Source organism: Physeter macrocephalus, chromosome 13 (assembly GCF_002837175.3).
Source record: "Physeter macrocephalus isolate SW-GA chromosome 13, ASM283717v5, whole genome shotgun sequence".
NCBI classification, from domain to species: Eukaryota; Metazoa; Chordata; class Mammalia; order Artiodactyla; family Physeteridae; genus Physeter; species Physeter macrocephalus.
The window spans coordinates 6331451-6403539 of NC_041226.1; the positions used below are offsets into that span (position 1 = coordinate 6331451).

General features: G+C 42.1%; 2 protein-coding genes across 15 annotated transcripts in view; one reads left to right on the forward strand and one right to left on the reverse strand.

Moving 5' to 3' along the window:
* The window catches only part of POMP (proteasome maturation protein), a 12880-nt gene extending 5051 nt beyond the window's left edge, over positions 1-7829 (forward strand). Inside the window, exons 4-6 of the mRNA XM_007130991.4 lie at positions 1629-1730; positions 3432-3525; positions 7714-7829. Of these exons, the coding sequence (XP_007131053.2) occupies positions 1629-1730; positions 3432-3525; positions 7714-7781 (264 nt within the window). The 3' untranslated portion in view covers positions 7782-7829. The remainder of the gene's footprint in view (positions 1-1628; positions 1731-3431; positions 3526-7713) is intronic.
* Positions 7830-27454: 19625 nt separating this feature from the next.
* Positions 27455-49187, reverse strand: SLC46A3 (solute carrier family 46 member 3). 14 transcript variants are annotated; one of them, XM_055089486.1, is made up of 9 exons: positions 49094-49187; positions 47840-47961; positions 47493-47545; positions 46350-46533; positions 43422-43635; positions 37179-38049; positions 35613-35696; positions 31000-31156; positions 27455-28723 (listed from the first exon to the last, which is right to left on the reverse strand). In XM_055089486.1, the coding sequence occupies exons 5-9, from the start codon at positions 43608-43610 to the stop codon at positions 28639-28641; spliced, it is 1386 nt and encodes a 461-aa protein (XP_054945461.1). In that variant the 5' UTR covers positions 43611-43635; positions 46350-46533; positions 47493-47545; positions 47840-47961; positions 49094-49187; the 3' UTR covers positions 27455-28638. The 14 variants fall into 14 exon arrangements, with proteins under 14 accessions (XP_054945461.1, XP_054945459.1, XP_054945455.1 ...); XM_055089484.1 differs by having other exon boundaries at positions 46350-46702; XM_055089480.1 differs by having other exon boundaries at positions 46350-46976.
* Between the last annotated feature and the right edge of the window lie 22902 nt (positions 49188-72089).

The following is a 72089-nucleotide window of genomic DNA, read 5'->3' on the forward strand; positions in this document are numbered from 1 at the left end:
TTCCATTCCTTTCATATTGTTCTCCTTTGATGATCCTGTTTTCTTTTATATTTTTCCCCTGCCATTTTTGCTGTTGATCTTCCCAAGCCCATATCTCTAGCCTTGACCTCTTTTTCAAGCCCTGCATCTCCAAGTTACTGCTGGGCACAGTAGGTGCACAGGTGAATATGACATAGTCCCCATCCTTAAGGGGCTGAAAATTTAATGGGAGGATAAGCAGTGGATAGGGGCTTTATAAAGTGTTGTAGAGGACCAGGGATGGAGCACCCACCTGTGGAAAGCTTTCTAGAAGAGGGCATTTGAACAGTTTTAGAACAGTATTAACCAGATAAATAGGTGGGGAAAGGTTATTCCCCAGAGGGTATAGCTTGTACAGATGTCCTAAAGACAACCTAAAGGGTTGTTTTTTGTTTTTTGCGGTACGCGGGCCTCTCACTGCTGCGGCCTCTCCCGTTGCGGAGCACAGGCTCCGGACGCGCAGGCTCAGCGACCACGGCTCACGGGCCCAGCCGCTCCGCGGCATGTGGGATCCTCCTGGACCGGGGCTCAAACCCATGTCCCCTGCATCGGCAGGCGGACTCTCAACCACTGCGCCACCAGGGAAGCCCCCAAGGGGAAAGATTTTTCGTTAAGAAAGAGCAGAACGTATAATTTGATGATGAAATTGAAGTTCAAATTAGATGAGAAAATAAAGGGGCCCCTGGCTGCTTTAGCTGCATTCTGGTTTCATGCTCAGAAGATGACTTGAGAAGGTTGTTTTTCAGAGACTTCAGATTAGCCATAGAAAACATATAAATCAGGTTTATGGAAGACAAAGCTGATAAGGATAGCTCGTTTTGATGAATAAGTGAACTACATCATAGATGACCCAATAGCCCAAAAGACTAGGCCAGAACTTCAAGAAAAACAAAGAGGTGAATGTGAAGTTCTGCATTTGGGTTCAAAAGATAAATTATACATATTTAGATGGCGTAAACCTGACTTGTTTTTTAGAAGTAGTATCAGTGCTTAGTAAGAGTATGATTCCAGAATAAAATTGCTTATTTGTACCCAACACAAATTGGACAGACTTCAGAGTTTGGGTTTCTTTTTTCCCCCAGACTCAATTACTCAAAAAGGTGGAGTTTAAGCGTTGTAGTTTAATTAACAAGACCATATAATGGGTCTGATTATTTCTTTTGTGAAATCCTTTGAAGTAGATACTTTCATACTTAGAAATTTCTTACTAATTATTGTCCCTGTATAAAACTTTCTGGATCTGAGGTTATTTATACCTTTTCTTTGCTCTACCAGTTTTGCAGTAATTCTAATCAAAAGCACTGAAATATGATTATGCTTTGTAAATACACTTTTGCAATGTGAAACAATTCCCTTAATGTATTAGTTCTGTAAATCTAAATTTTAGGTGGTAATTTTACACCAGTGAAGGACACCTGCATGCCAGGTAAAGTATAGACATACATATTCTAAAATTTGTCGAAGAAATTAGTAAAAATACTTCGTTTTTGTTTCAGTTATGGATATTGACATCCTTCCTCTAAGTATTGTGTCACGTGCGTATCAGTGCTAACTGTTTTGAAAGCAGAATGTTGAATGTAACATTTAAAATTACATTGTTGTCTTTGTAGTTCCAGCTCAGCCAAGATAAAATGAACTTTTCCACACTGAGAAACATCCAGGGTCTATTTGCTCCATTAAAACTACAAATGGAATTCAAGGCAGTGCAGCAGGTGGGTTTATGAATGTCAGTTTGTATGCATCCCACCTGTGTGTTGATATCAGTTGGAAGGAGCCTTCTATTTTAATAACAGCTGTACAAACCTTACGTTCTCTTCTCCCCTACAACCTATCCTACTTTCCCCTTTTAGGATATGACCTTGATTTCTACTTCATAGAGAAAAGAAGCTTTGAAATGGAAAACTCCTTTAAATTATAGGCTCAGTGTCTGAAGACTTACCTGTGTTCACTTTCATGTTTTTCTCCTTTGGGGGGTTACATTGAATCTGAGATGCCTCTAGGAATATCCAGGTGGAGGTATCTAGTAGGCAGGTTGTATATTGCTGAGTATACCTGTTGCTTAGGAAAAAGATCTTCAGAAGTGTCCTTCTAAGTGTGTAAGAACTGTCCTCCCATCTGTGCTCTGGATTCTTTCACATCACACACACTACATTGATTCCAGTGATTGCTGGACAACTAACAAAGAACAGAAAAACTGAAAATTTGGTTTGGCTACATTAAAGTTTGTTGGGTACAAACTATGTGCCAGTGACTATATATGTATACTTTACACTGCACCATGCTACAGATTTGAGAGGAAGGTGCTACTATCCTAGTTCACAGATACAGAAACAGGGTGAGACAAGTCAGGTAACTTAGGCAAAGCCTAAGTAAGTAATAAAAGCGAATTTGAATCCACATCTCTCTGACTCTACAGCCCATGCTTTCTCCACTGTACTTAGACACTAGTCTGCAGTATATGTATTTAATAATTGAAAAAAGTACATAACACTAGTTCACAATGGCATTGTGGTTTTTAAAGGCCCACAGGTGACTTTGATCTTCATTTCTAGTTACCACTACTGTTTTTTGTTTTTTTTTTAAATTAATTAATTAGTTTCTTTTTGGCTGCGTTAGGTCTTCGTTGCTGCATGGGCTTTCTCTAGTTGTGGCGAGCGGGGGCTACTCTTTGTTACTGTGCATGGGCTTCTCATTGTGGTGGCTTCTCTTGCTGCGGAGCACAGGCTCTAGGCACGCAGGCTCAGTAGTTGTGGCTCATGGGCTCTAGAGCGCAGCCTCAGTAGTTGTGGCGCACGGGCTTAGTTGCTCCGCGGCACGTGGGCTCTTCCCAGACCAGGGATCAAACCCGTGCCCCTTGCATTGGCAGGCGGATTCTTAACCACTGTGCCACCAGGGAAGTCCCCATCAGTACTGTTTTAAAGGTCATAACTTAAACATTTGTGTGAGCAGTACAGAACAACATAAAAAATGAATAATTGGTTTACTAAATAGAATAATGCTCTCACTGAGTTGGAATTTCTTCAGGAATTTGATCATCCCACATTTATTAGGAACAAAGAATGGTGTTAGGCTCTAGGATTTTGCATTTTATCACATGCTATGTGCTTTGGTTTTCCTGGACAGAAGCAAAGCCCTCAAATATGAGCAAACCTGGTGGGATTATTAAGTGTTAGTAAAAAGCTTTCAGTTTCAGTGTATGTATTTTGCGTAAAGTGTTGAGGAATTTTTAAAATTTTGGTTTGGGTCTCAAATGTGAACTTGCGTGTTGGATTGGTGAGCCCACATTGGTTGAATTGATACGTTACTTAGTTTTGTGAATTTTACAAATCAAGAATGAAGAATGTGTAATTCGGTCATGTATATTTTTTCCCCTTGGTTTTTTCTAATTTTGCCTTTTTATACTTTTTCTAAAGGTTCAGCGTCTTCCATTTCTTCCAAGCTCAAACCTTTCATTGGATATTTTGAGGGGTAATGATGAGACTATTGGATTTGAAGATATTCTTAATGGTAAGTGTCATTCCATACCTTTTTATAGAGCCCCAATAATGTACAAGACAACAGCGGCAGATGAAACCTACAGCGTCTTCGTCCTCATGGAGTTTATAGCTGATTGAATTCATTTTGTTTATTCAGTGAAATAAGGTAAAATTTAATGGTAATAACTGTTCTTTAACTGGTTTTAAAAGTGAAAATTACTTATGGAGTTCTGAGATTATAGTCATTTCAGTCAACTAATGACAGTCATTCCTTTTATATCCTGAGGATAAAGTCTGATGTATGAGTCCAATACAATATTCTTAGGGTAGCCTAATAAACAGGGATTGTTGTTGCACTATTCATAATGTTTGTGGGGTGTGACTAGTTTTAAAAACAACTAGAAAAAATAAGATCAAAGTTTTCTTTAAAAAATACCCACCCTGTCCTCCTAAGTAATTGTTGTGTTGCTATAGATGGTGAGTAGTAAAGAAGAATCTGTCATTTTTAACAAAATTCTCTGGATGATTATATTATGTATGACATAAATGACTTTTAAGTAAGAGCAATACATGCAGCATCCTTTATTTTTTTCTGGTTCTGAGGGAGGTAAACAAATATAATTCTGTCCAGTATTACCTCTGTTCATTATGCCTCAGCAGTTTAGGAGAAACAGAAAAACTCAACAGGATTAAATTATATTACTTTTGCTTGGCTGCTAATGTCCGGTAATGAGATGCTGTGGACGCAACAGAAGTCTCATGAGCCTCCTCTTTGAGAATCTTCCTTGAGGGAACTTTTTGAATGCAGGAAAACCTGGAATTCCTAAGCTTTTACATTGAATTTAGACCTCATTTAAAATTAGTAAGGTGATAGCTCAGGTTTATAATTATCTTTTAGTTATAAAAATGCACTCATTTAAAAATCAGCCTCTGTAAAGTCATGTGAAAAAAGGGAGAGGGACTTACTGAGCATTTATTCAGTCAGTAAAATAATTGTTATATGTCAGGCACTGGGCTAGGCTTTGAATATACGACGGTGAAAAAAAACAAAACATCTGTGCTTCCTAATTGGGGAGGTAAACATTAACAGATAAAACACAAACATGTAGTTACAAACAGTGATTAAATTCTAGGAATAAAAAGGGTAAGTGTATAGTTTGTTGTTGGGTAGGAGGGCCAGGCACCTCTGGGAATATGACATATAAATTGATTCCTGAAAGATACATGAATTAGTTGAGCTAAAAGTAGAGGGAAGAATATTTCAGACAGAAGAAGCTGTACGTCCAGGGTCTCTAACCTGAGAACAGCCGAAGAGCTCTGAAGGGTTTATTCCACTTAAAAGCTAACAAGTTAGCCCTCTGTGGTTTCATGGATGCTGGCAGAGACAGACTCCTCGAGACAAAGGGCAGTTTGTTATTCACAGCAGTAGCAGAAGCCAGAGCATCAACTTTTCTGTTGGGTCCCTAAGCCCCAGTTCCCACAGGGCAGCAAGAAGAAGGTTAGATGAAACCTGCATATAGAGTGTGTTTTGTTACAGTAAGGGGAACCCCAAGTTCAGGGCACCTGAATCTTATAATGGGCAGTCAGCCTGCCTATTCTGTGCCCCGAGGGCAACACGATCTCCCTTTAGAAACAGCCTTGGAAAGAGAGTCCAAAACAAAGGCAGACAGTGCCTCTGCTTCCAAGACTTGCGGAATCAAGAAAGGCTCCTAGAGAATTTTCTCTCAACACACATAAGAACATGTTAAGAAGGCCCATGTAGCTGGAGTGTTTTGAGGGAAGTGGGAAGTAGAATGAGGTGAGGTTGAAAAGCCAGGCAGGACAGAGGAGCCAGAGCCTTGCAGACCATAAAAAGTTTATTCAGAATGCAACAGAAAGCCATTGAGTGATTTTTTTTTTTTTCTTTTGACATCTGAAGACTGTAACTTTATTTTATTTTTTTCTTCAGCTCTTTTGTTTTTTTTTCAATTTATAATCTTTTTTTTTGAATTTTATTTTTTTTAAACAGCAGGTTCTTATTAGTTATCTGTTTTATGCATATTAGTGTATATGTGTCAATCCCATTCTCCCAATTCATCCCCCGCCACCCCTGCCCCCCCTCCGACGTTCCCCCCTTGGTGTGCATACCCATTGAGTGATTTTAAGCCACGACATGTGATAGAATTTCAGATTTAAAAAGATCACTAGCTATCTTGTGGCCATCTTTATATAGTCATTCCTTGCATCTCTGTAAGGCAGCTAAGAACTAGAAAGATCCTCTGTTTAGGTAGGTGATTTTTGTCAGGATGAGATCACCGCACTGCACTTTGGGTGGTTTCCCCCTTGTGGGGACCGTGACTGTATACTTTATGGACAGTTTCTGGCTTCACCTTAGGGCCTTGCCTTAGTTGTTCCTTCGCTTAGCATACTTTCCCCCACGTTGCAGATCCCAGTTTAAATGTCACTCCTTCAGAGACTACCCGGTCTAAAGTAGTCCCAGTCACCCTGTCACCTCATTTTCATTCTTTGCTTGTCACTTTTTCAGTATTTTTCTTGTTTCTTATTTGTTTTCCCCAACTTAAATACAGGCCTCATGAGAGCTGGGGCCTTTGTCTTGTTACCTCTTGTGTCTCCAGTGCCTCATAAGGTGCTTAATCCATGATGAGTGTTGAAAGCTGTTGCTCACCACATTCTCCTCATCACATTTGACCCAGAAGGAATTTTAAAGTCTGTAATGAGGGAGTAGTGTGTTAATCTAAGCGTGATATGAAGACTAGTCAACTGTGATGGGAATCTGTATAATTCTCCAGTTTACATATTTTAAAGTGTTGGAGGTGATCAGGGTTTTGTTCGCTTGCTCATCGGGGAAGTGCTTGGCCAAGAAAAATCTGCACATTATATTTTAAGGAAGGGAAGAGAATGTGAGGAAGGCAGTAAGAAAGTCACAACTAGACTTTTTCTTAATGCTGAAAGCGGCCTTCCGTTTACTCCAGTTCTGTCACTTTAAGATGAGGGAACTGAGACTGACCAAGAGGCAGGGTCCTCCCTGGGAGTCTCACGGGCCAGGGCCTTGCTTACATGGTGTGCTGTCTTCTGGTGCAAGTGATTTATTTAATAAGCACGTATTTTATTAAAGTCAAAAGCTTTAAAAAGCAGAGTTTAAAAGTAAAGTTGTTATTATATAAATAAGGATATTCTTCGTTTAAAAATGGAAAACGTTGCAGCTGAGACTCAAGTCCTCCATGTTTACCCCAAACCCATTTCTCTCCCTCCTTCCCTGTTTGCCTGCTGCTTGCTGCTTTTCGTTAGTGTATGTCCTTCCAGACTTTTTTGTGTGTCTTCATACAAATATATATAATCAGAAAATATCTGGTGTTGCTTTGTGTATGTATTTTTTTATCACAATCGGTATCATACTGTGTGTATCTTACGGTAGTAGGTATGCTGCGTCAATACACGTATTGAGTTTTCTCTCTTATTAACGCAAAACAGCGCTGCAGCAAACATCTTTGCTCTTTGTACTCATGTGCGGACATACTTTTTATTTATTTGGCTTTTGGATGCCTGTTGTGTACATAGCCATTTACTCTATTAATAATTGTAACAGTATCAGTTGTTGCTAAGGTTACTTTGTTGCTGAACTAAACTAATGTGACGTAGTAATCTCCAGTCTCTCAGGAGATCCAGTGAGGAAACATCCAAATTGATCTGTTACTCTTGGTAATCATTATTTTAATGATTATTTATTTTTACAAACTGATTTCACAGTTTATTTCGTTGGGTATTTATTCTGTTTCTTGTCCTGTGTGGAGGAGAAGAGGCTTTGTTTGTTTGTAGGAAGCTTAATGTTGTTATTCATTTTAAAAACTCTTAGGTGCATTATTGCGGTTAAAGTAAGACTTCTGTCTGACTCATCAATACAGACAAGAGATTGAAGATTTTTAAGGTTTTCTTGCTCTAGAATTCTGGTTTGTGTATATATGTATTTGCAACAGAGCACAGAGTGATAGAAATAAAATGGGTTTTGCAAATTAGATTATGGATTGTTTAATCTCTTAATTAGAGATCGTTCCTAGAGTCAACTGGAAAGCACGGGAAAACTTAAGAACTCTGAAAAAGAACTTATTCAATCTATATTTTCTTTTACAATCACCTGAATTGAGGTATACTTGACATACAGTAGAATGCACCCATTTTAAGTGTCGAGTTCTTTAATATGTTTGTTTTTGTTTGTTTTCAGACCCGTCACAAAGTGAACTAATGGGAGAACCACATTTGATGGTTGAATATAAGCTCGGTTTACTGTAATGCAGTGTGCTGTTCATGGAACTAGAGGGGCTGCATCTTGTTTATAGTTGTTTTTTTACTATAATTTGACGTGCACAACATTAAAAGTACTGACACATGAGAATTTTTGCCTATATAGTATCTGTGATCATTTGAAATTATTTGGGTCTTTGGTTTGTGTGATAATTGAAGGCACTAAAGGGAGATGGTTTTAAAACTTCTAATTTATATTAAAACAATAGCCTTCTATGTCTTTAAAAAATGTTGCTAATTAATATCATAAAACTATGCACAGGTTCCAATTCAGCCTATTTCCTAGTTATTTCATAAATTTAATTTTGGATAACCATTATTGGTATTTGAGCCTGCAAACTTCATAGTAGCATCTTTCAGAATAAACGTCTGTTCAGTGGCAGCATTTCAAAGTAAGTACAAGATAAGAGTATTATATTTTACCTTGTTTCAGTATAGTCCATTAATACTCATAAGAATAACACTTGCTTTATTGATGCTGCTTTAGAATTATAACTACATTCTTTGATTCTTTCAGGTTGAAAAGTATAAGTTCAGAGGTTTTGATTTTGGTCTTTAAAGTGAAAAACAATCAGCAGATGTCAATTAAACTGTAGTACTGCATAGATTAATATATCATAAAATGCTTAAATTAAAAAAAGAAAAAAGAACATTCATGTACACACACAACTATTCATGAGCAAATTCCATAGTAGTTTATTTAAAAATAAATCTTCCCTATGGTTGTTCTTTGTTAATAAGGTATTTTTTATGGACCTAGTGTACAAAAATTAAAGATTATCAATTTCTCAGGAGTATTTTTATTGTCTAAGTCACTGATTTATGACTGAAGGCAATGTTTCCCCTCCCCACTGGGGGGGGGTCATTTAACAATGTCTAGAGAAATTTCTGGTGGTCACAGCTTTGGGGAGGGTTTCCAACTGGCATCTAGTGCAAGGAGGCCAGGGATGCTGCTAAACATCCTATGATAAAATTTGCTCCTGACCGTTGAGATTGAGCTTAAAACTGTCTTTGCCAACACAATATTTGCCAACCCACTTTACACTTAAATTATGAGAAAATATAGAAATAATGAAGGTCCACTAATTGATTGTTTCTAAATGTGTTCTCTTTCAGCTAATTAACAAAGTTGGAGATTTCTGTACCTTAGGTTTAGGAATAGTAGGTGCTCTTCCTGACCATTAGAAGGTACTATGAAATTAATGAACATAGTTTAAATGGAAAAGCTGATGCTTTAAACACAGAAATTGGTAATCATGATTAGTGCTTATTCTCTGAAGGTCTTCATGCTTCCCCCCTCTCCTTTTCCTCTTTTACCTTCTTTGTGTTTACACCCATGATCCTTATCCCTGGGTGCGTGTAAAATCACCTGGAAATCTTGTGAAAAAACTTTGGTGTCAGGGTCTGAATCTCAGAAATTCCAGAAGGACGAGTCTGGGGTGGATCCCAGGAAGTCTACTTTTGAAAAGCTCACCAGGGATGAGAACCTTTGATTTATATGCTTGCTTTCGCCTTTATAGTAATAACATTCATTAGCATCAGTTAATTCTTCCTGTGTACCTCGGTGCTGGAAAGTTTGCTAGTAGTCTCTGCAAACTACAGTGTGTGCCTGGAGTTGGGATGATTTGGGTTCCTTCATAAGAGTAAATTACAGGTTCCTCTGAGATACTTTGCCTAGGTGCCAGACCCTTCAGTTAGGCATTTTTTCTTTCAGGTGCTGTGGGGTTGGTTTTAAGGAATTAGTTTAGTATTTTGGGGGTTTAAGAGATACTTCACAGGTTGATGCCTGATTAAAATTAGTTTTATTAACACTGAAATGATAAAATTCACAATAAAAGAGATATAAACATACTTAATGGACTATAATGTAGTTCTGTGTTACTTTTTAAAATATATTTGTGAATAAAGGAATTTGTGGGTTTTATTGTCTCAAAGCATTGGGTGGGTTTGCAAATAACTGAGCACTGTTTGGCACATCATGGGATGGCTCTTTGACTAGACACGTCTCTTCACTCCTACCCTCTGTACAAAATATAAATGATAGGCTTATTATTTTTTATTAATTTTTCTTTTTGCAGTGGTTTTTATCCCTCTTTCAAGAGTACACATAAATATAACCCGGTGCTTTCCTGCATTTTGTTACTCCTTTGAATGCAGACATTTCAAGAGTAGAAAATTGAACAGGTAGATTACTTTTGAAAAGCTGAAAAAGACTGTATAGTGTATAATCTTCCACTGGAGTCTACAATTGGATGAATCTAAGTTTAACCAAATTTTGACTTGATATTTCAATAAAGCAAAACCAAAAATATGATACTTCATTGAACTTATTTAGCTCATGATTTCAAAGTTGAAATTCAGGTTCCTTCAAGTACAACAAATCCTTAATTAAGAGCCCATACCTTGGTGGGGGCAGTGGCCAAGATGGCAGAGTAGAAAGTCCCTGAACTCATCTCCTCCCATGGGCATGCCCAAATGACAACTGTTTACAGCACAGCTGTCTATGGAAACAACCTGAAGACTAACAGAAAAGATTTTCCACAATTAAAAACATAAAGAAGGAAGCATGAGTCAGGAAGGAAGGACAGAGATACCGTATATCAGGACCCACACCCACAGGTTGGTGAGGAAGTGGGAGGAATATCACAATTACAGAGATCTTCCCCAAGGAGCAAGGGGTTTGAGCCCATTGGACGCCCCACCCTGGGGGTCCTCCACAGGAAAATGAGCCCCCAGACATCTGGCTTTGAAAACCAGTGGGGCTTATGTTCAGAAGAGCCAGAGGGCTACAGGAAACAGACTTCACTCTGAAAGGGTAAATGCAATCTGACTCCCAGTGTAGACGTTAATTCAAAAGGACAAAGGGTCAGACCTGCTTGCTGATCTTGGATCCAGGGAGGCAGGAGGCAACTGGGACTCACCCTGGGGAGAGATGCTGGCAGCATCCATTTTGGGGAACTTGTTCTACCACAATAACACCAGCACTGTGAAGCACCATTTTGGAATTCTCATGTCCTGTTAGCTCCAGGGACCTGGTCCCACCATCAGTGGGCCAGCAGCAGCCCTGTGCCCCCCTGGGTCAAACACCCAACCACGTGGGAAGCCTACCCTGCCCTCCGGCAAGTACAAGCCACTGCACAAGGCACAGCCTCGCAATCAAATGGGCCAGGGTCCAGCCCCACTGCCAGCGCACCCACAGTAGTCAGTCTTGCCACAAGAGAAGGGCACACACAGCCTCCCTAGAGCATAAAGCTCTGGTGACCAGAGGGAAGCATGCTCCTGGACCCCATAGAACATCTCCAACATAGGAACACTTCTCCAAGATAAGGAAAGTGGCTGACCTATGTAACATACAGAAATAAATTTGCCTGACAATTGGGCAAAATGAGGAGACAGAGGAATATGTTCCAAGAGAAGGAATAAGAACCTCAGAAAAAACTAAATGAAGTGGAGATAACCTCCCTGATACAAAGTTCAAGGTAATGATCTTAAAGATACTCAACAAACTGGAGAGAAGAATGATTAACATAGTGAGATTTTCAACAAAGAGTTAGAAAATATAAAACAGAGCTGAAGAATACAATAACAAAAAATACACCAGGAGGAATCAACAGTAGCTTAGATGATACAGAGGAATGGATCAGTGATCTGGAAGGCAGAGTAGTGGAAATCACCTAAGCTGAACAGAAAATAGTTTTAAAAAATGATGACAGTTTTAAAGAGACCTCTGAGACAATATCAAGCATACTAACATTTGCATTACAAGAGTACCAGAAGGAGAAGAGAGAGAAACAGGCAGAGAACTTATATGAAGAAATAATAGATGAAAACCTTCCTAATCTGGGGAAGGAAACAGACATCCAGGTCCAGGAAGCACAGAGAGTCCTAAACAAGATGAACCCATAGAGGTTCACACCAGGACACATTATAATTAAAGTGGCAAAAAAATAAAGATAGAGACTCTTAAAAGCAGCAAGAGAAAAGCAACTAGTTACATACAAGGAAACTCCCATAAGACCGTCAGCTGACTCTGTAGCAGAAACTGCAGGCCAGAAGGGAGTGACACAATATATTCAAAGTGATGAAAAGAAAAAACAACCAAGAATATTCCACCTGGCAAGGTTATCATTCAGAATTGAAAGATAAAGAGTTTTACAGACAAGCAAAAGCTAAAGAGTTTGGTGTCACTAAACTGGCTTTACAAGAAAATGTTAAAGGGACTTCTCTAAGCAGAAAAGAAAAATCCACAACTAGAAAATGAAAATTATGAAAGGAAAATCTCAACGGTAAATGTAAACATACAGTAAAGGTAGGAGATCAGCCACTTATATAGCTAATAGGAAGGTTAAAAGACAAAGGTAGTGGGCTTCCCTGGTGGCGCAGTGGTTGAGCGTCCACCTGCCGATGCAGGGGACACGGGTTCATGCCCCAGTCCGGGATGATCCCACATGCAGTGGAGTGGCTAAAAAAAAAAAAAAGACAAAGGTAGTAAAATCACCTATATCCACAATAAGTAAAGGTTACAGAAAAAGATGTAAAATATGACACCAAAAACATTAAACATGGGGTGGGGAGTAAAAATGTAGGGTAGTAATGCATTCGAACTTAAGAGAGAAAATAATCATATACATGTTGTTATATATAAGTCTCAGGCGTCCCTGGTGGCGCAGTGGTTGAGAGTCCACCTGCCGATGCAGGGGACACGGGTTCGTGCGCCGGTCTGGGAAGATCCCACATGCCGCAGAGCGGCCAGGCCCGTGAGCCATGGCCACTGAGCCTGCACGTCCAGAGCCTGTGCTCCGCAAAGGGAGAGGCCACAACAGTGAGAGGCCCGCGTACCGCAAAAACAAGCAAACAAAAATATATATAAGTCTCATGGTAACCAAAACCCCAAAATCTGTAATACACACACACACCCACACACACCCAAAAGAAACAAAAAAATTCAAACATAACGCTAAAGATAGTCATCAAATTACAAGGGAAGAGAGCAAAAGAAGAAGAAAGGAACAAAAAAGAACTACAAAAACGACCAGAAAACAATTAACAAAATGGCAATAGGTACATATCTATCAATAATTACTTTAAATGTAAACATAGGAAATTCTCCAGAAGACAGAGTGGCCAAATAAAAAAAACAAGACCCATATATATGCTGCCTACAAGAGATACACACAGACTAAAAGTGGGGGATGGGAAAAGGTGCAAATGAAATCTGTGGTGGAATGCTTGTATCAGACAAAATAGACTTTCAAACAGACTGTAACATGAGACAAAGGACTTTACCTAGTGCTCAAGGGATCTATCCAACAAGAAGATATAACAATTGTAAATATATATGCACCCAAAATAGGAGCACCTAAATACGTAAAGCAAATATTAACAAACATAAAGGGAGAAATCTATCCAACAAGAAGATATAACAATTGTAAATATATATGCACCCAAAATAGGAGCACCTAAATACGTAAAGCAAATATTAACAAACATAAAGGGAGAAATTGACAGTAACACAATAGTAGGGGACTGCATTTACATCATTGGACAGATCATCCAGAAAATAAAGAAACATTAGCCTTAATACCTTAGACCAGATGAACTTAACATGTATGTTAAGTTTTGGATGTATACATCCAAAAACTACAGAATACAAATTCATTTGAAGTACACATGGAACATTCTCTAGAATAGGTCATATGCTAGACCACAAAACAAATCTTAATACATTTAAGGAGATTAAAATCATTATCAAGCAACTTTTCTAACCACAACAGGATGAGACTAGAAATCGACTACAAGAAAAAAAAAAAAGAAACCTACAAAAAACACAAACGTGGAGGCTAAACAATATGCTACTAAACAACCAGTGGGTCACTAAAGAAGTCAAAATTTAAAGAATTCAAAATTTAAAGAATGTCATTCTATGTTGGATATTAATGCTTTGTTCACTGAAGCTAAACACTATCATGCCAAGTTGGTGAATATAAGAAAAGAGATGCTGATGCTTCATGAAAAGACATCAAAGTTAAAAAAAAAGAGCACTTAAACTGCCGCAGAAGAGGCAAAAAGAAGAGTTGGAAAGGGAGCAGCAATGAGAGAAGGAATTTGAAAGAGAAAAGCAGTTAACTGCCAAACCAGCTAAAAGGACGTGAGAAGTTGGATGTTTTTGTCCTTCTTTCCCCTGTTCATGTTTTGGATTTAAGATGACCCAGTGTAGACTGAAGTTAAGGTAGTGCCTTATACCATCGTGTTATGTTTTGAAATCCTTTTCCCACGAGTGCTGTCTCTCTATCTTCATTTCAGCCATTCAAGAAGCTTTTTTTCCTAAGTAGAAGACATAATATCACTTGGTTTAGATATTTTACATGTAATTTTTCAACTTTGTTTTGCTTTTTAAAATTCATTATTTTGGCCTTAAGTCATTTATAAACTGGAAAATGGTTTGTTTTAATAGTCTAGATTATAAGTGGTTAAAAATTAGAATGAATTGTTTAGCTTCTTAATAAGTGTGGATTTAAAAGTTTCAGTTTCTTATTTTATGAAATGAATTGCCTTTCTGGCAATACAGCACTGGGTTTTGGCAGTTGCCTTTTCATTGTTTGGTTAAGAAGAATTGCCAGCTGTTTAATCACATATGCCACTGGAAATGAGGGTGGTATAAGCCTTTGTGAAGAACATGATAGAAAGTGTGTACAAAGGAAATAGTAGCATCTTAGACATAGGATAGGTGAGCAAGATGCCATGTAGATTCCACTAACCATATACTATATCTGCTTCCTACCTTTGTTGTTGCTGTTTTTTCTTTATGCTGCTTCTGGGTTCAAAGTAGATTATATCTATTCCTAAAGTTTGGCGGGGGTGGTATAGCTTTCACACACTCAAATGTGTTTAAATATTTATAATTCTTCGTAACAGTTATCACACACTGTGAGATACAGTTGTCAAGCTGATAAGTTAATGAACCCAACTTTCCAAGTGGAAAGTCTTACTGCTAGTTCTAGCTATCCTCTAATTTTCTGTGTGGTCTTACATGTGGTTACTTTTTCTGTGCTTTTAAAAATAATTCTTAAAGTAGAATGATACATACCAACTACCCATTTTATAGATAATGACAAGAATGGTGGAAAATTAGTAAATAGCTTCTTCACAAAAGAGGCAGCATGATACCTTTAGTGTTTTCTAGATCCCCTCTCCCCCAGTATTACATGTAGAAACTTATTATGTGAGGGAAATATTATGAAGTTTCATTGTTTTAAATTGAGAGTGTATTATTCACTGTTTCAGTATTATTTAATATCCATGATGTCCAATCTCTATTACATAGAGACTGTACAGATTAGATTACAGATTATGATTAGAATGTGTATCTTTTATAATCTACCTTACATTTGGTAAGCTGGAATCACTCACTACCTCTGATCACATATCAGGCTAACCATTGATGGAGAAGGCATTAGATTTATGTCGAGTGCTAAGAACTGGTCTGTTTAAAGGTTTAAAAAATTTGTTTGAAAACCTTTCCCTTCTTTAGTGAGTGAATTATGATCTCACAGTTCACTTGGTTTTGACCTTATGTTTAAGAGTATAAATGTATTTTATTTTTAAAGTCTGTGTGTTGCCCTCAAACACTGGCTAAAACTCCTAGGGCAGCATCATTAGCACTGGCAGGACAGTGTCACCTAAACTGCTGAATGTACTCATTTATAACCTGACAAAGGCTGTGCATTGTTTCTTAGAGTGATTTGTGGTGGCCAACCACATGATTGTTTAAAATGCTGGTTCCTGGACACCACTCTCAATCTACGGAAGCAAATCTGTTTGTTTCTCTCTTTTTTTCCATTTTAAAAAGTTTCCTCAAGTGATTCTGATGTACCTTATACTTGAGAACCGCTGGTCTAGTGATCTAGGTCAGAGGTTTCCACACTGGGCTGCATATTAGCACCTGGAAAGTTTAAAAAAATATACTCTTGAAGATTTTTACTCATTAGTTCTTAGATAGGGCCCATGCACATTTTAAAGAGCCCCCCCAGATAAGTCCAATGCAAGGAACCACTGGTCTAGACTTTCTAGTGATTTACATTTATAAGGAATGAAATAGTTTGATAGCTACCTAGTAACTCTTGGGATTAATCTTATGAAATAAATTCTTAAACTGCTGCTTTGATATAAAGTCAGATTTAAGACTGAAATAAATAGCAGGCTGGAAATAGGTATAGAATTCTGGTTAATTGAACTTTTGTGACCTGTATTTAAATAAATCATGTTTATTGAATGAATGGCAAGGCACATGTACTTTTAGAAATGTATTATTTACATTTTGAAGATTTTTTTTAAATGTCAAGAATATTAGGATCCACTATTTTTAGGTCAATTGTAAATCAGAAGTCGTTACTTTTTTTTTTTTTTTTTTTTTTTGCGGTTCGCGGGCCTCTCACTGTTGTGGCCTCTCCCGTTGTGGAGCACAGGCTCTGGATGCACAGGCTCAGTGGCCATGGCTCACGGGCCCAGCCGCTCCACGGCATGTGGGATCTTCCCGGACCGGGGCACGAACCCGTGTCCCCTGCATCGGCAGGCAGACTCTCAACCACTGCGCCACCAGGGAAGCCCCAGTACTGTTACTTTGGTAATTAAAATCTAAAACTTTAGCTGTATTTCAGTAGCGTACAAACATATCTTACTGACTAAAACTGAACAGAACCCTTATAATTAGTCTTGCTGTATTTTTGCACAAAATTATGAATTGGTACTTGAGTTGAAAAAAATTGCCTTTGGTGTTTTGGTTGAAAAAAATTGCCTTTGTTTTGAAACTATATCATATATGTACTGAACTAAAGTGATGGGAGTTAATTTTGTATTTACTTTGTAGGAGGTGTCATGTAAACATGCAGACGTTGAATGTAGTATGGATTGTGTCCGCAGTGAATTTTTGGGTGGATACAGTTTATAAATATGCCAATTATATACCCTCATATACTTGTCTGATTTTGAGCTTGTAAAATGAGGTCTCCTTTTTACGCATTTAATAAAGAAAAGAAAGGTCAAAAAAAAAAAGAAACCTACAAAAAACACAAACATGTGGAGGCTAAACAATATGCTGCTAAACAACCAATGGGTCACTAAAGAAGTCAAAGATGGAATGAAAAAAAGATATCTGGAGACAAATGAAAATGGAAATAACTAGCCAAAATCTATGGGATGCAGCTAAAGCAGTTCTAAGAAGGAAGTTTATAGCAATACAAGTCTACCTCAGCAAAGCAGAAAAATCTCAAACAATCTAACCAAACCCAAAGTTAGTAGAAGGAAAGAAATCATGAAGAGCAGAGTGAAATAAATGAAATGAAGACAAAAAACAAACAGTAGAAAAGATCAATGAAACTAAGAGTTCTTTGAAGAGATAAACAAAATTGATAAACTTTTAACCAGGCTTATCAAGGAAAAAGAGAGGGGACCCAAATAAATAGTCAGAAAAAAAGAAGAAGAAAAATAAAGCTTTTGCACAGCAAACTATCAACAAAATGAGAAGGCCGCCTACTGAATGGGAGAAGATATTTGCAAGTGATATATCCGATAAAGGGCTAACATCCAAAATATACAAAGAACTCATACAACTCAACATCAAAAAAACAACCCAATTAAAAATGGGCAGAGGGGCTTCCCTGGTGGCGCAGTGGTTAAGAATCCGCCTGCCAATGCCGGGGACATGGGTTCCATCCCTGGTCCGGGAAGATCCCACAATGCTGTGGAGCAACTAAGCCCGTGCGCCACAACTACTGAGCCTGCGCTCTAGGGCCCGCGTGCCGCAACTACTGAGCCCGCATGCTGCAACTGCTGAAGCCCGAGCGCCTACAGCCCGTGCTCCGCAACAAGAGAAGCCATTGCATTGAGAAGCCCGAGCACCACAATGAAGAGTAGCCCCCGCTCGCTGCAAAAATAGCCCCCGCTCGCTGCAACTAGAGAAAGCCCGCACACAGCAAAGACCCAAACGCAGCCAAAAATAAATAAATAAATTAAAAAGGAGAAAAAAAAGGGCAGAGGATCTGAATATAGACATTTTTCTAAGGAAGACATACAGATGACCAACAGACACAAGAAAAGATGCTTGACATCATGGATTATCAGGGAAATGCCAATCAGAACCACGATGAGATAACACCTCACATTTGTCAGAATGGCCGTTATCAAAAAGACCACAGACAATAAGTGTTGGTGAGGGCGTGGAGAAAAGGGAGTCCTTGAATCCTGTTGGTGGGAATGTAAATTGGTGCAGCCACTGTGGAAAACAGAGTGGTTCCTCAAAAAATTAACAATGGGACTATCATACAATCCAGCAATTTACTTCTGGGTATTTTTCTGAAGAAAACAAAAACACTAATTTGGAAAGATACATGCACTCCTATGTTCATTACAGCATTATTGACAATAGCCAAGATATGGAAGCAATGTAAGTGCCCATCAACAGATGAATGGATAAAGAAGATGTGGTATATATATACCATGGAATATTACTCAGCCATAAAAAGAATGAAATCTTGCCATCTGTGACAACATGGATGGACTGAGAGGGTGTTACGCTAAGTGAAATAAGTCAGAGAAAGACAGATACCATATGGTTTCACTTATTGTGGAATGTAAAAAACAAAACAAACACAACAAAACAGAAACAAACTCCCAAATACAGAAAACAAACTGGTGGTTGCCAAAGGGAGGAGGATGGGGGGTTGGGCAAAATCAGTAAAGGGGATTAAGAGGTAGAAAACTCTAGTTATAAAATAAATAAGCCACAGGGATGTAATATACAGCATAAGGAATATGTCAAAATTGTAATAACTTTGTACGGGGTCAGATGGTTACTAGAGTTATCATGACAATCATTTCATAACGTATGCAAATGTCAAATCATTATGTAGTACACCTGACACTAACATAATATTGTAGTCAATTATATTTCAATTTTTAAGAAACCTGTACTTTTGTTGTATTATACATCCTTAAATATTGTTTAAGTATGAGAACATACTGTTAGGTTTGTTAATAGAATTTCAGCAGTTTTTTTTTTTTTCCAGATCGAAAAAGTATAAGGGACTTTAAAATGTTTTTTCTTTTAAAGGTGAAAAATCAAGTTTTGAAAATTTAGAGTTTGCTCCGAGATCTTGAATTTATTTCTAGAGCCAGTAGACATGCTTTGTCAGTTGTACTTTGTCTTTTTGCTGCTTTTCGGTGTCTCAACCTGGTGGAGACAAAAGCTATACTGTTCATCTCTGTGACGAAACAGAGGTCACATAGAGGATACAGCTTTGGATCAGAGAGGGACCAGGAGGAATTCGGCTTTCACTTTGGCTAGGCTTATTTACTTCTGGAGAGATGGATTGATTTTGACTCAAGTCTTCAGCCGCTCTTTTTATTTGTTTGTTTTCTGTATTGTATAGAAACCTTGCAAAACATTAACCAAATTATTTTTTTTACCAACTCTTATTAATTTGGAAACTTGGAGAAAAATAGAATAATACATAGAGGGGAATTGCTTGGCGGTCCAGTGATTAGGACTCTAGGCTTTCACTGCCATGGTTCCGGGTTCGGTCCCTGGTCGAAGAACTAAGATCACATAAGCCACGCGGTGCAGCCAAAAGGGAAAAAAAAATACATAGAATACCCAGTATAACCTTCATGAGACTCACCAATTGTCAGCATACTGCCTTATTTCCTCACAAGTAGATTCAGGGTAAACGTTTTTGGCAAGAAGTCTACAAAGGTGATGTATGTACTTGCTGTGTCATATCAAGAACCATGTGAGGTCAGGTCGTCCCACTTATTGGTGTTGCTAAGTACGATCACTTGGTGGACAAGTGGTGGCCGTCAGAGCTCTCCATTGTAATAGTACAGTTTTCTTTTGTAATTAATAATAATAATCTGTGAAGTAATAACTTGAGACCTTGTATACATCCTGTTCCCAAAGAACGTTTCACCCAGAGGTCTTAGCATCCATGAAAAATCTTTACCTCAGTCATTTACTACGTGGTCGTTGGAGGCAGGAAAGGGCTGAAAAATTGTAATATTTTATTATTTCTTCTGCATTTATTGGTTGACAGACTTTTGTAAAGCCAGGTTTACCCCCCATTTCTCTTCCTCTTTAAGGTATCCTTTGGACTCATGGATTCCTACTTAGTGTCTTATAATTCATTTCTATCATTATTCTTCTTAATGTCCTAACTCTAATCATTTTAATGAATACATAGACCTTCCATTTGAACAGAAAATTACATTGGTGGTAAAGTGCTACATTTAATTTTTAGCATTACTAATTAATGTTTTTCACAGAATATTGAATATATTTGAGATACTTTAGTTATCATAATCATAGTTACGACCAAAGAGATCCTATGTTAGCCATAGGGAAACACTGCTGCCCTTAATACTACTGATGTCTTGCCCGATCACATGAGAAAGTCACAAGACCAGGACAAGCAAGGGCAGCCAGAGCCTTCTCCATTTGGCACTGTGGCTTAAAAGTAGGCACTATATTATGAACATTTAAGAAAAGACAAAGGGAACTGATAAGGCCCAAGAAGCATTGCATTTTTCTTCTTTTTAAACTTTTTATCATGGAAAATTTTAAACACCTAAAGTAGATGGAAAAATACAATATAATCTCATGTTTCCATCATCTAACTTCCATAATTTATCCGTGACCAATCTTCATTTCATCTATATTCTTTACCCACAAGCAAGTAAATAACATATTCAAATCTCCACACCAACTTACAGAAACCTGAAGAGTGTCATTTCTTACAGGCAGAGCACTTGGCAAAAGACAGATGTGAGTCTCCTGACTTAGTACGGCTGGTGCGGTTACTGCCCTATAGCAGCTTTAACGAGTGAAAACTGGAGCACTGTGTAGGACCCTGAGAGCTAAGGGGGAATATGATTGAGGAAGGGAGCAGATGCTTCACGTAGAAGGAAGAATGCACTTCACTTAGAAGTCGTCCTTTTTCTCCTTAAGACTTTCTTCACCTGAGGGGTCAGTGTATCAGGGAAGCCAGTAAGCCTCTTTCCCCAGTGTTCTTTATTTCCAAACCCAGAGCTAGTGGTTAGAGCCCAGCATGCCCCCTGGAGGCCAAACCCAAAGAAATTTAACATGTAGAAAGAAGGTGGGGACCTTGCCAGTTTATGTCTACAGGAATTTCAGGGACATGTGAAGGAAGAGATCTTGAATGTGCTTTTAGATTAACAATATGATGCCCTTGCACAAGATGATTCCAGATTCATTTAACTCAAGAAGGTGGATGTGTTTTTTTGTTTTTTTTTTTTTTGCGGTACGCGGGCCTCTCACCGCCGTGGCCTCTCCCGTCGCGGAGCACAGGCTCCGGACGCGCAGGCTCGGCGGCCGTGGCTCCCGGGCCCAGCGGCTCCGCGGCACGTGGGATCCTCCCTGACCGGGGCGCGAACCCGCGTCCCCTGCATCGGCAGGCGGACTCGCAACCACCGCGCCACCAGGGAAGCCCCAAGCTGCCATTCTTACTCTATGGAGAAGACCAGGTGGTCAGGCGGACTCTCGACCGCTGCGCCACCAGGGAAGCCCAGTGTTTTTAATAATTTCCAAAACTGGATTCAACACAGGCCTATGCTGAATGAAGATGAGATGCCAGAAGTCCTTAGTGTAGTGCAGAGCAGTGGTTCTCAGACTTTTTTCTGCATTAGAATCATGGGGCAGCTTTTAAAATCACAGATGGCTGGGTCCCACCCCTCGAGTTTGTGATTCAGAAGGTTTGAGGTGAAGCCTGAGAATCTGTGTTTCCAGCAAGTTCTCAGGGGATGGTGATGCTTCTAATCCGGGGACCACACTCTGAGAACTGCTGATATAGAGGGAGGAGATCACGTACTTTGAGAGGAAGGAAGGGTGGAGTAGCTTACCGATGTAAATCCCCTGTTCGCTGGCCACCTAACTGTCTTTTGCAAGACAAGTTGGATAACATACCTCTACCAAGGCTTTCAAGCATATATTAGTGCTGGCTTCAGAGCCCTGATATAGTCTTTCTTACTTAACATGATTGAGGTGTGATTTACATAAAACAGATGTACCCACTTAAAGTATATGGTTATATACATTTTGACAAATATACGTATACAACTGTATAACCACCACCAAACCACCCCTAAAAGTTCTGTCCTGTCCCTTTTTATCCCTATCTTTCCTGATGCGAGCCCCAGGCAAACACTGATCTGCTTTCTGACATTGTAGATTAGTTTTTTTTTTTTTTTCAAGAATTTCATATAGAGTCATACAGTATGTAATTTTTTGTGTCTGGCTTCTTCTGCTTTGTATAATGTTTAAATACTTATCAATGTTGAGTAGTTTTGTTCTCTTGTTGATTAATATTTCATTATATGGATATAGCAATATTTTGTCTACTCATTCATGTATTGGAGGATATTCGGGTCATTTCCAGTTTGGGGCTATAATGGATGAAGCTTCTATGAACATTTATATACAAGCCTTTGTACGGACATCTGTTTTCATTTGTCTTGGTAAATAACCTAGGTGGCATTGCTGAGTCAACGTGGTAAGTGCATGAACGTTCCAGGTGCTGGCACCCTCATTAGTACTTGGTCTTGTCACACTTTTTAAACTTAGCCATTCTAGAGAGTACATGGTGGTATCTCATTGCAGTTTTAATTTGCATTTCTCTGATGACTAATGGTGTTGAGCATTACTGTATCTTTGTTTTGTGAACTGGTTTCTCAAATCTTTTGCCCTTTTCCTCCACCTTTTAAAAAGTACAGCCAGTCCCCAACTTATGATGGTTTGACTTATGATTTTTTGACTTTTCCATCGTGCAAAAACAATTGGCGTTCAGTAAAAACCGTACTCTGAATGTTGACTGTGGCTCTTTTTCTGGGCTAGCGAAACGCATAGATCCTCTCTCGTGATGCTGGGCAGCAGTAGCGAGCAGAGCTCCCCATCAGCCACGCCGCCACAAGAGCGAACAGCCGGTGAACTTACAGCCATTCTGGACCCAGACAGCTATTCTGTTTTTCACTTTCAGCACAGTATTTGATGAATTATGTGAGATAGTCAACACTTTATTTTGAAATAGGTTTTGTGTTAGATGATTTTGCCCAGCTGTAGGCTAATGTTAAGTGTTCTGAGCACGTTCAAGGTAGGCTGGGCTAAGCAATGATGTTCGGTAGGTTCGGGGTATTAAATGCATTTTTGACTTATGATATTTTCAGTTTATGATGGGTTTATCTGGACATAACCCCATCATAAGTTGAGGCAGATCTGTAGTTTGCTTACTTCATTGAGTTACAAGAGGTTTTTTTTTTTTTAATGTATACTGGATATAAAGCATCTGTCAGATATATGTATTTCAGATACCTTCTGGAATCTTGGCTTGCCTTTTGGTTTTCTTATTGGTGTGTTTCAAACAGCAGAAAATTTTAATTTACATGAAATCCAATTAATCTGAGTGTTGGTGTTTTGTGTCTTTGGCGTCCTATCTAAGGAATTTTGCCTAACCCGTGATTATAAAGATTTTCTTGTATGTTTTCTTCTGGAACTTTTATATCTTAACAGTGTTGTCTTCTAATACATAAGCACGTATCTTTCCATTTATTTAGGTTTTCCTTAATTTCTCTCAGCAGTGTTTTATAGTTTTCAGCGTACAGGTCTTAAACATACTTTTAAAATTTGTCCCTAGATATATATATATTTTTTCAATGCTATTTTTAAGTGGTATTGGTCTTGATTTTGATTTTATCAGTTGCTTGTTGCTAGTATGTAGACATAGAATTGATTCTTGTACATTGACTTTGTATTCTATGACATTGCTAAGTTCATTTATTAGTTCTAGTAGTTTGTTTTTTTTAAATGAAGCTTTAGAATTTTCTGTGTCATGTCATATGCAGATAAACAGCTTTACTTTATCCTTCCCCATCTGTAGGCCTTCTTGCCTTACAACTAGGACTTGCAGTATAGTGTTGGATAGGACTTGTAAGATGGGGTGTCCTTGTCTCATTCCCAATCTTAGGGGGAAAGTATCCAGTCTTTTTACTATTAAATATCGTGTTAGCTGTATGGGTTTTTTTGTTTGTTTTGTAGATGCCCTTTATTAGCTTGATCCTAGGTTCTTGAGAATCTTTATCATGAATAGATGTTGAATTTTGTTAAATGTTTTTTCTGCATCTACTGATATGACCATGTGGTTTTTTTATCCTTAGTCTGTTAATATGATGCATTATTACATTAAGTGATTTTCAAATATTGAGTCAGCCTTACAGTTTCTGGATACCCTCACTTCGTCAGGATGTAGTATCTTTCTTATATATTACCTGATTTGTTAATATTTTGTTGTGACTTTTTTGTTTATGTTCATAAGACATATTAGCGTGCAGTGTTGAAATAACTTTCTAGGCCCAAGATGGAGCTGCTCCTATAACTTTCTAGGCCCAAGATGGAGCTGCTCCTGCCTGGGTGGCACATCAGCAAACCAAAACTTAGGTAACCTTCGTGTCCATAAGTTCTTCCCTTGACCAGAAAGGCAGTATATCTAGTCATCGCATCCCCAAATGCCAAACCAACTCTGGGCGTTATACAGTTGGTCCTTTGTATCCACAGATTCCACATCCTCAGATTCAACCAACCTCAGATCAAAAATATTTGAAAAAAAAATTCCAGAAAATTCCAAGAAGCAAAACTGGAATTTGCCATTCCAGCAACTATTGTATTAGGTATCATAAGTAATCTAGAGGTGATTTAAAGTGCACAGGAGGATGTGCATAGGTTATATGCAAGTACTGTGCCATTTTACATGAGGAACTTGAGCATCCATGGATTTGGGTATCCTCAGGGGGAGGGGGAGGGAAGGGTCCTGGAACTGATCCTGGGCGATGACTTTCTTGACCCGTGTTCTTTATCCTATAAAAGCTTCCTGCCTTCCACTCTGTTTTGCCGTTCTCCAAATGTAGATTGTCCCCTTCTTGAAGTGTTAAAGTGTCACCTAACTTGCCTTTTAAATTATTATTTTTTTAGGAGTAGTTTGCTTTTCTTGTAGTTTCTTTGTCTGATTTTGTATCAGGATAATGCTGACCTCATAAAACAAGTTGGGAAATGTGCCTTGCTTCTGTTTTATGGAAACACTTGTGTAGAATTGATCTGTTTGTTCCTTAAATGTTTAGCAGTGAAACCATCTGGGCTGTGTCCCATCTTGATCACATTCTAGCTGCATATCATTCCCAAGAAAGCCGTCTCTAAGTAATGATCTGTAGCCATGTAAGTCCAGAAACTTCTGTCAAGTGCAACCAGAATCAATTTGACTCAAGGGACTACCTCACGCTAATCAAATGAGACTGATTTTTCAAGCCTGAACTGAGCCAGGCGCTATAACAAGGGTTTTATATTTACACTATTTTACGTATTCTGTAACCTAGAATCCCAGTAATTACAATGAGGGACATATCTCTCCAGTAACCAAAATATGTGTGTCCTCCATCGAGAGCAGGGGTTCAGCACACTACTGCCCTGGGCCAAATTCAGCTTGCTGCTTGTTTTGTTTATTGGAGCACAGCTATGCATGTTCGCTTATGCACAGTCTAGGATGCTTTGTGCTCCGACAGCAGGTAAGAGAGTAGCCGTGACAGACTGTGTAGCCCACAAAGCCTAAAATATTTACGTTCTGCCTCTGTGGCCACTTACAGAAAAAGTTTGCTGACCCCTGATCTAGAGCAGTGATTCTCAACCCTGGCCACATACTGGAATCACCTGGAGAACATTGGAAAACTACTGTTGTCCGCCTCCCACTCCCAGCAATTCTGACTTGGTTGGCCTGGGCTGGGACCTGGGCATTGGCGGTGTTTAAAGCTCCCCGGCAGTTCTGCCCAGGGGCCAAGGCTGAGAACCACTGGCCTAAAGTAAGGCTTGGTGTTTGTATTTGTTTAACTGCCCGCCCATGCTGATTGTCTGGATGTGCATTCAGGGATGAGAAGCACTTATCTAGGGCAGTAGTTTCCAGATCTGAATGTGTATCTGTCACCTGGGGAGATTTTTTTCATAGATGCTAAGACCCCACTCCAGACCAACTGAATTAGAATCTCCAGAGATTTTTAAACAGTTCCGTTCCTCAGGTGGTCCTGATATACAGACATTTCTTGGAGAAAGACTGAACTTAGGGCACCTTACTGTTATTAACAAGATTTTTGGATGCTGAGTGAGTAACTAGAGGACTATTTAGTGAGCATAGGAGTGGAGAAAAGGGGTTTCTTGAGTTGTGCAGTGCAGGCTATGGAGGATCCTACTGAATAGTCCAGCCTCATAGAAACGGAAATACACCTCCCGAGTGATGAAAATATTTATTTCTGTTAGATATGGTATATCTAACCGCCCTTGTACAGTCCTAGATGAAAGGAACATGTTTTTCCTTTTGGTTCGTCTTTATATAGACACCATAAAAACACGTCATCCATTAATATTCTTTGTTCAGATAATTAGATAATCAGGTCACATTACAGGAGGTTAGATAATAGCTTCCGCTCCACCCCTGCCACCCCATGTCTTGGCTAAATACCCCCATCAGCTTGCATGCTTCTCTAGGCTCCCAGCATCCCATTTACTAATTATCTCTTAGGACAGACTCTTTGGAGATGGCTAAGCCCATTCATGCTGTGTTCTTACCCTGGGCTACCCCAGTCCAGTCTCCTGATACACTTACTGCATCTCAAATGGTCTTTGCTCAACTGAGAAACTATCTGTTAATCCTCCCACTGTATTAAACATTCCCAGGTGTGTTCTTTTCAGTTCAGGTGGAATGCGTAAAATCAGGGAAGGTTGAGCTGGAAGGGACTTTGTTATAGACCTTATCTAACCTCAAAAAAGTCAATCTTATGGGCAGGTAGTTGGGTACTGGTAGTGCTAATGTGTTTGGGGGGGCACTTTATACTCTCCTTGATACAGTTCTCAATATTGGATGTATAATCTGTCACACCCTTCTGTGAAGAACCTCAGCAGTGCCGAATCCATCTCTGTATAATACTATTGCTTAGTGGTAGCTGAATAACCATGGTCAGGTGAAGCCTGAGACTTGCCTTCCTTGTCCATAAAATGGGAAAAAGGAAGATCTACTTTGCAGGGTTATTAAGAGGGTAAAATAACTTGGCATAGCATTTTGTAAACCATAAAGTACTTTTTCTTTTGTTCTGGGAAGAGCATTGAACAGGAAGTAAAACAAAAATGAATCAGTCAGTCAATCTGAGAATAGCCCAGAAGACATTAGCTAAACCTGAAAGGAATGGTCTTGGAAAAAAGAATTTCTAGTCTTTTAAATTATGCGTGCTATTTGCTGGTCAAACAGTCATTGATTACCTTACAGGAAAAAGCCGTAAACCATGTTATGAAACAGAAGACTCTACCTACTTTCAAGAGATTACAAAGGAGTTAATCAGCTAGGTGTACTTCAAGACATTTGTGTTAATATATATGGAAACTTAGAAAATGGGAGATATTGAAGGACCTGTGAAAATACCATGAACCATAAATGCATAAGGGCTACATATTTTTCAATTTATTTGCGAGGCTGGCTTAATGACTATGGCACGGTATCAGTGGTTACTCTCATAATGCATTAAATATATAGCTTTAAATGATTTTTACAAGTGAAAACAAAACTCTGTGTTCATTTAGTTCAAATTTTATCGTGGCTATAACGAGGAATCAAAGATTGTCCCTGTCCTCAAGGTGCTCATTGTCAAGTAGGGGAACAAACATTACAAGACGAGGGAAAACGCTTGGATGGCGGCACCCAGAGAGCTGTGGGAGCCCTGCAGGGACGGGGGTGGGGGGTGGAGGTGGGCGGGAGGTGAGGGTAGAAATGTCCGGAAGGGACACGGAGGAAGCGGAAGCTTTGCCTTGGCTGAGACTTAAAAGTTTCAACGTAGGGAGGGAAGAAGGCCCAATGGAACCCTGTGTGCAGACAGGAGGCAGGAGGGGATGCGGTGTTTTCAGGGACCATGGTGGTCCCAGGATGAGTGTAAGGCAGTAAGAGATGGATACCCTTTGACAGAAAGAAGGAATGAATATTGACTCTATAAATACTAGTTACTTTACATCATGATTGCCTGTTTACTCAGTTTTTACATTTCTTTAGGAACTACTTGTAATCTTTCTTTTCAGTCACCCCTGTGTTACTTATGGAAATATTATCATGCCTGTCACTGATGAAACATATTAGGAAAAGTGAAAACGTATTCATTAAAGTGCTTCCCTTTGAAGGATATTGCAGCTACTGAGAGCTTTGACTATCACTAACACCTTGATGGGCTCTAAAAAACAAAGCATTACCCAAGTAGAAGAAAATTATATTATGAATGCTTGAAACTTCTATCATTTTCCTATAAGCGACTGACTCATCATAATTTTCAACAGTTACGCCTTGAAAATCTTTGAGAGGGGTCAAAAACTCATTTTGCAGATGAAGAAACTGAGGCAGACAAAGAGTTCTTCCTGGTCTTAATGTGAGAGACTGGAGTATATCAGGGAGATTATTGCTTTTGATTGTATCATATTTCTTAGTCCCATCTTATACCGATAAGTTTCAGTTTCTTTTGTAAATCCCAAAGTGGGAGGTGTCTTGAGATTTGTTTTTTTATCTACTGGGAATATGTCACATGATCTTCATAAAGTGCTCAAAGTGCATGGTGCTGTAAGAAGCTAGAGCAGCAACTATTTCTCTGTTTAGTTTAGAAGAAAGGACTTGCAGCACTGATTATTCATGAAGTACTGATTGTGGAGCTAGTTTATATCCTTCAGAAGTCAAGAGCATATGATATGAGCATTTGGGTTTTTTTTAATCACAATTAATCATCTGTCTGAAGAGTCTTCGCTGGATTCTTCTTGTATAAGAAGGACATAGCTTCCCGCATTCCTGCTGACGCACTTGACAGCACTGCCAAAGCAAACAAGGCATCGATTAAGCCAATACATAAGGACTCTGTATTCCACCTTTTCCCTGGTTACATGGCTTTTAATAAATTATACAAAGAAGGAGGATACGGGTATTTTGAATCTAACAGGCTTGTTATGCATAGCTTTCTGAAAATAAAAAAACCTATATGAGTTCTTCCCCTTCCAGATCCCTAAAATGTCCATCTGTCCCATTGTCTACTCTGCATAGTCCACATAAAATAGTTGTAACTAAAGCTATTACTGAAGTTCATGTTTAATACCTATAACTGAAGCTAGGATAGAAGACATCAGGAAGTAATGAAAATAGCATGTAATTTTTTTTTTTTTTTTTTTTTTTTTTTTTTGCGGTACGCGGGCCTCTCACTGTTGTGGCCTCTCCCGTTGCGGGGCACAGGCTTACTCGGGCCTCTCACTGTTGTGGCCTCTCCCGTTGCGGAGCACAGGCTCCGGACGCGCAGGCTCAGCGGCCATGGCTAACGGGCCCAGCCGCTCCGCGGCATGTGGGATCTTCCCGGACCGGGGCGCGAACCCGTGTCCCCTGCATCAGCAGGCGGACTCTCAACCGCTGCGCCACCAGGGAAGCCCCAGCATGTAATTTTAATTTTAAAAATACTGAACAGATTTAAAAAAAAATCTCAGAAGACCAACTACATTTACACTAGATGCATTATTAAAAGCATAATTACCTTTAATCTCTCTGCACTAATTTTTCCAATTATAAAAGTTATATGTGTTCATAACAATATTTATAAATATATGAAGAATAAAATTAAAATGACCCATTATTCTACTTCCCATGTAATACAGTTCTTATTAAAGTCATTTTTCATGATATGGATGTACCATCATTTACTTAACCATTTCCTGTTGTTGGCCATTTTGGTCATTAAAATATTTTTTGCCATAATGAACTTCTTTATATATAAATTTTTGACATTTCTGATCATTTCCTCAGGATAGGATTCTAAATGGGATCACTGGTTCAAATACCATGAATTTTGGGGGGATACATGTTCATGAATTGCTTTCCAAAGATGATAATGCCGAATAACACTACTCCCAGCAAAGTATAAGGTTGATGGTCTCATTATGTGCTCACTAGCAAAGCATGGGTTTTAATTTTGCCAATTCAATAGGTGACAGTCTCCTTTTAAAAAGATACGTAGTAAAAATAGCTTTTCATCACAGTTACAGAGGAACTGTAAATACTATTGTAGTCCATCTAACACAGATCTAAGTATCAGCATCCCACTGAGACAGTATGTACCGAGGTCCTACTCTGAATAAGACGCAGGCCAGCCCTTTAAGGAGTTCACAGCCATGGCAGAGTTTAAAGCCTGTGTGGATAGATTCTGTTCTCCCTCCCTCGCAGCCACAGCCCACAGTGCTTAGGGGAAGGCAGATGCCAGACCCTGAGCCCCACCTTCTACCTATCCCCATCACCCTGCTCTGAGGCAGCCGTGTGAAATGGGCAAGCCCAGCAGAGGCAGGTTAATGAGCTCTTAGCTCAATGCTTGGGCCCCAGAGAATGTGTCAAATATATTTGCTTGTGCGTTTTCACAACCACTTATCTAGTTGGCTTACACATTTTGTTCATTGAAAGGGAGAGGGAGAATACGTATTTCTTGTAAGTTTATGCCTCTGGTCTTTTTATTCTATGTACTGTTCACAAATAGAATTTTGTAGTTTGTATTTACTTGGATATTTACATTTGAAAAGGAAATCATCAAATAAGCCAACTCTCTGTAAAGGAAAGAGAATTCTTAATATCCAGTGCATGCTATCTGCTCTTGTCATTTACCCAAGAATCTGTATTAAAGTATATCTTCTTAGAGTAATCTTTGACCTTCAGGGGATATTATACTGTAGGAAATCATTGTTTGAATGCATATATATGTATATACATATTCATAGAATATATGTGTATTGAATATACATATGAATATATTTGTACTGAATATACATATATATTCTTAGACACTAAATTCATCAGTTGTTCATATTTAAAGATAAGGGGGTAACTTCTCAGAGTCTCTGTCTAACCCAGTGTTTCTTTCTCTTAGTCCTGGTTAGCCACACCACTGTCTCTTACTTTCTAAGTCTCCAAAATTATTGACAGAGTTCTTCATGTCTAAAAGTTCTTGAGAAAAGTACATTCCGAGGCAAAACTTCAACAGATCTATGTAATTGTACTGGTGAGGTCAGGGAATTCAATCCATCTATCCTTTGATAAAAGTATAAAAAGTAATGACATACCATAGACTGATGGCTGGAATTAGTAATAAAACAGCGGAGAGCAGAAAGACGAAGCCTTTGTACCAAGCAACGGTGGCTGAATAAATTCCGTTGAAAGTAGAAACTGCAGTGATTCCACCAAGTGTTTCTAAGAAAGCCAGACAAGCAAACATGGTGCCTGTTTGGGGTTAGGGTGTGGAGGGAGAGAGAGAAAAGGCTGAGTTACAAAACAACAAACAAAAATAATGCAGAAAACAGCTACTCAGTGAAAAGTGCAAACCTGGGGACACTGCTTGGTGAAGGAAAGCTACTCCCTCAGAATCCCTGAGAAGGCAGTCACCCGTTTTGTGGGTGAAAAACGGAGCTCAGGAGTTCTCCCTGGACCTGGTGTGAGAGGAGCTGGAATCAGTACTTCCAGGGTCCGTGCGGCAAAGCTAAAAGGCACTGGAAGCTGAGGCGTGTGGAATCTGCCGCATCTCCCGTCCCTGCTACAGCCTAAGACGCAGCCCCACCTGCCCCTGAGGTGCGAGGTGCCACCTTCTACTCTCAGTCCCTGCGCTAATGTGGGACACACCTGCAGGGGCAGGATGGCTCCGGGCAAGCAACGTCCCACCCACCGGCCCTCTGAAAGGTCAAGTCAGACCTGGCAAGAGTGACAGGCAAGGCGGAGAGATAATCTTCTTACCATACATTCTGTAATTTGAATTTGATCTCTTCCTCCAGAGTAACAAAAAGTTCAGACACGCAAGATTCCTGTGTGACTCATCAAGTAACTACATAAGTGCCCGGTGCTCTAGTGAAGGTTATGCCACAGTCTGACATTGAGTGATTCTTTAAAACGTATTTTTCTGTCTACGTGCTTACAACTGGCTCCCCTCTGAGGGGACTCTGCTGTCCTTCCCGCTTGCCGCACGCTGAGTGTGGGAAAGGGCAGGCCATGGAGCATTGCTCAAGAAGCCTGAAATGGCTGCATGGTCGGCCCAAGCTCACAATCAGAGAAATGGTCACTATTCCACCAGTTCTGAGTTTAGTCTGGGATCCAAGACCATACTGACTGAAGAGTGAAACTTCCGAAAGACAGCTGGTCATCTTGATGTGCTTTTTTTCCTCTTTGTCAGATTCTGCATCACTACAAATGTGGCTGTTCTCAGCTCTCTGTGGCTTCCGTGGCATAAGTTCCTACGTAGTTTCTGCAGACTCTTCTTAAGCCATTGCTTGTTCCCTACTTTGCCGAGTTTACTTTTCCATGACAAATTGTAATATATTTTTCTTACAGACAGTGCAAATCCTATAAATAATTGCGTTTGATTGGACTGATAGGAAGGAAAAGGGCAAGCTTGAGGATCTAGCTTGGTTATAGTTTACATGTCTAGACTCTAACTTTCCCCATGGTCTTGATCTTTTAGACTGTGTATTGATTTTTGTCTATTTAAACTTTCGCTCTATTATACATATTCTCATACACTGCTAGAAAGTCTTCACTGAACAACAGGACACATGTTCATAAAACAAACATCTCTCTGCAGAATGCTGGGTTATCAGAGATGTGTCTTCTTTTGACCAGAATGAAAGTTCTGTCAATGTCAAGGGCACATATGCTTTTTTCACTGCTGTGTCCCCAGGGCGTAGCTGTGCTGGCACCTGGTAGACATTTAATATATATTTGTCAAATGAATGAATAAAACCTTCATTCAAGGGCAATTACCAGTCATCAAGTAGCATGTGGACTTACTGCATCTATGACTTATGACAATACAGGAAGTTAGTTTAATTGGAAAGAAGTTCTCCTAGTTATGTATCTACGTTATTGTTTCATCTTATTTCTGATCCCTTGCTACAGCCCGGGACAGGTGGTTTGGTGCTAATCCTATTATGCAGCTGCTTGAGTCCTTTCTTGTTGGGAACTCGGTCAGGCTGTGCTGTGTTCTGACAAACAACCATCTCATGAAGTAGCTCTAGCTTGTTGCTGAACTTCCTTGAGCAGCACAACTTATCATTACTTCATTTCTTTTTATTGCGAAACTATATTCCGTTGGACAGACACACCTCATTTTGTTTATTCATCAGTTCATGGACATTTGCATTGTTCATGCTTCTTGACTGTTACAGATAATGCTGCTGTGAACATGTGTATACAAGATTTTGTGTGGACATATGTTTTCATTTCTCTTCAGTATATACCTAGGAATGGAATTGCTGAGTCATAAGGTAACTCTGTTTAACTTTATGAGGAGCTACCAAACTGTTTTGTAAAATGGCTGCATCATTTTACATTCCCACCAGCAGTGTATGAGGGTTCCAATTTCTCCACATCCTCATCAACACTTCTTATGGTCTGTCTTTCTCATCTTGGCCATCCTAGTGGGTCTCACTGTGGTTTTGATTTGCATTTCCCTGATGGCTCATGATGTTGTGCACTTTTTCATGTGTCTGTTGGCCATTGGGGAGATGTCACTTCAGATCCTTGGCCCATTTTTTAACTGGGTTGTCTTTTTATTGCTTAGTTTTAGTAGTTTTTATATATTTTGGATACAAGTTCCTTATCAGACGTATGATTTGCAAATATAGTCTCCCATTCAGTGGGCTGTCTTTTCACTTTCTTGATGGTGTCCTTTGAAGCATAAAAGTTTTTAATTTTGATAAAGTCTAATTTATCTACTTTTTCTTTTTTTGTTGGGCTTTTGGTGTCGTATCTAAGAAACCATTGCATAATTCAAGCAAGCAGGTAGGTTTTTACATACTGCAGTTTTTATATTCCTAAGTGGTTTTCCAATTAATCCTCATCACACAATCTATAAACAGCTGTGTGAATATATAGCTACATCTTATGAGTGGAAAAGAATCAATAATATATTTTCAACCTTATTGAATTATGCAGTCTTCTCCAGTGTTGACTAAAGTGCCATAAGTACAATAGCATAATTATGAATTATTCATAAACAGTTGATATGAACATTTGCACCAGGCTAAGACATGGAACAAAAGAAAGCTCCAAGGTCTCATAATATTCGTATGATCAAAGGAAAAGGAGGTCAACCACATATGCCTAGTATCTAACAAGTACCCAGTTCTAACTAGAGATTTAATTTTTGTTTTCCTTCTGTACTGGTTATTCTCTGCCCTTCCCTTCAGCTGTTTGATCTTCTGGGCCCCGCTCTGTGCTCGGGAGGCTGACCCCACAGATATTATGACTTGGACTTCCTTGGACTTGGTCAGTGGGGTCCAGGCGGAGAAGGCTGTGCAGTTTCTTCTCTGCTCCCTCCCTCCTTGGGCCATCCTCTCGTCTGTGCTGCCCTTCCCTGAAGTCTCTTGATTGAATCAGCTGAGTGGGATGCTGTTTTTGCTAGGACTCTGACTCAGGCCCAGCTCTAACATTTGTGGGATCCAGCGTAAGAATACAATTAGAGGGGCTTCCCTGGTGGTGCAGTGGTTGAGAGTCTGCCTGCCGATGCGGGGGACACGGGTTTGAGCCCTGGTCTGGGAGGATCCCACATGCCGCGGAGCAACTAAGCCCGTGTGCCGCAACTACTGAGCCTGCACGTCTGGAGCCTGCGCTCCGCAAAGAGAGGCCGTGATAGTGAGAGGCCCGCGCACCGCGATGAAGACTGGCCCCCGCTCGCCGCAACTGGAGAAAGCCCTCGCACAGAAACGAAGACCCAACGCAGCCAAAAATAAGTTAATTGAAAAAATATATATATATATTAAAAAAAATACAATTAGAGGCCTACAAGTTCTAAGTATTTAAAAGTTATAATTCTGGGCGTTCTCTGGTGGCCTAGTGGTTAGGATTCTGGGCCTTCACTGATATGGCCTGGGTTCAATCCCTGGTCGGGGAACTGAGATCTTGTAAGACGTGTGTGTGTGGCACAGCCAAAAAAAAAAAAGTTATAATTCTGACTAACAGACTGTTAACCAAGATATGTTCTGTTTCCCTACTCTGAGAAAATACCTTCCTAATGATTTGGAGGTCAGACACAAACTTAGAATTCTCGGACGTTTTAGAGTTCCACGTGGAGCATGACAGCCCTGGGAGAGCTGGCCCTCGCCCCCCAGTCCCGAGCCTGCAGGCTGCAGCCACCCACATTGTATTCTACCTCTTGTTCTGCTCAGAAAGGGTCATTTACACGTGGGTGTAGACACCCCGCCCTGCAATTCCAAGGTTGGGCCAGACCCTCCCGTAAAGAGTCACCCTTTGGCTACCCCTCTGGTGTACAGGAGAGCACACTGGGGTCACAGTCTCCTCTCAGGAGAATGGGTCTGAGGGAGAGGATCATCAAGGCAGCCACCGGGTATGAGCTGTTCAGCCGGGAGTTATGGGGACCCACGTACCCAGAGTGTAGCCTAGAAGGGGGGAATGTTGTGGGCTCCCAGGGGGCATATCGCCTGGCCCTGAGGTCTCCTCTCCCCTTGGGGCGGGGCAGCTCCAGAGAAAGCCCTCTAAGGCACCAGGCCCCGGGCAGGGGCTCCCTTGCTTGGATATAAGCGCTTCCTAACACAGACCTTACCAATTCAAAAGGAGTTCTGTGCAGAAAAAGGGCTGTAGGATATCCTGAAGAATCAAACACTGATTGTACACAGATAGGAGTTGGTACAGATCATAGATTCATTCTATTCCTTAAGCAAATTAAACTCACCTTGTTCAGTAGAACGAACCACTTTGGATATCATGGACCGTAGAACAGAGAGTGGTACGACAGTGAAAAGGAATGGCAGCCTGACTGTGAGAGGAATAGTCGGAAATTACTGGCTGAATCAGAAAACTAAGGGTCCGTTTTACAGGTGGAACACTTAGTCTCTAAATACTTCATTTTCTATAAGCATCTTAACTCACTGCATCTAACGGCTGAATTAATTAATGGTAGAATTCTGTTTAATGAATTGAGATAGACTACAGACAGGTCAGTTTAAGATTACTCTCAAGTTTAAGTTTACTCTTAAATTCTTATTCTAGTGCAGAGAACAAGAGTTCATGAAGTTACAGGTCCAGATCTATATAATCTGCCACTTGAAATTGATCAGTTTTCCTAGTTATTATAGTAACATCATGTTTAGCAGGTTGCGACTGTCAATAAATTTTTTGTTTTCTGTTTTTGCTCTTTCAGACTTGGCATTCTCATCGTTAAAATTCTTTTATTATATTGATCTACTTATTGGTAAATTGGTTCCTTATCTTCTCGCTTGTTCATCTTTGTGGCTGAATAATTTCACGAACACAGGTTGCCTCTGCTCTTAAATTATGACCCTTAATAGTAGCATTTTTAGTTATATGACAAAATGGTAAGATACTACATTTGCAGAGACCACTGTAAAGTTTTCAACATGTTTTCACATGTATTAACTTACTTGGCGTTGGCAACTCCAAGGGAAACAGGGAGGGAGAACTGACATTTACTGAACCCTCGGCATTGCGCTAAGTGATTTACAGTTATCTCTTCTAATATTCGTTATAACCCTCTGAATTAGGTACCACTATGCCCATTTTATAGATGAAAAAACAAGGGCTCAGAGTAGTTCAGGCACTTGCCCAAGGTCACCTAGTGCTGTAGATGGAAATTAAGCCCAATTCTGTTTGGTCACCCTGCTTTCCTGCAAGGTAGCAAGAGGTTAACACTGCCCTTGTAAAAAAAGACTAAATTGGATCTTTCTTGAGGTCCCACTTTAACAGATCCTTTAACCCTTTCGAACACAGTATCTCACTCAAGCCCTAGTTAAGGAAGCAGTTGTATTTGCCAGAAAGTGATTCATCAAAAGCCAATTCATGAAATGACCAATTTGCTGAAAGATCAATTTGCAAAATCTTCTTGAATATATTCAATGAATTTTTTTAATGTATCTTTTGAGTATACTTTACAGAGTTGTCTTAAAATTGTAGCCTTCTTAGCATCATTTTAAGAAATATTCAAGTTGGTGAATGCTATTTTGAAGGACTGATTCACAAGAACACAAGAAGAATGTTCCTCAAAACAATTTTTTGGCAAATATGTAAATTTGGAAAATTGTGGTTATTCAACTTTTTTTTTTTTTTTTTCTTTAAAGTCAGTTGGTTTTCAGCTTCTGGCAAACTAGCTTTAAACAAATTACCTTTACTTGAACTAAAATGCATTAAATAGAGAATTTTATATTAAAGTTTCTCACACCACAGACTAAATTCATTTTATGTAAATATCAATACACAGTTCTAGGCTACATTTGTAACTTACCTAAAAACATCATCAGTGTTGTTCTGGCAAAAGCAATCATAGCCATTCCTACCATGGTGGTAAAAATTCCAATGAAGGCCATGTGAATATCTTCCATACAATAAGAAAAAAGCCATATTCCTAGGAAACTGCTGAAAAAGGAGACACTACCCAAAGCTGATCCATAACCTATTAAAACTTCATCCCAGCAGAGCGGTGAATCCAATTCATAAAGGATAAAAATGGGGGAAATGCCAATTGTCACGAAAAAATAAGTGATCATTGTAAAAAGCAACAAACAGAGCAAAGATCGTTGCTCACCAGAATTATTTTTAAAAAGCATGTAAGTTCGGTTAAATAAGTTTTTAAAGCCTTCAGTCCATGATATAGAAACATTCTGAGATGAAGGCTCTTTCATCGAATCCTCAAGAAAGAATAAAATATAAATCAAGTTAACAGTAAGAGCCATAGTAGCAATTAAAAACGACCACACAAAACCTAGTTCTCTAATAAAATAGCCAGAAGACAATCCTGTTAATCCAGTGACAATTCCAAGCAGGAAGTCAATTATAGCTATTCGAATTGTTCTTTGTTTCTTTTCTTTACATTGATCAACTATGTAGGCAAAAGAGGCTCCCAGAAGTGTGGTGTAATTGCCACAAAGTGCACCCAAAAAGGTAGATGCAATCAAAAGCTGGATTGGAAAGGCAAAATAGGAAAGCAGACAGAGCCAAGCACTGTTTGCAAGAGCACCCACAGAAGACAAAATCAGAGGGAATTTTCGTCCTCCGTGGTCACTGTGAGACAGAAGCATGAATGTAGACACGAGACCAGGAATTAACCCACTTATGTCCATCTGCAGATTAAAAAGAGACACTTTTTTCTGAACTTCCTGCAAAGAAATAAAAAGAAGACAAAGTGTTTACAGAGGCTTATACAATATGCCTAAAAATACCCTGGTACATACTTTTTCTTGATATTGCCAGTAGGTCAGGGATGGGGAATCTCTAGTGCATGGGTTTGATATAGCTTAAATCTTCATCCAGTTCACAAAGCAGATATCAAGAGGTGATACAATCATCAATGCTCAGTCACAATATTCAAGTACCACAGTGGAGACATTAATCTATAAAAATAAAAGTGTGTGTGTTGGTGTATGTCTGACTTATATAGAGGATCCACAGAGCCCAAGGCCTCGGGGACTGGTCATGTAATGACTTCTCTTTCTTCTGTGAACAGTTAGCACTTAGAGATCATGACCACTGTTCTAAAGCAAGAACGGTACCCTTTCCCATGATACACCTTCCTGTCTACTCTAAAGGGGAATGAATATCAGATGTAAACATCGTATCTGATAGACCTTTATTTAGATAGAGTTCAGTTGTCCTTTTCACGTGTCTCCACAAATATTCCTTTATTTACTAAAAATTAAGATAAAAGAGAGGAGCTTTGCATTGACTAAAGATGGTAGCGTGCCATGAACTAAGGAGTGAGCTAAACTCAACTTTCCTGAGGCCCAAAACAACTATGTACACGTGCATTGGCAGATGTAACAATCGTTACACTTGGTATTTGAAGGGAAGAACTTGGGGTGATTTAAAAGCATTTTCTTCTCGCCAATTCTCTGTATTTTCCAAACTTTATATTAAAGGATATGTGCCGTTTTTATAATGGGGATTACTAAACTCATTTTAAAAAAGATTTATTCATGTAATATTTAGAAAGCACCCTAAAAACCACAAAAATATCACAAAAATATGATGAACCACAGAAATATCAGATACTGAATTAATGGTTTTTTAAAATAGTGAGCCTATTTTTATTTTTATATATTTATATAATTCAAGCCATTCCATGTTGCCAGGAAATGTTCTGGTCACTCAAACCCAAAACTTCATTCATCTTTGCTTCTAGCCTTTCCCTTCGTCCATGCCCCCCAACACAATCTATCCTGTTCCCCTAAAGTTTCTCACTTTACCTTCTTGATGGTCCCATAGTTGCCACTTGAATGACAACTCCCATTGGTTTTCACCTGGACCACCCTGGCATCTAACTGGTCGCTTCATTCAACTCAGAATATAATGTCAGTCTTACCACTCTGCAGATCACAGACACTACAGCTGGGCACATGTTGCATAGCACCCACCACAGCACACTATCGGCATGTCTCTCACCTGCTCAGAAGCTGCAGTGTCTCCCCACTGCCCGGGAAAGTCCACACTCCTTAGCCTGGTATTTAAGGCCCCCGACACGTGGCCTGATCTCATCTTCAGCGTTATCCCCGCTCACCCCCCAAAGACGGTCTATGTTCCAGGCACAGTCCATAGTCAGGTCCCACTTAGATTTCCTTGAAATTCCCAAATAGGGGTCATCACTCCTTTTTCTGAACCTTCTCACAGAACAGTTATCGTTCCCCAGCTGTACTTTTTTGTGTATCGATTAAGAGCTTGAGCTCTGGAGTCGGAGGAATCTGGGTTCAAATACAGTCAGTTCTGTCCACCACAGTTTGAGTGGTCTTTAAAGACACACATCAGCTCGTGTCACTCCTCTGTCAAACCCCCAGTGGCTTTCCTTACACTGGAATAAATGCAAACTCCTTGCCACGGCGGGGGGGCGACGCCACGTCAGGGCGCCTCTGATTCACCTCCCCTTCCTCACTCCTCTCGGCCGGTCGACAAGCCATTCCACAAACCTCCATGCTACTTGCTGTTCCTTCTGCCCGGTCGTCACACAGCTCACTTCCTCAGCTCAAAGCCACTTCCTCAGTAGGGCCTCTTCCCTGACCATCACTCAAGCCGAAGCGACCCCACTAACCCCGCCCGGCGCTCCAGCCCCTTATCCTTGTTGTTGTTTTTCTTAGAGGCTCACCGGCTCCTTGACAGGAAATTATATTTTATTCCACCTGGGCATTGTGTGACTTCCCTCCTACAACCTAAGCTCCCGGGTGGGGTGAAACCTTGTCCTCTTCACCATAGTATCACCAGCTCCAAGAACAGTGCTTCCAGGGAGGGTAGGTACTCAACAGACAGATTGATTAAATGAACAAACCATCAAGTAAAATAGGCCTCTGTAATTTGCGTGCTATGTGTGATCCTGACCAAATTACTTATCTCTGTAGCTTCTTTGTCTGACCAGAGGGAATGTCAACAGTCCCAACCTTGCAGGCTGTCGGGAGACTTAAAATCAAAGTCAATAGAAGGTGCTCCACACAGGGCCCTCGTACAGTCAGTGCTGTTCCATTTTTACTAGGTGAGATCTGTTGAGCACATCTTTGTATCTCCTACAGATACAGAAGCCATCAAGTAAATATTTATTGACTAAACAAATAAATGAAACAGTTATCGTTTAATCAACTCCTCAGCAAGATGTTCCAGTTTTGGGTTCCTCCTCCCATGTCCACGTCTCCGCCTAAGTCCTGTCCTCTCCTTTTTTTCCTACTGTCGTCCCAGCCCAGACTGTTACACAGACTACTCGCCTCGTCTGCAACCCGTGTTGTGAAATTCAGATCTTAACAAACTCAAAGCATATTTCAACCATAAATCAGTGTTGAGACAGAGGAAATTGTGTTTGAACATTATAAACTCTGGAGAATTATAATTATGTCTTATGTGTTATATTAGGGTAGATGGGAGAAATCAGAGTAAAAAAAAAAAAGAAAGCTATTTCCTATACAAGATTGAACAGAATGACAAGGTACTGAGACGGGGATAAACTAAGGAAAGTGCTATCAATTTTAAGGAAGTCACAATTTCATAGGCTAAAATGCATATATTAATTCCAGTTGAGCACAAGGTATTCCTTATCTGCTGGTAACCAGGGATTGTGTTATTAAAAGGTTTATAAATAAATTCCTGAGCAAGAACAACCTCATGATCTGTTGGGTAACCCGAAGTGGTCCCCTCCAGCGGCAGAGTCCCTGTCTTGAAATGTGCCTGAAGAGAACAGGCCACAATGGCCGGTGTGACACTTCAAAACCAATCATTTACAAGGGAAGGAGAGGGCGGTAAGGGGCTTCAAAATTCCTTCCTCCACAAAAGTCAGCAGACATCCCAGAATTCCCTACTCTCTGCCCTTCGCCAAGAGTTTCCTTCCACAGCCTTGCCACTTTGTTAAGAGGCCTTTTAGAGATTAATCTCATCGCCCAAGAGAAGTAAGTAGTTGTACTTACAGTCACAGGGCTCAGAAAACTTGAAGATTTGAAAGATAGGTTAGATCAATATGCATACGAATATATATGTTATATATACCTTAACCCCAGATGGATTGAAAAATATGGCTTTCATCCAAATAGACTTTCAAAATGTTAAATATAAGTGAAATTGCTCCGATTATTCTTATATTTGTACCCGGAAATTCATAATACTATCTTGCATACCAATATGTATGTAAATGTGTATATTTGTTATGTGGGAAGGATAAATAAAAACGGCATAACAGAGGTTCAACACCTTGTATTCTTACATACAGTTGATCTTTTGGGAGAGTGGCAAGAAAAATCTGAGCTGAAAAAAATCATTTATTTATTTTATCAGGGGCTGACCCTGTGCTATGACATCTTATTTTTAGGGCTACAAGAACAGTCCACAGATCTCTAAGTGGACGCTCATAGAACAGGGAACATTTGTTCTTGGATTTAAAGGGGGCAGAATATTCTCTGAGAAGCTGAGCAGGGACAGGATCCAGGGGAGGGGTCAGAAGGAAGTGTTCCTCTGTCCTAAGGAGCGCGTGGTGAGTGGGTCGCCACGCCCTGTCCCAGTTGCAGGTGGGATGGTTTCTAGTTCCCCAGTCTGAGAAGCAGCACCTGTAGCTCTAGCGCACTGACTGTAAGGCAAGGATCTAGGGCGGTACGTTCTCTTGAACATTAATCCAGTGAGACAGCAGTCAGTCGATTAAAAAATGTGGCAGAAATCTTCAAAATGAGACCCCTGCTCTGGGCAGTGGGGGGCTCTCAGCAGCTGGGCTAGGCAGGGGGCGGGGCCAATACTCATCACCTGCACAGTCACAGAGGTCACCCAAGCGGCTGGACCAAGGCCCGTCTCCCGTCACTCTAGAGGGTGAGGACAGCCGACCTTTCCAGACACTCAAGTCCTCTCCTCTGTCCCTTGCACCGCTCCCAGGGGGCTGGTGAAGGAACTCACAGAATCAAATGCAGAAACTGATGAGCCTCTGGAACCTTCTTACTCCCTGGAGATTATATACATGTAACAGGAAATATTCTTAAAGGGAGACAAAACCAAGAGGAGAGCCCCTTGTTGGCCCTTCTGTTTCTATGACCTCACTCTAGGCCGGAACCTTGATATCTGCATGGCTGTTCAGAAATAATCTGTTCTTTTCTCCATGGGTCCCGGTGACTCAGAGTCCCTTAGCCTCTTTTCATCTTTTGACTGGGGAAACAGCACCACCCTTTTCTGTCACAAAATATTCCCAAGGGGAAGAGTTCAAAGTTTACAAGTGTGGTGGTTTTTCAGGCATTGGCGGGGGCGGGGGGAAATTTCCAAATCTGGATGCGCTCTCCCCTTTGCATTTGGACACTGGTAGACTGTTAAAGACCGCCTAAGGGAATGGAGACTGGCGACGTACCTCCTGGGGGAGGAGGCTGGACGTGGGGAAGGAAAGGCTCTGGAGTATCTGGCTGAACATTTTCAGTGTCCGCAGAGCGCAGGTGGGTGCTCTCCACCCCCCATATCCTCACACAGATGGTCCTCAGCGCTGGGGGGGGTCAAAGTGATTTGATAACACCGAATGATGGATGACAAATGCCACCCTCACCCCATGACAGACCCTGGCACCGCGCCCACAGTCTTCAGGGATGGTCCACTTTCTGGGGTCACGGAAAACTGGGTCATGCCCGTGAAGCGGAAGTGGGTAGGGAGGAAGCGGCAAGGGAAAGGCAGGACCCACGCTTCACCCCACCCCTGGCCACCAAGTACCATTCCAGCCTGCCCTGTCCCAACTTTCAGGCCTTCCGTGGGGAAGAAGAAAGGAGACCGCCACTGAGGAGATGAGACTGCCCTGACGTTTTCGGAGAGAAAGGAGAAGAGCCAGTGTCACAGAAGAAGAAGGGGGTTTTAAGTAGAAGAGGCAGATTAAAGGTGTCAGGAAGCTTCAAACAGAAAGGAGAATAAAGGCTTTTGGTTTGGGACTTAGGGGTTTTAGGGTGACCCTTAAGAGATCAATGTATGAGGAGTGCAGTATCCTCTTTCCTTTAAAATCCTGTTGCACATTCCCTTTTTAATACATGTTAGGAATATTTTAATTTCTTACCTCCTGGAATGCGAAAATTGGGCTGCTTTTGTTTTTTGCACACTCAGAAACATTGCTATCGGGTGCAATGCTGTAGTTGCCTGTTTCCTCCCATATTCTCCTGTACACATATTGTGTTGTCAGTGGAGCAGTCAAAGTCATAGCAAATACACTAAGGCAAATGGCAGGTTCCACAAATGGAATCTTCATCTTGCTTGGGTAGGTAGCTGAAATTCTAGTAAGAAGAAAAGGAGAGAGATAATCAGTTGCACTCTTATCTGAGAGGCTAGATTTTCAATGATGGGGAAGCTAGGGGAATTTTGTGGAGTAAACAAGCAAACTAGGGAACAGAAAGCAGTAAGCACTTCCTAAGAAAATAACTTTCACTTAGGAACAGGGTACTCAGTAAACCTGAGACTGTCATACTTACCATTTTTAAGAGCTGGACCTTTAAGGACTCAACCCGCCCTTGAGATGATTCTTTAAGATAGTCTTAATAAGCTGTCTACCACTTTGGCTATCCAGTGGTCACACTACAACTCCCACACTGAATACTGCCAGCTGGTTTTCATAAGGGAAACAGTGAGGTTGCTCTGGGGACACGACAATTACGTAATTGTTTATTATTGATTTCGCTGCTTGTGAACAGCGGACAGGAAGGGGGCCTTTAAAAAGCAGCTTCCAATCGTAAGGGTTTGTTTATGTTGTTTTAACTCACCCCACGGTCACAGTCTTCCTGCCGAGCTAGGCGCGGGTCTGACCGTTTTCGGGGCCGGAGTCTCGGGGGCTGTCCCCTTTCAGGGGCTGCCCTGCGCCCGCGGTGCCTCCCGGGCAGCTAGCGCGCACGGAGGCTGGGTCTGCGCCGCCGCGCTGGGATGGGAAGGGGAATTGCCGCTGAATTCGACCAGGTGCACAGGTCGGGAGACCGCAAGCCCTGATTTTCAGGCAAAACAGGAAAGCGCGCTTCCGCGTCCAGAGTGACAACGGTGACAGTTCACCGCGCAGCCCTCGCTCAGCTCCCGTTTTGCCCTGCGGGCTCCTCCCGGCGAGCTCCCGCGGGGCCCGCACGCCGGGCAGCTGCTCCCTGAGCCGTCGGCGGGCTGTCGCTGGGTCCGCGGCCCGGCCTGCGCTCGCGGTGACTCAGCCGCGCCAGCCGAGCATCGCCTCCGGCCCAGGAGACGGGCCTCTGGGGTGCTGGTCCCCCGCCGCCTGGGCGGTCGCTGTCTTGCTTTCCTGCGACTGGGCCCCTTGGCCGGCACCTCCACGGGGATTGGTCCGCTCCGACGTCGCTCCCGAGCGCCCGCCCCCGGAGGCCCCAGTGGGGCCGCCGCAGCTGGCAGCCCCGGGCTCGTGCAAGGACTCTGCGGTTAGAGAGCTTTTCTGGGTCCGAATATCGCTTCTCACGGAAGCACACAGGAGATGTGTTGCAGAAGTAACATTTTGGGATGCAGGCTACTGTAGCATCCGTGCGGGCCAGGCAAGTGCTCTGAGAAACGCAGAAGAGGGGGACCGGGTAGGGGCGCCCGTGGAGGGTGTGGGAGAGAGAGTGCTTCTGGCAGGGTTAGCCGGGGTCTGGAATGTGGTCGCTGGCTCTTCTTGGTGATGCAACCTTGGGCTAATTATTTCATCTCTATGAACGTCCATTTCTTTATCTGTCGGGTGGGCATTAACAGCCTTTCCGGATCGTTGTGATGAAACCCTCGAGGTGTGCGTACAGCACATCCCCTGAGCAAAGGGGGGACAGTACATTCCCCCCAGCAAGCCCATCAGAAACACACCTGAAGATGAACGAGCTGGATTTACTACTTCTTGTAACGGGGAGAAATGCATTCACAGGGAACCACGGGATCAAAAGCTATGTTTTCCAGGGCAGAGGTCTCCAGGAGAATTTTGAAATTTTATGTTTTCAGTTTAATGACCTAGAGATTTTAACGTAAGCATATTCTGAATTGTCTTATAATCAAGTACCGGCGCTTGATGTCACCTGTATTTGTATTTCCACTTATGATCACATTGGCTCCAAGTAGAAGTACTTTAGCAATGTCAGAGTAAAGAGAAAAGAGGTGGACTAAATATATAAACGATACACCCAAGCTAAATGAAGACCAAGGATGTCATATCATGTTCAAAATGTTTTCATAGTATTCCAGTAAAAAGTGTGGGAGAATTAAGTTACCACCCGACGCATGAATAGACATACTGATCTCAAAAGAACCTGTGCTGTACCAGGCAGTGCCATATTCAAGTGGCAAAGCCAAAACAGAATATAGTAGCTACTAGATTTTGTTAGTTCCAAGAAGAAAGTGGCTTTTAAGCTTCTGATAAAATCAGCAAAGTAAGATGTGGTGAAAAGAGCTTAGTTACACTAAGCAATGACTGCTTAGTAGGTGATTGTCAATACTGTGCTCATAAGAGTTTAATCATACAACTCCAAGCACAAGCTGTTGAAAGACAATATAATCTGATCATATGACCTTGGTCAATAATATGCCAAAACAGACCTGGATAGGTCTTATCTATCTGAGAAATTCATAACCTAACTTCAACGCTTGTCTTTCTTGACCTCTGTTGCCTTGGATGCCATTGAACAAATTCCTCCTTCTTGAAATAGTATCTCCCTTTGGGTTCCATGACACAGCTCGATCTTTCTGTTACCCTGAGAGCTCCTTAGTTTCCTCGGTGGGCTTGCTTCTCCAAGGGTACTGTTTCTCAGTTTCCATCTCAGCTCCTCTGCTGCCCTGACAATCACATCCACACTTGTGAACAGCCACCAATATGCCCATCACTCCCAAATCTCAAGCTCACCCAGTTCTCTTGAAGTTGACACCCAGAGCTTCCACCCGAGTATTTAAAAAAACCACTGCACACTTTAAAATGTCCAAAACATATACCATCTTCTTTATAAATCCAGTTCCCTCCTGAAATCCCTGTTTCAACTAATGACATTACCTGTCCAGTCAGCAAAGTCAGACCTGGGAATCATAACTGGCTTTTTTTGGCTGCGTTGGGTCTTCGTTGCTGCGCGCGGGCTTCCTCTAGTTGCAGCGAGCAGGGGCTACTCTTCGTCGCGGTGCGCGGGCTTCTCCTTGTGGTGGCTTCTCTTGTTGCGGAGCACAGGCTCTAGGTGCGCGGGCTTCAAGAGTTGTGGCACACGGGCTTAGTAGTTGTGGCACACGGGCTCAGTAGTTGTGGCTTGCGGGCTCTAGAGCGCAGCCTCAGTAGTTGTGGTGCATGGGATTAGTAGTTGTGGTGAACCTGTGGCATGTGGGATCTTCCCGGACCAGGGCTCGAACCCGTGTCCCCTGCATTGGCAGGCGGATTCTTAACCACTGTGCCACCAGGGAAGTCCTGTACCTGGCTTTTTGATCACCAAATGCTGTAGCTTTTATTTCATAAATATAACTGGTATGATTTATACCTCTTTTAGGTGTGTGGCTATAAGGCAAGTGGGCCCCTGGATCCAGAGCATTTGGGCCGAGCAGCAGTTTTTCGGCTTGGCCGAGGTTGGGGCTTTGTCTCGCCATCAGCCCACTGGTGAATGGAAGCTGAAGGCTGCTGGGGAGGAGGTGGGCAAATCTGCAAAGAGCCCAAGGATTTCCCCGGTAAATCAGAAATCCTGACTCTTCCCCTTTGGGGTTTCAAGTTATTCTAACACTTGTGATGTGTTGGGACAGTCCTAAGTAAGCCGAGTGGTGAGAAACGTACAATAATGGCCCTCAAGAAGGTATCCACCATGCTGCTGGTGCTGGTGCTGCTGGGGGTGCAGTAAAAGAGCGGGGCTGGTACGGCAGGCCCAGCACCAGAGCCTTTCCTGTCTCAGGGGAAGGCCAGTCAGGAACAGGGTAATGATGTTGCACCCTGTCCTCATCTGCCGCCTTGGACCTTGGGGTTCCTTAAGAGAAATAACTGATTTTCTGTAAATAAAAAATCTGTCTCTAAAGTTGTACTGGGACAGTCTCCAATAGTGTGGGGTAACCGTTGCTAGCCTGGGTTCTCCTCCCTCCCTGCAATCTGTGCCGCCCTGTCTCAGTGGTTAGACTTTGAACCCTTACACCCGAGAGCTGGACTTCCTGTTTTCTGTGTCAGCCTCACCAGAGCAGAAGTTGGAAGCTTAAGCAGTCACACCAGACTTCTCAATTTCTTTTCTGCACAACAGAAATATTAAACCAGACTGACTCACTTGGATGAAGTAAGCACCTTGAGGGAGTCTTAATTTGCAAGGAGGGGAAAACTCAGAGAATGATGAATGGACTTCTCTCAGTCAGGATGGAAGCTCAAATTTGATTTATTTGTGTAGTAACTTAAACGTGGCTTCATTTTCCACCACAGCAGGTGACATAGGATATATGTGAAAGCTCCTAGAACAGGGCCTGACACTTGGTGGGTATTCAGTCATCTTTGGATTGGAAGCTAAATCTTGCTTAATTAGACACACGTACCTACTGTGTCTGAGAAGTTACGGAGAAGAACATGACCTCTGCTTCAATTTGGCGTTTCCTTTTTTGATCCCACGGAGCCATCACTTTCCTCCTTAAGAGGAGTCAGTCCCCTTTTTACTGGGCTATGGGAGTAGGGAAGGGTTTAAAGTCAGCGGAGTACACGAAACTCAAGCACAAGTGGCCATAATAGAGGCCACATTTAGAGGGTTAGTCCTCTGCCTTCCATCCCCAGCTCCTTAGAAAGGCCATTAAACTATATTTTTATAGAATATTTAGTTACATGGAAAAATTTCCATGCTATGACAGTAAGTAAAAAAAAAAAAAGGAAATTAAAAGTATATCGTATATCCCAATTTTGTTAAAAATACATATTTTTTGTTAAAAGTATAAAAAAGTATACATATGAATGTGTAGAAAAAAGGCCATAAAGTAATGTATCAAATTTTAATAACAATTATCTCTGAGTGGTCAGATTACTAACAGTTTTTGTGTTATTAAATACCATAGACAGTATAATTTTCTGTATTCTCCACATTTTCAACAATAAACACGTATTAATTTATAATCAGAAAAAAGTTTATTTAAAAAGAAATGAGAAAAGGAATGGATAAAACAATTCTTGTAAAATCATTATATTTGTTACAAAGCTTTAGGGAAAAAGCCCCAGAGGTTGATTCTATTCCAAGTGGTTCTACAAGCTTTAAAGTTGAATCAGCAGCCACATGGCAAACTGACATTCTTGCACTGTGACAGGTGGCCTGAGATAAGACAGGATGGATGCCAACGACTGAAGGGTAATTAAGAGTCCTTTATCTAGAAAAGTTACTTAAGAATGGAGAAAGAACTGTCCTGAAATGGAGGGAGAACCAGGGTGAACTTTTGGGCAGCGTGGATCAACCTATTTAAAACCAGACTCACAAAACAGGGAGACTCATAGAGCATAGAAACCCTCTAGTCGCGGCCCCTAACTTTATCCGTAAGAAAACCAAAACCAAAGTGAATTGCTGTGTTATTCTTCATGGAACGTAGTTGCCGTTTTATAGTCCTGTTCTCACAGAGATATGGAAAGGACCCTGCTTGGAATCCAGGCCCAGCTGCCGCCCGTCTTTCCTCCTTCGTTTTCCTGACAGAAAATGAGTGGAGTTTTTAAGAAGGAGTTTAAGAAGGCAGTTTGGAAGTTTAAGAAGGAGGTTTTATAAAGGAGAAGCTCTGTGGTACACACGTGCCCTGGGAAGGTAAAATGTTTTCTCTTACCTTTCCACTCGGCAGCTGCTCCCACCGTTACCCAGTTTTTGCTGCCGTGTCCTGCAGGCCACCGCACTCTCCAAGGTTATGAAAACAGGGCAGTCACGCCACCTTCTCTATGACACTGATGGGGAGCCGTGCCCGCGGGTATTTTTAAATGAAAGGAAATATAACTCGTGCTGTAAGCATTCACATCAGTCCCGACCAGATGGATTATTGTTTATTTGATTTCTCGTGTAACTCTGATCATAGATTTCTAGTGCTATGCAGAAAACCTTCAGGTTAAGGGGAAAAAGTAGGGCAAGAGAATTACCCTTGAGACTGAGAAGAGAAAGGGGAAGAGGAATAGGAAAAAAAGACAGAAAACTAAGAGGGGAAAGTGTTATCACTTCACCTCTCTCGGCTTCTGTCTCTCCCCGCACTCCCTGGAGTATATAAGAGGGTCAATGCAATCATTGCTTCCTGACAAGTGCCTCCCTCCTGTGATAGGCAGGATAGCGCCCCTGCTAAAGAGACCCATGTCCTACTCAACTGGCACCTGAGAATACATTACCTTGCATGGCCACAGGGACATTTCAGCTATGTGGAGTTTCTGGACGGACCCAATGTAATCGCAAGGGTCCTTACAAGTGAAAGAGGGAGGAAGGAGAGTAACAACCAGAGAAATATTCGACGATGCTACACTTCTTGCTTTGCATACAGAGAAAGGATCCATGAACAAGGGAAGGGAGGTGGCATCTAGAAGCTGGAAAAGGCAAGGACACAGATTATTCCCCTAAAGTCTCCAGGAGGAGTGCAGCCCTGCTAGCACCTTGGTTTTAGCCCCGTGAGACCCATTCCAGACTTCTGACCTCTAGAGCTTAAGTGAAGAAATTTGTGTTGTTTCAAAAAAGAGAGAAAAAAAGAATACCTTCAGGTAATCAGAAGAGGTAATCTGTAGGTATTCAGAACAAACCGAAGCGGCACTCCTTATTACTGAGCTTTTCGGCCTGTTAGCTTTTCGCTCCCCTTCCCTAAATATCTGCTCCCCACTGTGTTTTCCGCTCTCACCCCAGCCAGACCCCGGCTTCGTCCTGGACCTCTCCGTCTAGTGCATTCGCTCGCAAGCGCTCATTCAGACCTGATTATTCTGCTTTATTCAGTCAACAGCAACGTATGGAGGGACTGCTTTCAGCTCCAACGTGTAAAGGGCTTGGGAGTCATCACGCTCATCCTTAGAGCGAAAAGGGCCGAAGGAGCTGAGAATGAGTGCTTTATCTTGCGCCCTGCAGAGCCTGAGGTCACAGGGCGCAGCTCCGTCCGTCCATGATCTGGAGGGACAGGCAAAGCCAGAGTCACAGCCAAGGCCTCCCTAGCTGGGCAGAAGGCACTAGAGACACATGCTGGCAGGAACATTTAATGGCAATTTTGATAAATTGCTGGAGGCTGAGTGTGGACTAGCCTGAGAGTAAGGAACTCCTGGGATCTGTCACCTAAGGGGGCTCCACGCTTTTTTGTTTTTGTCTACAGGACCCCCACTAGGTTCTCTTGCTGAAGAGCCCAGAATGATTTCCTTTTGTCTCTGGCAGAGGGAGGGGACGATTTTGAAATATGCCTAGAGCATCCTCATAACAAAGGCCTACTCTGTCAGGGAGAAGACCTGTCCCACCTGGGGACGGGCACTTCCCTGACTCCAGCCCCCTCTAGCCTTCCTATCTCACCTAAGGGAGGAGAAACAAAGCTAATAAATACTTGTGCAGGTCACAGCCCAAGGACATGGGTCCCCTGAAAGACTGCTATTTAATCCCAAGATTATAGAAGAATGCTTCCCCTCCGCCCACACCTGGCCACCAGCGACAGAGCTCCAGTAGAGAACAGTGGACTACAGTTTGAAGAGCTGACTCTATTTAATGTGAAGCCTCTGGCACCCGCAGCTACAAAAGATTAAACACAGCCTAAAACCCCAGCCAGACTAATACCAAAGCTCGGGCTAACGGCCTGTTTAGCTCAGTTCCTATAACGTGACATGTCATGTCCGACTTTCAACAAAAAATTGCAAGGCATTTTAGAAGGCAAGCCAAAACACAATCTGAAAAGCATCAGAAGCAGACTCTGCAGATAGGGCAGAGATTTGGGCATTATTGGACAGACCATTTCAAATAGCTACGATTACTGTTTTAAGAGTTCTTCTGGAAGAAGCAGACAACTTGCAAGGACAGATGGATAATGTAAGCAGCAAGATGGAAACTTCAAGAAAGCATCCAAAAGAAATGCTAGAAATCAAAAACCGAGATCCCGCAAGTTGAGTGATGCGGCCAAAACAACAAAAAAACAAACCCAAAACACCACTGTAATAGAAATGAAGAATGTCTTTCGTGGGCTCAAGAGTAGATTGGACACAGCCAAGGAGAGAGCCAGTGTGGGAGATTCTTTGCCCTGCTGCTAAAAAAAAAATCAATCTCTAATATAAATCTGGCTGCTTTCTCTCTGCTTCAGGGGTTACATGTTGCTATTAGGATAAAGTCCAGATTCCTAAGTGAGACCTACAGCACTGACGTCTACCTACTTCTATAGCTTCAACTTTTACCACTCCCCACCCAGAGTGTTACGTACAGACACACTCAACTCTGGTTTAGTAGCTTAACGTCCTGATGTGCTAAGTTCCCTCCTATTAATGGAATGTCCCTCCTCTTCCCCTTCCTGCTTGCCATCCAGTTTATACCTTAAGGCACAATTCAGGGAGCAGTGGCCACAGGACGCCTTCCACCCTTCCCTAACGTGTAAGTTAGGTGCCTTCTCTCTCAATCATAGCAATCACACTCTGTAGCGTAATCATCTGTTTTCTTGACTCTTCTGCCCTGGACTAGGCTGTGGGTTTTTAAAGGGTAGGGGCCATGTCTTAATAGGCCATGTATTCCAAGCACCTAGTATTTTGGCATAAAAGACAACCAGTGAATGTTAGACGGATGAGTGAATAAACGAATGAATGCAGAAGGCTCATGGGAGGAAAGAAATGGGTAAATAAAACCAAACTAAACAGGCATTTGAGTCAAAAACCAATTTCTAGTGTGTATTAGACGGCATTCTTGGTTACAAATAACAGAACTTGACTCTGGTTCACTTAAGAGAGCGGTTTTCTGGAGAAGGGCATTAGGTAGTTCACAGAATCGACAGGAAGTCCCGGGAGTCATAGAAAAGAAAGACAACGCGAAGAAGTTGCCACAGGACTGGTCATGGGGACGGGTCCTGCTCCCGGGACACTAGCCGCAGTGCTGCCTCATTGACTCAGCCACTGTGAGAATCTCAGGGTGATAACTCAGTCGCTCTTCAAGGATCAAAGTCTCAGAGGGAGACTCTAACTCGCCACGCTTGGGTGAGGCGTCCGTGGTGTAGGTGTAGTTGCCGGGGATGGAAAGCAGAATAGCTTCTCTTCAGCTTCCCGAATAGGAGTGCCGTTCACACGCTCAGTAGCCGAGATGACAAAGGCCTATGGTTTCCCAGGGCTGCCGTGACAGAGGGCTACGAACTGGGAGCCTGAGAACAACAGAAATTTATTTCCTCACAGTTCTAGAGGCCATAAGTCTGCAATCAAGGTGTGGGCAGGGCTGGTCCCTTCTGCGGAGGGCGTCTCGTAGCTCCTGCTGGCCAGGGCCGTCCTTGGCGTCCTCTGATGGACAGCTGCCTCACCGCTATCTCGGCCTCCGTCAGCCAGGGCACTCTCCCTGTGTGTCTGTGTCCCTGTCTCCTCTTCTTACAAGGACACAAGTCACATTGGATTAAGGGCCATCTACTCCAGTATGACCTCATCTTAACGAATTACGCCTTCAACGACCCTATTTCCAAACAAGGTTTGGGGACACAATTCAACCTAGAACTCCCCGTATCTTCTACATTGGTGACTTCCTTCTAGTCCATGGGATACCAAGGGCAGGGAAGTGGGGTTCTGTCCCACGTGCAGATAGCAGGGGTGCATTGCCTGTGAAGGATGTAAAGACATGATAAAAATGACTAAAAGATGATTGATTTTTATTAACAACTTGGGCCAGTGTTCTAAACAACATCAGAGATAAAATACTTCTCCCCCCAAATGTGTGTTCATTTTAAAGAATTGCTGTGTGTGGTAAAAATATGTCCACAAATCCTTCATACTCCTCTCTTTAACAGGTGGAGCCCAATTCCCCTCTCCTGAATGTGGGCTGGACTTAATATTTTTGTTTCGTAAATGCACATGTTAGTTCATGCATATATATTTACAGTTTGAATTAAAAAAAATTTTTTTACACAAACTTGGAAATTTTATTTTTTAAATTTTTTAAAGGTTATATTCCATTTGTAGTTATAAGGACTTCCCTGGTGGCTCAGAGGTTAAGAATCCGCCTGCCAATGCAGGGGACACAGGTTCGATCCCTGGTCTGGGAAGATCCCACATGCCGCGGAGCAACTAAGCCCGTGCGCCGCAACTACTGAGCCTGCGCTGTAGAGCCCGTGAGCCACAACTGCTGAGCCCACGTGCCACAACTACTGAAGCCTGCACGGCTAGAGCCCGTGCTCTGCAACAAGAGAAGCCACCACAATGAGAAGCCCGCGCACCACAACGAAGAGTAGCCCCCGCTCGCCACAACTAGAGAAAGCCCACGCGCAGCAATGAAGACCCAACACAGCCAAAAATAAATAAATAAATAAATAAATAAGTAAAATAAATAATGTATTTAGAGAGGCTTCCCTGGTGGTCCAGTGGCTAAGACTCCACACTCCCAATGCAGGGACCTGGGTTCGATCCCTGGTCAGGGAACTAGATCCCACGTGCCGCAACTAAAGATCCCACATGCTGCAACTGAGACCCGGTGAAGCCAAAAGACACACAAAAAAACCCCAAACCCCCTGTATTTAGAGCCACTATAGTTATGGGGACTATACAACTGGTTTTAGCTGGACCAGGCATGTTGGTGAGAGCCCTGGGAAGCCAGGGTCCTGGGTCCAGCTGGGTTTTCCAGTGGCCTTCAGATCTCTGGAGAATCTCAACTTCTCTGAGCCTCTTTGCCCCCAGCTTTCAAATACAGGGCTTGATGAGATGATCTTTACAATCTCTTGGATTCTGAAGTGCTGTTTTATGAATGCAAACTTATTCAAGATTTTAAAGGCTTGATACGATGGCAGTTCCCTGAGATGTTTCCTGTAATACTATCCCCATCCGCTGCACTGTTTTCCTCATAACCGTCCCAGTCCTTCACCCGGCTCACGGGACTGCCATGGGGCCTCGCTGTAGAGAGTGCATGGTGCACAGCCCAGAGCCCGCAGCAGCCAGCCCTGCCTGTGGAATAAATGCCTCATGGGAAGGGAGCTCCTCACCCAGCAGGCCACCCCTTCCCCGGGGACCACTCCCATCCGAGCACTGGCCAAGGGGGTGTGCACCAGCCTGCTCGGGCTGCCAGAACAAAGTGCCACAGACTGGGTGACTTACAAACATGGAACAGGAGGGAAGGGGGCAGGGCCCACAGTCTCTAGATCAATCCACTTCTTACCTATCACTTTGTCTCTTGCTGAATTCTTTCTGTGATGAGACATCAAGAACCTGAGCTTCATTAAGTGTGTGATCTCAGTTGGAAGACTGTGGGTTTTGGCCCAGTTTGAGTCCCAGCCACGTGGGTTCGAGTCCCAGCTACGTGGGTTCAAGTCCCAACGTGAGGTGCATTGGTTTCAGCACTGGCTTGTAGATGGATGTCTTCTTGCTGTGTCCTCACATGGGCTTTTCTCGAATCACCCACCCCTGGTGTCTCTTCCTCTTCTTATAAGGACACCAATCATTGGATTAGAGCCCCACCGTTATGACCCCATTTAATCTTTTTTTTTAAAGTAGCTTTGCTTTTTTTTAAAATAAATAAATTTATTTATTTATTTATTTTTGGCTGTGTTGGGTCTTCGTTTCTGTGCGAGGGCTTTCTCTAGTTGCGGCGAGCGGGGGCCACTCTTCATCGCGGTGCGCGGGCCTCTCACTGTCGCGGCCTCTCTTGTTGCGAAGCACAGTCTCCAGACGCGCAGGCTCAGTAGTTGTGGCTCACGGGCCTAGTTGCTCCGCGGCATGTGGGATCCTCCCAGACCAGGGCTCGAACCCGTGTCCCCTGCATCGGCAGGCAGATTCTCAACCACTGCGCCACCAGGGAAGCCCCCCATTTAATCGTAATTACCTCTTTAGAGGTCCCATCTCCAAATACAGTCGTATTCTACGGTTCTAGGGGTTAGGGCTTCAACATGTGAGTTGTGGGGGACACGATTCAGTCCATAAGAGGGACTGAACAACTCTAAAGGGCCGTCCAGGCTCCAGAGCTCCCTGGAGACTAGCTAAGGCCTCTGTTGCTCTGCTTCTCCCTCTCCCCAGTCCTCCACTCCCCCTCAGGTGTCCACCCAGAGCCCTTCCAGTAAACGCCCTGCTCCCAAATCTCCATCGCATTCCTGTCTGTTTCGTGGGGAGCCAGCCCCAGGACACGTGCCCTCCACCTTTCCTTTATTTCTCTTCTGGGGAAGACCACTTTGGTAGCATATCCAGGAGGCTATCCTTATAGGTAAAGCTTCCTTGAAATGCTTATCTTCTTACAATAAAGAGTGACCATCACCGGAGAGGCTTCAGTGGAGGCAAATGGTCTGACCCGGTGGGCTCTAAGATCCCTCTTATGGGACTTACCTGTTCATTGTCACCTGATAGCTCTTCCTTAAATAGTCCACGGGCACAGAGGCTCAAATAAATGTGAAAGCTACATTTCTTGTGCCTGATTCTGCAGTTCTTAGGCCAAACTTAGCTCCCTGCCCAAGCTCCCAGCGGCCCCCAAACCGTTTCACTTTCTCTTTGCCTACCCTTCTTGTACAAATTAAGGAACGATTTCAGGTCATCAAAACTACAGAAATGAAAATTACAGTGGAGTGAGTTTAATTGAGAATTGACTCTTTATTGAGCAACTGTCCTATGCGGGTCACTCCACCATGGGGAATAGGAAAAAAGTAGAAGAAAACCCTCCCTCTAAAGTTGTGACGGGGAATTCCCTGGCAGTCCAGTGGTTAGGATTCGGTGCTTTCACTGCTGTGGGCCCGGGTTCGATCCCTGGTCGGGGAACTAAGATCCCTCAAGCTGCACGCAGTGCAGCCAAAAAATAAAATAAATAAACTTGCTACAGAGCCGGTGGAGGGGTGAGTGATATTTGAACTGAAACTTGTCATTGTCATGGGCCGCTCTGGGGAGGACTTGATAATGGAGGCCTTGGGAAGCCTAGGTCCTATGACCAAAGGTAACTCCAGCCACGAGAATCGCTTTATCTCTCTTCGCCTCGTCATTAAATGCAACGCGCCGTCCAAGAGGCACCAGTTAAAGATCTATGATAATGTTTCTGGACTTTGCAGGACAGTGACCTTGGGGGAAGATGTAGAGGAAGACTGGGTCTCCAGCTGCCTTGGACCAAGGTTTCCCACACTAATCTTGGCGCAGCTGGTGGGTTGGGAACCTCTTACAAACTATCTGAAAAGCTTTTTGAGCTCTTTGGAAACAGATATGGAGAAAACATAAAGATTACACATTTCTCAGTTGCTCTGTTCATACTGGCAACTGCTATTGTTCACAGAACCTACAGCCTCAACAAAAAGTTAGTATATTTATGTCTGTCCTGTTTCCTCTAAGAGTCCTATATGTTTCCCTAAGAAAAAGGTCCAGATACGCAACCTACACAGTGAGTACAGGAAGCTCTCAAAGGTTTAGAAGAAAACCCTTCAGACTCCAGTGCGGGACAGAGGCAGCGCGTAGCGCTCGAATCCGTCCCTCGCCTCCTGTCGCCTCACAGTGGAGCCTCGGCAGAGCGGCGCCTGTCTCCACTCTCCTCGGGGCGCGTTTATCTGCAGGAGACATCACAGGAGAATCGGCATCCTGCAGAGCTGGGTACCAAGTCTAATGAAAGCCCCCAGGGAGCCTTGGCCTGAATTCTGAGACGGCTTTGAAGCCCACGCACCGGAGCTCTCGCCTGGCAAGACCAGGCTGCGCTGTCATTTTCTCTGGGTTTGGTCAAGGTTCGAGGCTTCGGGGCACGAGGGGGTTCTGGAAGTCCACTGGGTGCTTCTTATGCAGGGGACCAGGGGAGATCTGGGCTGAGTTGGGCTCTGTGCTCCGAAATTGGTTTAAAACAAAGAGATTCAACCGAGAGAAATTTACCCTCTCTCCAGGAGTCCCTGAACTACTCCAAACCTGCCCTGGGATTCAAGGTCTAACCTAGATTTGTCCCGCAAACCCAAGGCTGGCTGATTGGGCAATAGTAGCAGGTTCAGAACCCTCCTTGGGCAGCAGAACTGGTCTAGACCCTTCTGATCCATGTGCACTACTTGAGGACATTTCCTAGATGGCTGCTAGGTAGAGTTTGGGTCTTTGCTTAGAATGTGTTTACCCCAGACTGTTAATGGTTTAATGCTCAGTTGAAGGTCATGTCAAATTACGTTCACTTCCTTTTCATGACTTACATTTGTCTGTATGTCCTCTGTTGTTAGGAGTCATTTTCTTTAATTTTTTTTTTTTTTAGGAAAGCAGGCTCCTTTTAACCTCTGTGGGAAGGTGAGCTCTTTTGCATTTTGCAGTAAGTTCTGTGAGGAGGAATGCGTCCAATCTGTTCACCCAGTGATGCGTGATGAAAATACATTGCATTCACAGGTCAGGGTTTTCTTCCAAAGACCACTCCCAACCATCACCTCTTTGAAGTTATAGACATGGATAGACATATATATAGATCCACATATGAAACCAGATTAATTAAAGATGTCGTTATTAAATATGTGTGTTTATATATATGTGGTATTAATACCGTGTGGGGGGATGTATATGTACATTGGTGGATATGTATAAGGGGGTGTGTGTGTGTTATGTAATTGTAAAACTTAAGCGAACTGTGGTACACGGACATTTTTGTCAATTTTGTCCGAGACCAAAAAAAAAAAAAGAAAAATGTGTTTGTGACATAACATGGAAAGCTTTTAAGGATGAATTTAAAATATCAACTTGCATTTGAAGTTTGTGTGAGCTCCCTGGGACAAACACTTCTCTGAGGTCCACCTCTCCCCCTAGACTGTGGAATTGACTCTGACCATCCCACAATATGGATCTCTAGCCTGTTTGAGAGGAGAAGCTGTTTTGCATTTTCCTCGTGCACTCCTCTCTCGGGGTAAAAGGGTTGAGGTGATAGAGGAAATTCCAACAAGCCAGGCCCAGATCCTGGGAGCCTGACAGCTCTACTGCTTCCTCTCTGGGGATCTCTGGGAGCTGAGCAGAGGAGGAGAGGGAAGGGGTGGACCTGCGGCCGTGGCCCTGCCTTTCACTCTGTGAGGCCCTGCTTTCAACTCTCTGGGTGTCTACCCAGAAGTGGGATTGCTGGGTCATATGGTAATTTGTTTTTTTGGCCACACCTCGCAGCATGCGGAACTTCCCCGATCCGAACCCGTGCCCCCTGCAGTGGAAGCGCAGAGTTTTAACCTCTGGACGCCAGAAAAGTCCGATCATATGGTAATTTTATGTCTAATTTTTTTTTTTTTTTTTTTTTTTTGCGGTACGCGGGCCTCTCTCACCGTTGTGGCCTCTCCCGTTGCGGAGCACAGGCTCCGGACGCGCAGGCTCAGCGGCCACGGCTCACGGGCCCAGCCGCTCCGCGGCGTGTGGGATCTTCCCGGATCGGGGCACGAACCCGCGTGCCCTGCATCGGCAGGCGGACTCCTCCATACTGTTTTCCACAGCAGCTGCACCCTTCAACATTCCCATCAGTAGCACACAAGGCTTCTCATTTCTCCGCATTCTCACCAACACTTGTTATTTTCTGTTTTATTAATATGGATTTTTTTCTTAAAGATGAGGAACTAACTGGGTTGTAGTCAGCCTTTCTCTAAACTTATTCTGAAGCTCACCTCCTCAGAACCATATTATAAACATGCAGACTCCTAAGCCCACCTCGGACCAGGTGGGACCTCAGAGTGTGAGCTTTTAAGCAAACTCTTGTGAGCGCCGCTTCCTGCACTCCCAGGAATGCCTCCTACAAGTGGGACCGCAGAGATTGCAGGGAGACACGACCTTCAGCCCCCTAAAAACCGCAGCCTGGAGGAGAACTCAAGCCACACCCACCAAGATAATCTCCTCACATGGATTCACGTGGCAGCACAGATTAAAAAATCACAATCATTCATATTGTTTTTTCAAGTTCTCAGCCTTTTCAGCCGTGATCTACTAAAACATGAAATCAAGGTCTGGAAACATGACATTTTTAGCTAAGGAAATGCTCTTGATCAAAACCAGACTTTTACTGGTGATCCTCGAATGAAATAGCCCATTATCAGCTTCCTACAGAAATCTCCCCAGAGCTATTCTGAGGCAGCAGGGAAGCAATCTTCCCCAGGACCACTTCCCCGGCCATCAGGCCTACTGTGATCTGAGTCATGCCTTTTGTCTTGTGCCTGGAATTTGGGGATGTTTATGAAAAGCTCTTGTAAATACTAGTCATAATTCCTCCTTTCACAAGATTCTTTATTTCAGAAAAATGAGTAGCCCATCACGTACAAACGTCATATCACTTCCAGCCCCATTGTCACCTGGAAATATTCCCTCTTCTGTTTTACTAGAGATAATTTAAAGGTTTTTGAGAACAGTGTGTTATAGAAATCCTCCAGCGAACATGGTGTCTGGGTTGCCACCGATCCTGTTAAAATACGCTTTTGCATCAGCTGTACCTACTTCATCTTTTGAGGGCAGAAAATGGAGTTTTGTGTTGAGAAGTAAATGCTAATGAAAAGCAAAATATCCCTTTAAATGCAGACTCCTTGAGTTTAACATCTGTTTACTTGCTTCACTTAAGTTCCCAAAGCAGGTGGAGACATAATTAACACATACATCATGATGATATTTTCTTTAGCACAATAAAACCTTATTTTCAAATTAAACTGCTCTGATATTAAGCATTAACATTTTAAGGTAAAAATGTTGTGCTGGTTCAAAACTTTCAGAAAATAGAGAATAGGTCACTGGAGATTTCTTGCCAGGTGGTGTCTCTCAGCTTTCTACTTCTGCCTTCAGATATGGATGTTCAACTAGACCAGATGAATATAGCAAAGCAGGACATAGTCCAGACTGCCCAGCTAGTCTCAAGCAAAACAAACAAAGCAAATGAAAAAGACAACATTCCATTGAATCCCTGTAAATAGAAATACCTGCGCATGTTGTGTAAACTGTCACTTATCCCTGTTTGTACTTGGCAGATGTTGGTGGAGGGAGAAGAGATAATTAGAAATAAAACGGTCAGATGTGTGTGTCTAATTAATAGTCTGGGAGAAATAAGTGTACAGCTTATAGAAGCAAGTATTTAAAACTGATTTTTTAAAGAAAAAAATTATACTTTTAGTTTTTTGAGGAGCCTCCATACTGTTTTCCACAGCAGCTGCACCCTTCAACATTCCCACCAGTAGCACACAAGGCTTCTCATTTCTCCGCATTCTCACCAACACTTGTTATTTTCTGTTTTATTAATATGGATTTTTTTCTTAAAGATGAGGAACTAACTGGGTTGTAGTCAGCCTTTCTCTAAACTTATTCTGAAGCTCACCTCCTCAGAACCATATTATAAACATGCAGACTCCTAAGCCCACCTCAGACCAGGTGGGACCTCAGAGTGTGAGCTTTTAAGCAAACTCTTGTGAGCGCCGCTTCCTGCACTCCCAGGAATGCCTCCTACAAGTGGGACCGCAGAGATTGCAGGGAGACACGAAATGGAATTGTCCAAAGGGACAGTACTGAAATGGACATACTGAAATGGGACATACTGAAATGGAATTGTCCAAAGTAAGGGCAGTTCCATTCATGCAAATACCAGCTCTTTTGAAAGGCTCTGAGGCAGGTGAATTATTACCTGGGCATTTGGTGTCAATCTGACTGTTTGACAACAAGATGGGAAAGAAGGCAGGCTGGGAAAAGTTGGCCTTGATTTTTAATTCTGTTCAATAGAAGACGGTAGCAAAGGCATCTTTCATGGGTAGTTTAAAACTCTGGAGAACAGAGCTTCTGAAACTAGGGTGCATACATATCACCCAGGGACTGTGTTAAAATGCAGATTCTGGTTTAGCAGGTCTGGGGCAGGGCCTGAGAGTCTGCATTTCGAGGAAGTTCCAGGTGAACCCTATATTGCTTGCGGAAGGAACACACTGAGTAGTCAGAGACTATAGCTCTTTGTCGTGCTGTCTTTTGGCCGTTCTGGAGCATGTTGGATCTGTACCCACGGTAACCGAGAGAAGCTTTGCATCTCTCACAGCTGCAGAGCAGAAAGCCCTGAACAACAGGAAGCCGGGTCCAGCTAATAACCTTAGCCCTCTCAGCTGTCAACCTGCTTGGCTCTGTTATCAAACCAAGTCCTTGTTTTGAGATTTAAAAGTGTGCTTTATCCTTTCTAGAGGGGTTATAGAGTGCAAATGAGATTGGTATGGATGGCAGATGACTCACCAGCTTCATCAGAGACAACAGTGTTCCCATTTTACAGAGAAATATGGGCCCTACAGACAGTATCCTCCTTTTGGGAGAAGCTCTTGGGGATGGACAGCGCCATGAACATTTCCCTCTCAGGATGAGCTCCCATTTTCCTTCCCGTATTCCTGGTCCTGCCTGTTGTTTTATTTCACAAAAAGTGTTAGTTAAATTTTATCAGGAATGAGAGGTCATTTTGTCCCAGTGTTCTGTCATAGAAAAAAACACCAGGGATTTTGGAAATTTAGTGAGTCAAAGATCAAGGCCGAAGTCTTAAAGTCCTGTGTGGAGAGGTTGCCGCCTAATCCCAAAGTCTGCCAGGACTGAGTTTTTGCCTATTACACGATTGCTTTCATGAAGAAACATGTTTCCTTGAGTCACAGGGTTGTGGGCAAAATAGTTTCCAATTTCTCCTCTTTCTAACATCCACGTATGCCACTCCTCTGAGGCTGCAGGGCCTACGTGCATCTGGCGACTTCAGGCTTCAGCTGTTAAGTTCTTAAACTGGTAGCTGCACTGTAGATTTTTTGGTCCTTGTCTCTATATTCACTGGCCACACCAGCTCCATCTGGCTGTACCTCTTGTACAAGAGGTACCTACCTACCGACACATTACCTGTCATCAGTCTTGAGTCATTCATCAAGCAGTCCTTTAGTTTGAGATCCACACAGTTAAAGGGGGCCTTTTTTTTTTTTTATGATTACGAGCTCCTGTTTCTGACATTAAATTTCCTTTACTCAATGTCTTAGCCATTAGGGCTGCACCTAAATAAAGAGTCCAATTTTCCTCCTCTCTGGGCACATGCTAAGTTTGTATTTTATTTTCTCTTTAAAAGTTAGGCTTATCGTGTGACTTGTGTTGGCCAATGAAATGTGGATGGAAGTTATATGTTACTTCCAGGAGGCAATATTAAATGCTTATGCACAATTCTGTTCCCATTCTTCTGGTATCACAGAAGCATTTCCCTAGAGGGATCTTCTAGCAACCCTGCAGCCGGGCCCCTGGATGGTTACAACGAGAGGCACACCCCCATCACCAAATCCTGCAATCCACACTACACATGTAGTATGAGCTGCAAATAAACCTTTATTGTGTTAAGCCCCAGATGTGTGTGTCTCTGTGTGTGTGTTGGAAGGTGTTTGTTACAGCAGCCTAACCTATTCTATCCTGACTGCTGCACTGGCATTCAGCTGGTGGTGTAATCCATCATTTGTAAGTACAGAACTGCTAGGAAACGGCCTTTTGATATCATCTTCATTTTCTCTTTAAAAAAAATATTTATTTATTTATTTATTTGGCTGCATCAGGTCTTAGTTGCAGCACGTGAGATCTTCATTGCCTTGTGTGGGATCTTTTAGTTGCGGCATCTGAACTCTTAGTTGCAGCATGTGGGATCTAGTTCCCTGACCAGGGATCGAATCCGGGCCCCCTGCATTGGGATCGTGGAGTCTTAGCCACTGGACCACCAGGGAATTGTCTTGTCTTCATTTTCTACTGTAGGATGGGGGTTGGGAGGGAGGGGACTAGTTCTTTGAAGCTTAAGGAGACAGTTTTCATAACCACCGTGAGGAATCGCTTCCTCATCTCAAACAGCTGGCTGATAGGAACAGTAAGAGCTGAAGTTAGTTCGTGTGCGTTGTGAGGACTTCACAAATATTTATTTATTTAAAAAACACTTCAGTATGTGCACAGCATGTTCCTGATCATTCTTCCAACACCCCCCTCAAGGGCACATCTATCCTGGATCTAGATATATCCAATCTTCAATGAAAGCTGTTAAAAGAAAGACACATGTAGTAAACCAGCATCAGATTACACTCTCTCTAGAAGGAGGATTGACGCAAGTGCATGGGGCTAATCCTTTTTCGGGGGAGGGGAGGAATCAGGTACTAGGGCCACCTGGTTACTGTACTGTCTCTGCTCCATTTGGTAGTTAGTTCTGGAGCCCTGGCCGGCAGGTCCTGCTTGCTTCTTCCTGGCATGGCTCGCCATTTCTTTGACTTGGCGACCGAAACCTCCCCCAAATCTTCCACTCGCCATATCTCACCTCTGCTGACATGGCCAGTAGCTGATAAGGAAACACTGAGTCATCCGTGGGCATTCCTTGTCATGATCTTCTCCAGTCCTTCTGGGGTTTGAAATTAATGCCAATAAAGAAAATATTAGTTCTCCCTGATGTTTTGAATGGCGGGCTTAATTGTTTAGGCTGCAACTCAGAAACCAAATATGTCAGATGGAAAAAAAATTTTTAATTCTACGTGAGAGGTAGTATTAGAAAGTGATGAAGATTTTGGCTTCTGAGCTCAGATTGCCTGAGTCTGAGTTCCACTGTGGTACTTACCATCTGGGTGGTCTTGGGCAGCTTCCTCAGCCTCTCTGTGTCCTAGTTTCCTCACCTGTAAAATGGGGTTATTGTTAGCGTATCTTTCATTGGCTGTTGTTGTGAGCATTACATGAGTCAACACCTGCAAGAAGAGTGCTTGGGAAACAGCAAGTGCTTAGGAAGTGTTAGCCCAGAAAGGAGGAAAATAGCCTGGCTGAGGGTACAGGCCCTGGCCTCCACTCCTCTGTGGCCTTAGGCAAGTTAGTGACCTCTTTAAGCTTCAGTGTCATCGGCTGTCAAAGGAGGATAATGATAGTACCTACCTCATTCGAGTTTGGTGAGGTTGAAATGAAATAGTATGTGTAAAGGTCTCAGCAAATAGCGCCGGGTCACCCCAAATGCTCAATAAATACCTGTTATTTTACTACTACTACTGTTATTTAAAAAATTTTAAAAAATTCTCAGCATTAAAAGAAAACTCTGCTATACCTCCTTTCCAAACATCCTATGCTTTCCTCTTCTTTGGGCGGCATTTATCCAACAGTTTGAAAGATCGAATTCCTGGCGTTGTCCAGTTTTTCTTTGATGGGGTAGTTTCTTTGATCCCGGAGAATACAGTGTTTATGTTGGCTGTCAACTGGGCAACGCCTAGGAATTATTTTTTAAAATGATCTCATGTAGTTTCCCAGAAATTCTCCAAAAGACAGATGTTTTTAGGGGCGAAATAAATTTGAGGCGCCCATTAGTTCTTTAACACACCTTATAACCCATCTCCCAGATGCTAACATTTGCCTACACACCCCGATACTTTGCCAGAAACTGCATGGTTGTGACATCTAAGATGAGAATTGTTTGGGTTCATTCAGTACCTTCTTTTTGGTTTGAAGTATATTTTATACTGGAAGTTGAAAAGAATTACCTGTGTCATATTTAGACTACAGTGATTTGTTTTCCTATCCTATGTATTTATTTATCCAGGTCTCTTTCCTACTTTATTTTACAATTACTCAAAGAGCATTGATTTCAAGGCTTCTGTGAAATCTCCAAATGCTTCAGAGTTAGGTTATTTACTGTACCCTCACACTTCCAAGAAACACCACAGTCATCTCCGTTCCTGAATCAAAAAGGTCTCTAAAAATATCTATAGGTATGGAAATAAATTTACGATGAGAAAAACAGCATCTCTTTTTATCTCTTAACTCTTAGAAACATATAAGCAAATGTATTGGTTCAAGGCACGTCTACTTCTCTCAAAATACTGCCACCAAGTTTCTTCAGGAATAATGCTGTCTCACATACATTCAGAAACAAGCACTCCTGCATGGGAAGCCTTTGCTGCTCATTCTTCTGGGGATGTTCCCCTTTTAGGAAACTGCTGACCCATCGCCTGGCTGCACTCGCGCCTGCAGTTTCTAACAGAGCCACGTGCTGGCAAAGATCAGTGGGGACTCTGGCCGTTCTCAGCGTCCCTTGTGACTGGACAGGGCTCTTTGCAAGACCAGCAATGTCTCTTTGGTTGAAGGAGCTTTTTGAAGCTTCAGCAAATACCAAATCACTAAAAAAGATTGGTGGGATCCCCACACCACGTGGCGACCTGGCAGGATTCATCAGAAGGGGGCTGGCGAAGACAAAGTACCAGCGAAGTTGGCTTCATTCGGATCAGAACAGAAGAGGCAGCCGGGACTTCAAGGAGAACGATGAGCTGGGGAAGCGGCATCTAACGAAGGAGCATGTGAAAAAAGCAGGACATGCGAGTGCTGTGCATCCAGGGGAAGGAAGGGCGGAGCAGGCTGAATGCGACGGGAAGTCCGCTTTAGCTGAACAAGAAGCGGATGGGGGAAAGTGATCTTCAGAAGGAAGCATGGCGCATGGGTAGCCGCAGCCAGCGTATCGTAACTGAATAATTTGCTGTTTGGGAAGACGGAGAAATTGTGTGTGTAAAGGAAGCCACAATCCTGCACCTCGTTCAAAGTGTACCCCCCTTTGCCCAGCCCCACGGCCCCAAGCGGGTGGCGGCTGGCGTGCACCTCCACCGGGGGTCACTGTGGTCCACGCAAATCTGGCCATTCCAGCCACGGTCCTTCCGGTGGCGCTGCGGACAGAACGGAATTATCTGAGAACGGCTTACTTGAAGGTCTCAGTTGCATAGGGCTCGGTGTGTTAACTGATGTCCTCCCCTCTGCCCCGAGGTACCATCCTCTGCATCATCTCTGCAGTGGGTGCGGTGCCCGGTTAGGCTCTTCCCAGGGGATGGAGCCCCGTTTCGCACATCTGTGAATAAACACCCTCAGCTACCTGCCCCTTACCTCTGCCTCTCCTTCCGGGCTCTGCTTACTTCTCCAGAAGGCTAGTCTGCACTGCAGCCTCTTCCTCAGACACCACTTCTCTCCCCTGCCCTTTCTTCAAAGTCTTCTTCCTTCGAGCTGATAACATCGAGTGGGGCAAACTCAGATTTCTGCAGCTTTTTACTGACTAGCTGATCCTCCACTCTGTGACAGGGGGATGTTATCTATTTCTTCTCAGGAAACCTGAACACCTAGGTGGGAAAGGCCTGGTTTCCTGGAAGAGCACTTCTGGAAAGACCCCCCCCCGCCCCCAGGAAATGAAATAAACTTTTTATCCAGGTACTTCCTGTTTCCTCAGTTTAAAGTACTCCCTCCCCTTGCCATACTCTTGTAAAAGAACTTCAAAGCAGGGCCTCCCAGGTTTAGGCTCCTATGCTTTTTCCTTTTAACCCTTTGTGGTTTACTCTAATTGGGCATTTAGTTATCCTACAGAATGGTCTGTGGCTGTTAAAAGAACACGATCATTAAATGCTATTCAACTAATTTCTGCTAATACTCTTGTGTGTATCCAATCTGAACACATCTGTTATATTATTCTTGTGGTTTGTGGCTTCAGAGGAGGATGCATGCCTTGTTGAGATGTCCTGTGAGATGAAAGGAGCACAGTGGATGATACTATCACTTCCAGATGTAAATAATTATATTTATTATTACAGTTTGCAAAAATGTATAGCCATTACACCTTCACTTGCAAAATTATGATCATTTCTGTTTCTCCATGGCCCAGTTTCAGTTCTACATGTAGTCGTTCTCCTGGAGAGGCACAAAAAAGGATGACGTTTAAGAGTCTCAAGGTTAGGGAGTCATTTCATAGATACAAGTGTTTTGGTTTTCTTTTTTTAAACTTCCTTTCATAAAGCTAATAGTTCTTGGAAGGAACATGTAAAGAAGCTATCCATCATGTAAACCTCCTTATAAACAAATCTATTAGAGGTTGGAAAGATCTTAAGAAAAGGAGGCACAAGAAAGGTGAGCTATGTGAACTTGGGCAAATTCCCACCTCAAAGAGCCTCATTTTCCTTGCAGAATGGGAGAATGAAAAACTATTTCACAAAGTAGTTTGAAGATCAAAATCCAAAGGAGATGATGCATGGGGAAATGCCTCATAAAGCTCAAATGCACAGAACAAATGTCAGGTACTAATACTGTTTTGATGGAGGCAGACGCAAAGATGCTGCAGGAGAGGAACATGAGGATGGGTGGGGACAGGGTAGACATCTGGATGGTTGAGCACCCACAGTGTCAAGAAAGGGGGACAAAGAAGTGAGGAGACCCTGAGACAGACTCGTTTACTTCATGGCTTGGTACCGGCTATGGCTCTGGGGGTCAAGTCAATGACGGGTGGTGGTGAGAGGTGGTGTTTCCTAGTGAAAACAACATGGGATTTTATGTCAGAAGAGCTGGCACTGCCAGTTGACAACTTGAAGACTTTGGGGAAGTTTCTCAAGCCCTTATCCCTCAGTTTCTGGTCTGTAAATGGCATATAGTGATAAGTGGTATTGTCAGCATTAAATGGGAATAACAGAAAAATTGACTTTGTAAACTAGAAAGGGCTGTGCTTATTCGATTGTAGATCAGCAGTGATTGACCAGCTCAGTCTCTGAAGTGCAGCAGTGGTGCCAATCCACACCAGTAGCCATGGTGCTCCTCACCACCATGTGCTCCCTGTTTCACTTAAGAATGTCCTTAAGGACTTCCCTGGTGGTCCAGTGGTTAAGACTTCGCCTTCCAATGCAGGGGGTGCAGGTTCAATCCCTGGTGGGGGAGATAAGATCCCACATGCCTTGTGGCCAAAAAACCAAAACATAAAACGGAAGCAATATTGTAACAAATTCAATAAAGACTTTAAAAATGGTCCACATCAAAAAAAAATCTTTAAAAATATAAGAATGTCCTTACGGAAGCAGAAAAATTAGGTTTATTAAATGTCAGCCCTTAAATACCTGTCTTTTCAATATTCTCTGTTATGAAATGGAAGTACATTTAAAGTACTTCTGCTATATGATCGTTACGTGCGTAGGGAAAAGTGCTCATTCAGATGTTTGAGATGTGAGCTCAACTAGCCACTCCCCGCCCTCCGCCCCCACGGAACAACAATTTTACTTCAAGAATGATTAACTGTCAAAATTATTGTTATTCAGTCCTGGGTATTTGAACACCAGAATGTTTCATATTGTTTCCCTTAACACAGAGGAGTTTTACACAGGGAACTATATTCAATATCTTGTAATAACCTAGAATGGAAAAGAATTTGATAAAGAGTATCTATCTATCTATCTATCTATATATATCTGTATATATCTGAATCACTGTACTGTACACCTGAAACTAATACATTATAAGTCAACTGTACTTCAATTAATATTTTTAATTAAAAAAATACACAGAAGTTTTAAAGTTTGATGTAGTCCCATTTATCTATTTTTGCTCTTTTTTTATATCCAAGAAATCCTTGCCAAGTCCAATGTTATGAAGCTTTTCCCCTATGTTTTACTCTAGGAGTGTTATAGTTTCAGGCATTATATTTAGCTTTTTAATCAATTTTGAGTTAATTTTTGTTCATAGTGTAAGGATCCAATTTTGTGTGTGTGTGTGTGTGTGTGTGTGTGTGTGTGTGGTTGTCCAGTTTCCCCAACACCATTTGTTGAAGAGACTATCCTTTCCCTGTTGTCAAAGATTATATATTTGAGGATTTACTTCTGGGCTTTCTAGTCTATCCTGTTGGTCTATATGTCTGTCTTTATGTCAGTACCATACTATTTTGATTACTGTAATTTTGTAATATGTTTTGAAATGAGGACATATAAGGCCTGTAGCTTTGTTTTTCTTTCTCAAGATTGTTTTGGCTATTTGGGATTATTTGAGATTCCATATGGATTTTAGGATGGTTTTTCCTATTTCTGCAGAAAATGCCACTTCATAAGGATTTTGACTTTGATAGGGATTACATTGAATCTGTAGATTGCTTTGGGTAGTACAGATGTTTTAACAATATTAAGTCATCCAATCTATGAACATGAGATGTCTTTCCGTTTATTTATGTCTTTTAAAACTTCTTCCAGTATTTTGTTTTCAGTGTACAAGTCTTTTGTCTCCTTGGTTAAATTTATTCCTAAATATTTCATTTTTTTTGATGCTATTGTAGATAGGATTGTTTTCTTGATTTCATTTTCAAGTTGTTCATTAGTATATAGAAGTGTTTAGAATTGTTAGTGTATGGAAATGCAACTGATTTTTGCATGTCAATTTTGTATCCTGCAAGTTTGCTTAATGTGTTTATTAGTTTCAACAGGTGTATGTGTGTGTAATGTTTAAGGTTTCCTACAAATAAGATCATTTCATCTGCAAACAGAGATGATTTTACTTCTTCTTTTCTAGTTTAGATGAAGTGGAAAGAGTAGACATCCTTGTCTTCTTCCTGATCTTAGAGAGAAAGCTTTCAGTTTTCCACTATTGAGTATGACATTACCTGTGGGATTTTCACATATGGCCTTTATTATGTTGAGGTAGTTTTCTGTTTCTAGTGTGTTGAGTGTTTTTATCATGAAAGGGTATTGAATTTTGTCAAACGCTTTTTCTGTATCAATTGAGATGATTGTGTGGTTTTCGTCCTTCATCCTGTTAATGTGATGTATTACAGTGACTGATTTTACTATCCTTGCATTCCAGGAATAAATCCCACCTGATCATGGTGTATAATCTTTTAAAAGTGTTGTTGAAGTTGCCTTGTTAGTATTTTGTTGAGGATTTTTGCATATTTTTCAGGGATATTAATCTGTAGTTTTCTTTTGCTATAACATCTTTATCTGATTTTATTATCAAGGTAATGCTGGCCTTGTAAAATTAGTGAGGAAGTGTTCTCTCCTTTTCAACTTTTTGCAAGAATTTGAGATGATAGGTGTTAATTCTTCTTTAAATGTTTGGTAGAATTCTCCAGCGAAGCCACTTGGTCCTGGGCCAATGTGATTTTTGATTATATAATAAATGTGTCTACATTTGAAAGATCCCTATTACTAGTGAACCAAAAATTCTCACCTGACCAATGCATGATGCTATAAAATCATGCCTGAGTAAAAGTGTCATTTGAAGTGCAAGATAGACCAGTGAATTTAATGTAACAGAGTATGAACATTTCAACTGATATAGTTTCAAATTCTATTTACATTGCAACTAGCCATTTGTTGTGTTTTGGTGTTGTATCAAAGAAAATGCCAACACTTATTTTAAAAGATTATTGAAATACTCATCCTATTACAATTACATATTTGTGTGAGGCTGGATTTTCTTCTTATACTTCAACCACTACCTATCATGACAGATTGTGACAAAACGAATTGTGATGATGAGGGCATCTTTGCACTCTTTGGGGAGCTGGCCAAATGACCTCTAAAGAGTCTTCCATTCCAATCCTTAAATTCTAAGACCTCAACCTTTTTAAAGTAAGATTTTAAAAACTCTTGCCTAAAAAATTGTTGCCAAATTGAAACCAATGATTTGTTGTCACCTTTCTGTAAAGCAACATGGCGATACATATGTGTGTGTGTATCCATTCATTCTTTTGCCCTGGTAATCTTATTACTAGGAGTATAGCCTGTGGAAATAGAGTCTAAGGAATACTAAAAGACACAAAAAAAGGCAATTTGCACAGATATGTTTATCATAGCACAATTGCTGGTAGTGAAAAAGTGGAGCGACCCAAGTAACCAATGCACAGCAAATGTTAAGCAAACAATGGTACATCAGTATCTCTACGTAACCATTAATGTGACAAGTATATAGATTATATGCAATAAAAAATGAGCACACTCAATAGTTTAGCGTATAACTCACTGATTATAACTCTAAAAATTCAAGTTTCAGAATTCCCTAGTGGTACAGTGGTTAGGACTCTGTGTTCTCACTGCTGAGGGCCAGGGTTCAATCCCTGGTCAGGGAACTAAGATTCCCCATGCTGTGTGGCCAAAAAAAAAAAGGAATAAGAAAAAAATTCAAGTTTCAATATTGATCAGAATTAGAAACATTTTAGTTGATTTTTTTTTTTTGGTAAAGTAATTATGTGCACATTCACATTTATAAGTGATAGACAATCACTGCAGGACTATTCAGTTCTGGATATAAATAGGCCAGGATGAGCCGTGTCCATGTTGGTGGAGGCCTCTCTGGGTACTCCCATCTGCCCTCTGGCCTCCTATCTCCTCACGGTCTGGTCGGAGGGAGGAAGGTAGGGCAGGGCAGTTGTGGGGCTCCCGTAGGCAAAGGCACTGACTGGGGGTCCATGAGGAGGGCCATCAGAAATTGGGGTACCAGCTGGGGTTGCTTGGTTGACTTGGCGATATGTCACACCTCATCAGGTCTCTCTGGTTATTCCTGGATTGGCAGGGCCAAGGGTTTTGCAGTGCAATCCAACTATATTTACTCCACATTTACTGAGTGCCTCTGTGTGCCAGGTGCTTCACAAGGCCTTGTGGCGGCTCGTGGGGCTGCGTTAGCTAGGGGTCCTGCCCATAAACAGCTCCTTTCTGAAGAACATAAGCCGACACCAGGGAGTCTCCACCAGCCATGAAATGGACGGACAGTGATATTTTAGATTCTTGAAGATAAAATGTACTGATAACCCTACTGATTAATAAGTTGTCACGCTTCGGGGGCAGTCTTTGACTAGGGCTGCTCTCTGGCGGCCTGACACCTGTGTTTCAGTGATTCATTCTGTCCCAGAGTAAAGCTGGATTAAAAGACTGGGGAGACTCAGAAGGGAGGAAAAGCGACCAAAGCAAAGCAAAACAGCAGCAACGCAAACAGGGCAACCTAGTCATAAATTGTGTGACTTTTTGGAGGAAGACACGA

What these genes read in the sequence shown, in the direction of transcription:
- SLC46A3 (XM_028497612.2), bottom strand. Translation starts at nt 43,610, where the DNA reads ATGAAGATTCCATTTGTGGAACCTGCCATTTGCCTTAGTGTATTTGCT. An exon ending in CAATTTTCGCATTCCAGGAG is followed by an intron (nt 38,050 to 43,421) that starts GTAAGAAATTAA and finishes ATTTCTTTGCAG; the next exon opens with GAAGTTCAGAAAAAAGTGTC. An exon ending in ATTCCAGCCATCAGTCTATG is followed by an intron (nt 28,724 to 30,999) that starts GTATGTCATTAC and finishes TTGCTTTGGCAG; the next exon opens with TGCTGTCAAGTGCGTCAGCA.